The 59,676-nt window shown below is 37.6% G+C and overlaps 1 protein-coding gene across 1 annotated transcript; it reads left to right on the top strand.

Moving 5' to 3' along the window:
* Positions 1–28,589: 28,589 nt before the first annotated feature.
* ar (androgen receptor) lies at positions 28,590–52,721 on the top strand (the record flags this gene model as incomplete). Its single annotated transcript, XM_079247927.1, has 8 exons — positions 28,590–29,746; positions 33,763–33,914; positions 34,111–34,227; positions 47,678–47,956; positions 49,916–50,060; positions 51,854–51,984; positions 52,070–52,221; positions 52,563–52,721. 8 exons carry the CDS (start codon positions 28,590–28,592, stop codon positions 52,719–52,721), a joined length of 2,292 nt encoding a protein of 763 aa, XP_079104053.1.
* Between the last annotated feature and the right edge of the window lie 6,955 nt (positions 52,722–59,676).

Below are 59,676 nucleotides of genomic sequence, written 5' to 3'. Positions count from 1 at the left end.
ACATACTACTGATGACACAGCAAATGCCAAGCCACTCTTTTGTTGCTTTATCATTTTTACTACACCCTTAAAATCTGGCAAGTCTATCCAGCTTGAGCTCTCTAATGTACCCCCAAGCAGAATTGACTAATAAAAAGTGTAACACACAAGCCAACAACTATACTCACAATGGAATCCGTTGCCTATGCAGGGTTAAAAAGCAAATGTTTTCTTGGGAGAGAAAGGTAATTGGAGGACCCACTTCCTTCTTGTAATTAAGATGCAGCTACAAAGCTACAATGGCTTTACTTTGCAGAGCCTGCCATTTAAAACATTCAAACAACAGAACACTTAGTTGCAATCTGGCCCATCGGGTTGAGCCACCCCCTTCTGGAAACACTCATTACAACATTGCACATGTTTTACTTGTGACAGTAAAGATACATGATTGATGCATTTTTGTCCCATTACATTAAACTGCTCTCTGCCAATTTCTCATTTACACACATGTCTGTACAGACATTAAGTTTAACACTGAAGTAGAAGGAACTGTAGGTCTCCATGGCTATGCAAGGGAAGGTTGTGAGATTAAATTTCATACCTGTTACTGGGAAATTTAACTTATGTGTCATGTTACAGGCTGTTGTTTAGGTGTAAATGCAGCCTGGCTTATTGAGAAGCTTTAATCCTTACAGATTCTGTTATTATTATTTTATATAATCCAAGGAGAAAAACTAAAAACTAATTATTTGGCAAGAATCCAACCAAGATAAACATGGTTTCAGTTAAATATGCTCAAGTGGAAGGTTACTAGTTACTCATAAGGTTGAATCCTCTGTGAAGTGAAACTAACATTCAATGTGCCACCTAAAATGATCGCTACTGCCACAGAACGACTTTAACCTCAAATATTTTCGTATGGACAGTGAAAAACACAGAGTAGACATTCACGCTTCCTTCCGATGAACTCTAAAATACTGAGCTGGCTGGTGATCCCCAAACTTGTTTATACATCATATCAACATGTGAATTAGTTTGGCTTTCTTTGACAGTGAACAAAACTTACATCAGAGAAATCAAAGTGAGTAAAGTTTTGGTGAGTCAAATAAATATTTTTTTTTTCTTTTCTTTTTTTTAGCTCAATTAAAAGATTAGCAAGTCTATTAGAGGTAGAATGTTTCTGGTTTGGAGTTTCTAAATCGAGACTTATCAGGAAAACCCTTTCTGAATAGACAAATCTCTGGTAAAACAAATCTGAGCTGACTTTTCTTGTTTTGTAACATTCAAAGCAAGTGTTTTTTGCTGTTTTTTTCAGTGTGGTGACAAGTTTCCAGCAGCAGCCTACCACTCTGTCAAGCTAAAACTGGTAAATATCAATAAAAGTCTTATACTTTTAAAAAGTACAAGGTTAATTTATATTCTCATTCTCCATCTAAATATATTAGCTGACAAATATCAACATACTCTAACATGTGTGTTGAGTATTAGATCATATTAGTGATAGGCTATTTGTAAAATGATAACCTGTTCTATGAGATTTTTTATTAAGTTGTTATTCAGAAAAATGTCAGGTTACACCTGGGAAGTAGTGACATCCATATACGAAAGATAAGACCTGAGCACAGATGGGGACAAGGCACAGAAAACAATTAAATTTAAACTATAAGCTAACGCCATCACTGTAAAAACAAATCAATAGAAAATAATTTTTAAAAAAAGTAAAGCCGCCACAACAAATACCTTCTCATCTTGGTAGACCTGAGCAGAGTGTGCGTCCTTAGTTAACAGGCGATGTGTGTAAATTATTGACGTGCGGGGTGAAAAATGTGAGAAGAGTTGTGTAGTTTTTTTTATTTGCCCTGGGTTTGGTCTATCAGGCACGCAGAGCCGTAGCTGTCCTTACGAAAATATAATATTTTATTGAGCTGGAATTAAAAAAGGTTTTTTTTATTTTAGGCTTCACTCTGACAGATTTTTCTGACATTATGTGGTGGTTTATAAAACAGAGCTAGAAAATTTGCCTGAACAGGCTAGATCGGCAAGAAATTCCACTGGTCTACAGAGAGTGAACGGTATCTCATGCTCGGCTTTAGATACCGCTTCTCACTTTTCCGGAATCTTAAACTGAGGATTAAATTGTGCGTCTAAAATAAAGCCTTCCAGTACAAATTAATTGATTTTTTTAAAATTTTGTATTGTCAGTCATTATAAAGAGTGCATGTATGTCCCTTCATGCCAGTGTTTCTCAATTCCGGTTCTCAGGCCCCCCTGCCTTGCGTGTTTTAGAGACATGTTCCTCCTCCAAAGCACCTGAGTCAGACTATTGAACTTCCTCATCAAGTGCTTTGCAGCCTGATAACAAGCCCTTTGTTTCATTTAGGCTTATTTAAAGTAGGGTTGCCTATAAAACATGCAGAAACTGCTTTATGTTATCCCACAAAATGCATACTGCCACGTTTTGATGCTTCCCATGTGTTCCACAAGTAAATGATGAACGATTTAAATTGAGCGTGTCATGCATGCCAATACTATAATGACTTTGCTGGATCATTTTTAAAAACCACTCCCTGCTGCTACCTCTGTAGCAAGAGCTGCTGGTCCAGTTCTGGACTGCAGCTATAAATCTGGTAGAACTTAAGTTGCTGTGCAAAGGGAGGTTATCTCTGATGTGCTTTTCTAACAAGAAACAAAACATAATGAACATGAAAAAAGATTTTCCCTACGTGAAATTGTAATGTTACAATATATTTCTTATTGAAATAATTTATAATTAATTCCAGTCTTTTTCCAGACAGCAATGGCTGCTGGTAGGCAGCACACTTGAAGAAGCCTCTCACTGAACACACTGTGTTGTTTCATCTCTTTTGTTTGTGTAGATCATCTAATTGCATGATAAGAAATCGTGACAGTTCTGTACCTCATGCTCCTGAATACCTTCTCAGACACAAAAACTAAGATCTGTTTGTTTGTTAGTCATAAATCCAGGTGATTGTGGAGCACTGAAAAAAGTGATTTTGACCCTTAGTAAATGTTACATATCTTATTTAAGTATTTGTTAACAGAAATAGTTGTGTTATTTAACTCCACCTATAAACTATAAGTAATTTTAACACATATTGTCAAAGATATGACTACCATATTTTATTTAATTCTATGCAACTCAAAAAAATTAAGTGTAACAAACTGTTGCATACTATCGGGTTAGGAGTTTGAATTTTGCGCATGCGCAATAATATACCGCCATTTCTGAATTTTGGGACGCAGCCGGTCAGTTACCTGCAATCTGGACACCCTGCAGACGCTGTTTACCTCGTTACAGGCTGAACTCTACGTGTTTTGGTAAGTGTTTAAAAATCATTGGTATGTTGTAGTTTTACATGGACCACGATATAAGCCCTGTTTAATTGTTTAAAATTAATATATACTCAAGTATTTACAGCTAAGGACGTATTATATTCGGGCGGTTAAGCTAGCCTTATGGGAATGCTTTAGTGTGTTAAGTCAAAGTCGATGTGTTATAGTCAAATAATTAGGCTCCGGGCGGGGTATCAGAAATGGTGAGTTAAACTTAACTTAAGCGGATTGGACTTTGATGCTTATTGCGTGAGTTTTTTTTTTTTCTTTCTTTTTTTACATAAACGCATTTAAACAAACTAAAACAAACAGACATACAAAGAAACCTTTTGAAGTACACAATAGCACCCGATTCCAACTAAACTCAGCAGTGTGGTCGGCACTTATCCATTTGATTTTATTGCTCGTGTTGTTCTCTGATTGCAAGTCCATAAGGGCTATTATTGCAGAATATTATTTAAACAATGTCTTGTCAGTAATATTCCTGCAATAATGGCCCTACACAAGTTGCTTTGAAAACAAAGCATCTTCTAAATAACAGTAGTAGTAGTAATTCCTGTTAATGAAGACAACATTTTAAAAGTGAAAAGTACTGTAACATATTGTACTCTTATTTAAAGGGAAGCATGTTAGTTAAAGTATTAAAAAATGGCACTTACATTTTGTGTTTGCTCAATTTGGCTAGCTTATATTTCTTTTCCACTTTAAAAAATGTATTTTTGATTGTTTGTGGCTATTATTTCCTTTTGTGAAATTTAAATATACTAATAATGATACTTTTTGGGACAATAAATATGCGATTAAAATGACATTGAGACTGATAAATTAAAAGCTTTGTGGTAATTAGATGAGTTTTTAATTGAGTCCCACACCTAAAACCATACACAGATGACCTAACATAACATAGCATAGCATTTCTTTCCTTTCCCTAACTAATCTGTCATCTGGTGCATATTTCAGTCATGCTGAGGCACAGTTGAGATGTGGACTTTTTCTACTCATGATTTTGTATCCAATAAGAAGATTTACATTACATGTCTTTACAGAAATAATGTTGATAACATGTTTTTTGTATTGTTGAACCTTGTCAGGTTTATCACATCGGATTTTCAACCAAGCTTCAGACTTTTAATTTTCCTTAGGTGAGTACAATAAAAAATCCTTACTGCCATGTTCATCTTGTAAATCATGCAAGTTATAAAAATATATTAATTTCATCTACAAAACTGTGAATTGTGCCAAGGAAATGTAATCAAATTTATGTTGTAGCATGTCTCTCAATCTCACCGTGATCATTAGCAAAAGATGGGTTAAACTAAGAATGCTTTTCATTTTTAAAAGTGTTCATAAAATCAAAAGTAGGTTGCCAATAATGTGTTTTCGGCGCCTGTAACGTATGATTACCATTGTCCTATGGGGCAGCAACACCATTTTAGTATGTTAAACAGTTTTACTCGCTTTAGGGGAAATTTATTTTAATGTACCTTCACATTAAGTATTTTCAAGGTAAAAGTTACTAACTTACAAAGTTTTTTTTTTTTCTCAAGATGTAAGGCTCTTGGTGATGCAGTGACTGTAAAACACTTAAGGTAATGTTTGATTCTCTGTCTTCTTTTCATCCCTACTTTTATGTGTTTGTCTAGTTTATGTGGCAGTGTAAAGACTGTGGTGTTGAATTGTCTAGACGCTCAGAGCTTCTTAAACATTACAGAAAAAGACAGTCATTTTGGACGTGGCCATCATATTAAGTGTATACATCTAGATTGTCCCTGCATCTTTAAGACTTGGAATTCACTTTTGACACACCTGTCAAGAAGTCATAACAATGCCTTAAAGCACTCTGATAAATTTACATTTTCCTGCCAACTATGTGGCTTTAGTGAATTAGGAACTGAGCATGATTATTTTGTACATATAAACCATCATCTAAAAAACAACGAGACAGTCAATTGTGTTTTTAAAGGCTGTGAATACAAAACCAACATATATAGTACATTCAAGTCTCACAAAAGTCGAAAGCACAGTGTGCATTCCTTTGTAGATTTTAAGGACGGTATAGTCCATGGACTTTCTGTGACTGAAACTGGTGGTTCAGACAATGACGATTGCTGTGACAACAGCCAGTGTGATGTTGATTTGAATGCCACAAAGGATCAGACCAATGTAATTGAACAAAAGCTTGCAGCATTATTATTAAAACTAGAAAATATTTTTCATGTTCCCAGTGCAGCAATTGATGAGTTGCTGGAAGAATTTCAGTACTTGTTAAGTACAGCATCTCTGTCTAGTACAGCAGATGTGATACAAGACACGCTCAGTAGTTACAGCCTTCAAGTTGATCAAACTTTCATTAAAGAACTCTCATCCACTCTCTGTGTGTCTAATCCCATATGCAAGTCAATTGGTAAAGGCTGTCCCTTGGCAACATCATTTAGGCGCAAAAAATACTACAAGGATCATTTCAAAGTTATAGAACCCATAGAATATATATTGGATGATAAAGGTAAACGAACACTGCAATATGTTCCAGTATTAAAAGTTCTGCACCAACTTTTCACAGACTGTAACATTCTTAATGCAGTGTTAGGCAGTAATTTCACACCAGAGGACAAAGGAACAGAGGTGATCTACAGGTCCTACCGAGATGGTTTGTTCTTTAAAGAAAACAGCTTTTTATCCGGAGGCCAGTTGAGAGTGTTACTTAATTTGTATGTGGATGATTTTGAAGTTTGCAATCCACTTGGCACATCTCGCAAAAAACATAAAATCTGTGCTGTTTATTGGACTCTCAGCAATTTACCGCCTGGTTCCCATTCCTCATTGACATCCATTCATTTAGCTTTACTGTGCAGATCTGAAGATGTAAGGAGTTATGGTTATGAAAAGGTCCTAGAGCCCTTGCTGAAGGATCTTGTAACTTTAGAGAGTCACGGTATTTTTATTGCACAGCTTGGCAATCTTGTGAAGGGCACAATACAGTGTGTAATAGCAGATAACTTGGGAGCACATGGAATTGCTGGGTTTACAGAGAATTTTGTTGGTGAATACATTTGCCGTTTCTGTTTGGCCCAGAAGTCTGAAATTCAGCAGAAGGAAGTGAGTTCAAATGCGTTTACTCTCAGAAGGAAGGAGACACATGAAACACATGTTCGCACAGCACTGAGCAACGTGAAACCCTGTTATGGTGTTAAAAGGCCATGTGTTCTCTCTGCAAATCTTTCTCATTTCAACATTTGCACTGGCTATCCCCCAGATGTTGCACATGACATCTTTGAGGGTATAATACCAGTTGAGTTGTCACATTGTCTGAATCATTTAATGTCCAAAAAATATTTCACACTGGACAGTCTCAATGAGTCCATTTTGAATTTTCCTTTCAAAGGGATAGACAGGACAAACCGACCACATTGCATTCCAAAGGCCTCCATGCAGAACAAGACTATTGGAGGAAACGCTCACGAAAATTGGAGTCTGTTGCGTTTTCTCCCATTTTTGGTAGGACACTTGGTTCCCTCAAATGAGCCCGCCTGGCAGGTCATTTTGGACCTGAAAGATATTGTAGATTTAGTTGTTGCACCAGTACATACTGAGCAATCACTTGCTTTCCTTGAGGAAAGAATCTGTGATCACAGATGCAGACTACAAGATGTGTTTCCAGGTATAAAACTTTTACCAAAACATCATTTCCTCGAACATTATCCACAGATGATTCGGTTTTTTGGTCCACTTGTTTGTCTGTGGACAATTAGGTTTGAAGCAAAGCATAGCTTTTTTAAACAGGTTGTTCGTCACACACGCTGCTTCAAGAACATACTCTTATCACTGACAGTAAAACATCAATTCATGATGGCATATTACTTGGAGTCAAACACAACCCAAAAATGCAACTTGACTGTCTCAGCTGTTTCAACAGTCTCTGTTGACATTTTGCATCAGGATGTACAGAAAGTTTTGAAACAAAAACACCCTGATATTGCACACATTCAACTCACTAAGACTGCATCTGTCAATGGAGTGACATACAGAGAGGGCATGATTGTTGTTTGTGGCTCTACTGGTGGCTTGCCAGACTTTGCAGAAGTTGTCCAGATGGTTGCTTTGGAGGGAAATTTGAGTTTCATTGTCAAAGAGTGCAGTGCTTGGTATATGGAACATTTTAGGTCATTTGAGTTGTGCCCAACCTCTCAAGTCTCCCTCATTCAATTTGATGCCCTCATGGACCCGTACCCCTTGGCAGATTACAGGATTGGAGGCCGCCGAATGGTGACACTTAAAAGATTCATACATATACAAGGTCATATCACACTATATCATGTTGTTCTTATATGTTCTTCGGTTTACTCATTGGTTTATTTTTATTTTTCATGTATAGATTGAAGAATGGCAGAGCCCATAAAGCTGAGAGTCATCGTAGAAGAGGATGACTACAGAAGACTTGATCTCCACTCAGGAAAGCCAAAGACTTTAATGGACTTGCACAAAACAATTTGTGATACATTTGGAATTGAAAAAGACTTTCGCATTCAATTCATGGATCCTGATTTCAACAATGAGTTCATGAACATTACATCAGTGCAAGACATTCAGGACAGAGGAACAATTAAGCTTGTGTATGTACAAAATTCTTTGGATATGAATCCCATTTCAAGGCCAAACTCTGCAACCCCTGCTGGATCCTCTGCAAGCCCCACAAGCATTCACACACCTCAGAGTGTGTCCTCATTGTCTTCATCTGACTCTGACACCACCATCATTCTGTCTCATTCAGACAGTGAGCTGAGAACATGTGCATGGCCACGTGACTTCACCATTCCTCGCTTTCCATACAATGTGGAGGTTCAGCTTCAACAAGGAAATGGGATATTCAGAGAAACTAGCACAAGTCTTAAGATTTCACCAGGGCTGAAGTCTGACATCCTTGAAAAACTGGCTGAAGAAATTTTCCAGTATACAGCATATCCACAAAATCAGCAGATAGATGATGTAGCAGAGGCGCTCATCAAAAAATTTCCTTGTTTGCAAGATCAGTCTGCCACTGGATACTACAGCTGGATGATTAGCCTGAAATACAAGATGGCCAATTACCGGACAAAGATGCGAAACATTGGATGTCCTGAAGTGACTGTTAATGCATTGAAAAATAAATCAAGAGATGAATGCTTCCCAGCCAAAAATGTAAAGAAAGCTAAAAAGGCAGAGGTCAACTATTGTCCTTCACACCCCACTGGTCAAACAGATGACAGTCTGGAAAACTTGCGAGTTGAACTTTTGACTGATGTCAGACAAAGAAACCGGGAATCAGTTGTCAGAGAGAAGATGTCTAAAACGTTCTCCTACCGAAGAAAAGAGGTGGTGCATGGAAGTCCAGGTGCTGGAGAGATGAAAATGAGGTGGCCTGCACTTTTCCATATTCATGAGGTAAAATGCATATTTGCTTCCATCCAGTGGGACTCTCTTCATTGTGCAATTCCTCTATCTGTTATGTTATTTTGTAAATAACTGAGCTGTGTTCTTTTTCTTCTGCCACTTTTTTATGCAACAGATAAATGCTGAATTTCAGCGAATTACAACACATCCACTTGAGACGACCTTCATGGCACGGTTGGACAGTCTTCAGCCTCATCTGACATCCATTTTCCAGAAGAAGGGAGGTGTCACTGGTCAGAAACTAGCCAAACATCTGCAGATCTTACAAGAGGTAGCTGTTCAGTCATTGTTGTCAAAATGTGTACTTTAAGATGTTCAGTTCTAGTATAGGCTAGATTGTTAAAATAAAACACATTTCCAAAGAAATACTTGACATGTTGACATGCTTTGGTAGATTAGCACAGCCAGCCCTTTCTCTGGTGGGACAGTTCATGTACACCACCTGCACTGAGCAATATTTTTGATGCTTAGCCAACATGTTCTCTAAACTCATCATAAATTAATGCTTGGTCAGGTTCCCTCTGTCACATTTCACAATCTCTGGAAGCCACATAATAACAAAGGTGTACGCGACACGTAAAAATGTGACTCAGATGGCGCTTCACCAAGCGTTTGCTTAGTACAGCTCTTTCTGTCTTTACATTCATTCAAGTCACATATAGCCACACCACCATTATTTTGTTATCAAAGGGATAAGGATATTAAGATAACTGGATTGGTAAATAAAAACATTTTTGTAATTATTTTAATGACTGGAAATGTTTGTAATCAGTGCATCTCTTCACACAGGCATCAAATGATGTTCATTCAAAAAGGGCAGCAGTTCTTAGAGCACTTTGCATCTACCTTGGTGAGGATGATGGACATCTGATTCATGAGTATATGGTAAGTTTAATGTTCTGAATGTAACCTGTTTTTCAGATTCTGAAGTTGTTTGCCCTTTAGTTTTGGCTCCCCACTGGGTCTCTTCAGTGTACAACAGAAGTGTCTGTTGTGTTAAAATCTGTAAAATGCACAAATAGAAATAAGCAGTCAAACACTTTTTGCCTGCTAGTTGTGGTTTTAGGATGCTTTAAAAAATGTGTTTTACTTCTTTTATTTCTGTTCATTTTCTTTCATTTCAAAATTCCTTGGCAGAACGTCATGGCTTGGGAATGCCCATCGCCATAAATACCAGAAACAGTACTTTTCTGTCTGATGAATATAGTTTAAACTTTAATTTATTACTTTTTTTTCTTTTTTACATAATTTAAATCTGTTTCATTAAATAATGACATTTATTATATTTCTATGGCCATTTTTGTTCTCCATGAATGAACAAAAGTAAGGTGCAGAGTCTTAAGCTGTTTCATGTACCCCTCTAAAGGCCAGATTCCACCAGGTCTGTCAGCAACACGTTCTGTTTAAACCACGGCCACTGGAGCTGATCGCGCCCATTTTAGTCAATGGTGTGATTTACACCGGGCATGCAATGGCACGTGTCCGTCACAGATGCAACATGTTGCCGCTCTCTGCTTAAGATACACAGCAGATCTGTTTTTGACAGACTGCTTTCAGACCGCGTCAATCCCACTAGTTCAAACAGAGCCAGACAGGAAATCGGACACGGGACCAGTGTAAAACATGCGGTATATTTAAATATAAAATCTCTCCTCTGGTTTAGGGGGAAACCAGCTCCCTCTCCTACCTCTTCTAACCCTTCTACCTTCGCCAAACGACCAGAAAACGATCCTCCCACAGGCAGACGGACATATTTTTCTTTTTACTTAAGCATCTTCATCCACACTCGATGCTGTAGTAAATGTTGATGCTTAATTCATGCTACTTCCTGAACTCTGACTGTTATCCATACTGCAGTTACAGCCACTCCGCATCTGAGTGACTCTGTAATCTGTATATCGACACGCCACAGAGGCTGGAGCAAAACTGCGGCGGAGACAAAATGCGTTGCACACACGCTTGGTGTAAATTGGCCATAACCCACTGTTGCAGTATTGCAACATCAGATATAATGAGCTCTAAATCTAGTTTGATTTATATGTTCCAAACATAATGTATTGAATTTCCCTTTGGGAATTAATAAAGTATTTTTCATTTTCATTTCATAATCTCACAAAAATACGGTTTTTAAGATTTTATCTACTTGAGTCAGGACCAATCTAGTCAAACAATATAAAAATAGATTATTCTGATGAAAAGTTTACAGGTAGTGTAAAGTCGTGAGCAAATTATCGAGCCATAAAAACATCTTTTGTCTTTCAGTGGTGTGAGGACAAACGATAAGACCCAATTATTATGTAAATGTGGTTTAGAGTTTAAAAAAAATAACATTGGCAAGTCATTTTTAAGGATGGCTTAAAGTGATGTATTGTTACAAGCTGGGGTCTTTCAGGGTTAAAAGAATAAGTTGGTGTTAATTCAATTTCAACTCAACTTTATTTGTATAGCACCAGTTCATGACAGTGTCATCTCAAGGCACTTAATCAGTTTGAGCCAACCTGACTGTCATGCATTGATTCATACAAGCAAGTTTATGGCAAATAGTGTTACAGTACATAATTCTCAAATCTTTTACATGTAGTGATGAGTCTTATGCTGCTTTACCTGTTCATGTCAGAGTAAAATACTTTGTTTTTGTTGCTTATATAAAAGCACACCTTGGAACACACAGTGCCCATGAAACACTGGATGCACAAATGGACAGTGCCCTGATTGAAATCTGAAAATGACTGTTGTGCAGATGTAAAATGTCTGGTTAAAATATTGTTTTTGTGGCAAAGAATTCTAATCTTTCCATTTTTTCCTTTTTACTTAAAATATGCAGGACATCGAAGGAAATGCCATCCAGACAGACATGCAGAAGTGGTCTATGGGCATTTACGTCATCAGCAAGGACGGTGGAGATCCTGGACACCATGATGACATTGGAATTTGTGTTGATGGAGCAATCATCCTGGACAACATTGTATCTGCAGCCCAAGCTTGTGCAATGATGCTTGGAGTGATCTATGCATTGAACCTGGCCTACCCCAAGGAACTGAGACACTACTATGAATTCATTCAAAAGGTACTCATGGAAATGGATGGGGAAAAGCTTACCCCCAAAGTCCTTGGAATAAAGAACAAAATCAGTGCTGGACTGTAAAGATTCTTCAGCCACAATTGTTGTTCAGTGTTGTGAGTTGTGAAAGAAATGGTTACTGTGAATTTTAAAGTAGCATCACAAAGACTTCCACAATTTCTTTTTTTATTTGTAGAAGATAGCTGTATTCATGCAGGCAGTGGTAAGGAGACACTTTTATACACATGCTTGTTGTTATGTGTTAGGGCAGTAATGAAGGATCGCCTCTTGCCTGTTTCAGACCAACATTTTAAGAAAGTGACAGGATATGCACTTAGGTTAATCTTATACTCAACAAAGAGATGAAACATTGCTTTTTGATAATATGGTTATTTCAGAGTCAGTAACCTGTAAATTTTTTTTTCAGATGTTTGCCCAGTATTTATGGTTTGGGATTTAAATGTTGCTGAAAGTTGTTTTTTCCTCTACGTAAAGTTCTCAATTGAATACATTGATATTTGTGCAAAAAAGCTGTTGAGTAACTTCTATAAAGGATGCCTACCACTTAAACTGCAACAGTAATTGTACTATTGTGAAGCATACACTGATAAGGACACTACACAGTGTCAGTTTATGTTGTTCATTCCATCCCTATGCTTACAGTCGGCAGGTGATTAGCAGGTTACTGCTTTCTTGTTTTTGATATTTAGAATTAAAAGCTAATTAAGATAAATAAATATTGCTCATTTGTACCTTGCATTCAACTAATTCTATTGTATTATGTACATGCAGACTTAATGTACCAGATTTTTCTTTATTAATGGTTCTTGTTTACACAATCAAAGCAGCATTTTTCTTTTGCAAACAGATTAATATATCTGTTAATGTTAACAGTGTTATTTATGCACTGCAGGTTTGACTTTTTTTTAATGGTGAAAAACATATTCTGAAGTCATTACCTTTGATGTGACGTGTTAAATATGGAAACGATATTAAAGATGGTTGTCTAAACACATTTTGTGGTTCAGTGGGTTGTATAACTAAAAATCTTTCACTTGTCAACTTTAAAAAAGAATAGTATTTAATTAATTTAATTAAAAGTGCACTTTTTTTTTAAAAAAAAAAAAGCATACTTAATTTATTTAAGTACATTTAAAATGGGTTTAATTGAATATACTAATGACATTAGTTTAAAATATACTCAAAATAGTTGAGTAGGAGTTCCATAATCAATTTTATTTGAATTCACTTAAAAATTATTTGTTCAGTCAACATAATTAAAATATCTAGCTTCAGATAAAATTATTTCGTGCAACCTCTTACCTTAATAAAATTATGTTCACCCAACAAATCATTTTTTTGAGTGAGGTATCCACCTGTATTTTGGGGACCTTAAAAAAAGAAGGCTTATTTTAAAAAAGTACATGCAGGAAAATCATGATGTAGCATCTCCTATTAATAAAATGTTGGTAAAAATCTAAGACTTGTGGACGTCTGGGAGAAGAAAATGGATGATTGTCCCCTTCTTGTCTAATCAGAGGATTCTAGCTGTGTTGCTTTTGCAATAGATAAAATACAAATGTATTTTCCAAAAAGAGTCGGCATGGAAACAAGCTGCAAGACAAGACAAGTTTATTTGTATAGCACTTTTGATGTAAAAGACAATTCAAGTGATTTACATAAAACATTCCCAGATGCCTGGTTTGGGAGTTGGTTTTCAATTTCATTGTTTGAAACAATTGTCACTTAAACTTACATCTTCCCTTGGCCCGAAGAACAAAGAAGGTCTGTTGCAATGCAAATGGGGTTTTTTTTTCCCCCTTTCTCCTCCTCTCCACTATTTTGCTTTTTGGGGGGTTTGAATATGCCTAAAAACATAGGAAAATTTACACAACCCCTAAAATCACGTGAAACTTTCTATATGAATGGGGTCCTGTAAAAAAAACAAAACAAAAAGCTTTACTAGCAAAGGACCAGCCTGAGCTGGTTTGTCCAGATGGATTATGTCTGAACCTTTTAAAACATGTTTAGCCAGAAATTTCAAGAGAAGCATCATTCATCTGTGAAAAAAAAAATGCCAGTCACTTGCCTTCTGGTATCTATACAGCTGCTGTCAACAGAGAGGAAAAATATTTATTCTGACTTAGGCTGCAACTGTCAAAACAAACCTTGAAGACCTAAATCTCAGTTTCACACCCCTACTCTGTAACAATGTGCATTCAGTGCACTAAAACAGAAAAACGTTTGCCTTCAGAAATAATGAAAAAACTATTTTCTTTTACAGAAGTGTGAAACACACTCAAAGATGCTTGATGACATCCTGGTTTTATAGTTTATAGTTCAAGCATTTTTTTTTAGGTCTTGTCAACCTCTTATTTATGCAACAAGAATTCCAAATATTCAAACGGTGTTAAGTAAGTTGTTCGACTCAAGCTGCAGCTATTAAATAAAGATTTTTAATGCAACAGGGTAAGTTTGATTTTTGCTAACTCTGAAAAAGTGATGTTTTGACCTAAATTTTTCTGGTAGTATTATGTGATTAACTTAACCCTGAAGGGACAAAAAATGTTTTATCTGGATGTCGCGCTCTCATCCCATCATGGTTGAAAACACTGCTTTGATTGTTAAATGAAACACTGAAATGACATTTGCTCTCAGAGTAGAAGCTTTTACATTAGTTAAATTTTCCTACCTCTGCTAAGGGTGGGAGTTTGGGGAAGTTTTGCATTGCCGTGTACAAGAAGAAGATTATGTTAAAGTTCAGTACCCTGAATGACGACGTTAAGAAGACCTGCACCAGAGAATTTGGGCCTGGTGAATTTTCTGGCACTTAAATTCTCAGTGGTGGTTATCCAGCTTAGAGGGTAGAAATAGGGAGTAGCTCGGGCAAGAAGGACATGTCTTTTCAAAAGAAGAGCCAGTTCTGGTTGTTACACTGCTTCTTTTGTGTTACAGAAGGACCCATTATCCACTCGTCATGATAGGTCACAAGAAACAAAAGAGGTCACGGGTGTGTCAGCAACAAAGGTACAATACAGAGGTAAACCAAATGTAATCAAACACATACATTTATTTGCAGCCTTTGGAAAGCCAAATCCCTCCTATTATCCCATCAAATTTCTCCATACTTTTTCATGCACACATCCACCCTTTGGCCTGTTAGCAGCAGCAGGCCACAGGAACTGAGGGTCAAGCTGGGGAAGCAACTGAAGGTCACAGGAACTGCTGCCACAACATGAAGTGTTGACATCAGAAGTTTTATTCCTGTGGAAGTCACTGTTCTGTTGTGAAAAGAACCTGAAAAGCATTGTTTCCACCAATGAATCTGACATTTTATGACTTTCCACATGGGATTGTTCCGTCAGGGTTTCAGTCCTGATGACATATTTATATTACACACTGCAATCCATTGACAATAAGAACATAAGGAAAACATAGACATGTTTCCACATAACACATTCTTTTTTCAGATATTTTGAGGAAGGCGTGCTGCTGTGACATCACACTTTTACAAAGCTAATGCATCTATTGTTATCCAGCTTTTGCCCCACTCACTGACCTTGAGGGGGGTAATTTATTAACATAGTACAGTACTGTCAGCAGTAGTAACTCTGTCCTGGATAAAAAAAAAAACAATAAAAAAAAAAGCCAATTACGATGACTATAATTTCTCGCTTTGTGGAAGCACAGTGAAGAAAAGCTGGTGCATCATTCAATGAAAGAAAACTTTCCTCTCCAGGATGTGGTGTTGGCTTGTCTCAATACAACAGAGAGCAGATCAGCATCACATTTGAGGTAGACGGAGGTAAGAGCCAGTGCACTCTGATAAGAACATGGCACGTGACTAAATGTCCATGTGTCCAATTGGGCAGGAGTAAAACCTAAATATTGGACAACAGTAGATTAACCTCTTTCATTTAAATGTGACGTGTAAAACCTAGCTTAACGTTTGATAACAAATCATACTTATTAAGTTCCTTTTTCAGACAGTGAGGCTTGTGAGGTCAGGAAACTAGTCAAAGTGTGTGTGAGAGGGATTTCATTCACCTAAAGTCTGCTCAAAGTGACCAACTTTCAGATGAAGCTGATCTGGTGAATAATATAAAACACCAAGCTGCACTACAAAATCTCCTCTTACTCCATTTCTCATTTAAATTTACTTTGTCATACCAAAGTTAAATACACAGACATTTTTTAATATGTTTAGGTGTTAAGACTTTATTAGCTCATAATCTCTTATGAAGCTCTTCCAAAAAAGTAATTTTAAAAAGTAATAAAACAAAAAAAAAAAAGAAAAGGAAATTTCAGTTTGCGCTGCCAGTGAATATTTATAAAGACTCATTTTACAAGAAAACAAAACTTTGGTGTCATTCGAATAATCCGAAAAATATAACATTCACAACATTTAGAAAGCTTTAACACAGATGTTTTATTCAAATACACTATCTGTATATACAATGGCTCCAACTGTGAACAAATATGGAGAAAGTGTGAACTAATTTATGTTCCACAACTACTTTCAATGTCAGCTTGACCTCTTAATCCTGTTTTCCTGATGGTGAAACACAGCACACACCTCCCTGTGTAGAAGATTTCTTCTGATCAGCAGAGTCCTCTGGAGGGAGCAAAGAAAACTACTTCAGAGATGAGAATAAGTTCTGAAACACCCTTTACAGAATAGACCTCTGATATCTGAAGTTAAGTGGAAGTCCTGTGGATAAATGAGAGAAGCTGCTTGGGGGGTGATGGTTTGGAGTTTTGTTTAATCTAAATTGTTGTTTTATTTAAGCCCTTTAGGCTCTTGAAAGCACTTGGATTGCTCTAATGCATTTCATAATGTGCTTTACAAACAAAATTGTGATGAGGTGAATATTTTCCTTATATCTGCCACAGCATTTCTCCTACAATCAAAGCTGCAGTGACCCATATTATCAACTTCTCTCTTGAATCTGGAATCTTTCCCTCTGTCTTCAAGCAAACTCGGGTCTGGTGAAGAAACCCACACTCGACCCAGCCCAGGTAGAAAACTAGCGGCAGGTCTCACTGGTGCCGCTCTTATCAAAACTGCTAGAGCGTGGAGTCTTCAGCCAAGTCTCGCAGTTCCTCCATGAAGAAAATCTTTATGATCCAAACCAGCCTGGCTTTAGACAAGGCCATCCCACTGAAACTGCTCTCCTGTCTGTTATCTATTCCCTCTGGCTTGCCAGATCCACTGGTCAATCCTCAGTCCTGATATTGCTGGATCTGTCTGCTGCTTTTGACACAGTCAACCATCAGATTCTCCTCTCCACATTATGAGCTTGGCATCTCTGGATCTGTCCTCTCGTGGTCCTTGTCCTACCTCTCAGAAAGATCCTTTAGAGTATCTTGGTGAGGTGTCCAGCTCACATGAGTTGAAAACAGGGGTGCCTCAAGGGTCAGTGCTCGGCCCTTTTCTCTTCTTACTATACACCTCCTCACTTGATGCGGTCATAAGCTCTCACAGCTTCTCCTACCACTGTTGCACTAATGACAATCATCTTTTTCTTTTCTTCCCATCAGACAACCGTCTCCATGAGAATATCAGCTTGACTTGCTGATATCTCTGCATGGAGGAAGTCTCGCCACCTTCAGCTAAATCTAGACAGAGCTCATTATCTGTCCTTAATCCAGACCTACACTCCGTCTAGACAGCTACGTTCCACCAGTGAAAGATGCCTCGTGTTACCACCGATACGTGGGACTAAATAACTAGCCAGACTCTTTTCCTCTGTTGTACCACGATGGTGGTCCGTCCGCTCTGCAAAGTCCTTGTCTACTTTTAAGAACAAGCTGAAGACTCAGCTCTTCAAGGAGCACTTCCATACTTAATTTAGCTATATTTGTCAGACGAGTTGGAGAACTTAGCCCAGCTCTTTGCAACAAACATGGTATTAATTCTTTGTATTTTAACAAATGTAATATTGTGGTATGGGAAGGGAAAAACAAAACAAAAACAAAAAAAAAAAGCCTGTCGCACTTCATGTTAGGACCTGCGTCCAACTGGACAGTCCACTAGCACTTTCCTATAATGTCCTGTTTGATTTTGTGCTTGTGTTGTTCTCACTCATATATAAGTTGCTTTGGATGAAAGCATCTGCTAAATGACTGTAGAATAGAAATAGAATAAAAAAAATCAAAGCCACACTTCAGCCATTAGATTCCAGCTGCTAAGAAAAGCTACACATGTTGATTGGTTGATCATTGGCCTGTCCGTGTTTACTCTGCAATATGCTGAAGCTTTTCTTTCCTCTCAGAGATAAAATACTTTTTGTGTTTGTTATACGAAAATACAAAGTTCATGTCTTGTATAATATTAAGCCAAATGTGTAAAAGTCTTGTTTTTTCATACTGGAAACTGCTACACCCTGTTGTTTAAGGGTTCCCAGATGCCTAAAAATCCCTGCATCACACACACTGATCCTGCTGGACATTGGAGTTTGTGATATCAAGTAAATGAGAAATCCCAGTTGTGTGTTATCCTATGCGGAAAGATACAATATAAAAATAAAGAGGAAGTTGGCCATCTTGGCCACCTGACTAATAATTTCCTGGTTACACCTCTGCATACTGAAGGCCTAAATGATTTAGGTTTAATGACCAAAATAAAGATTATATTAAGCCAGGGAATGCTTGATCCAGCAACCTTTTAAAGGTATTGAATTTATTTCACAGAATCAGCATTTATGATGGGAAAAAAGGAACAATGGTTTCTTTTAACAGAGAAAAAGAAAGGGGAAAAAATCCTGCAATCTTAAAACTTCAAACATAGTTTTATCCAGCTTTGTTACATACTTAAATGCATCCAATAAACTAGATAATTAATCCATAAGAATAAACCAGTAAAAGGAAAATTATTTGCAAATGGTGTCAGTGTCAATCAAAAATGTGTTTTTTCGCTGATGACAAAATCATTTAATACTTCCATGCAAGTATTAAATGAAAAAGAAAAATACAAAAAGTATTAAGAGCTGAGCCCCAGATGATTTTTAAAACTATGCAGTTTCTCTGTTACACACTAGATGGCGGATGCATCGAGTCCTCCGCTGTGGTCACTGTGGTCTTACCACATCATTACAAACACATTGCAGGTTGAATGGGTGAGTATTTTTCTGGGAGTTTTTTAAATACAATGTCAGATTTTTTTTTTCACCAACAATCTGTGTAAAGTTTTACTAGTGAAATCTATATTTTTTTTGTTTAATTTTTCTTCACCTGTGTTGAGATATTATTTTATATATTACCAGAAAAACATCAGCACATTGATAACGCCTCAGAGTTAAATTCCATTTTGTATTGTCTTCTGTGATTGAAAGGAGCACCTGGATTTTAAAAAAAAAACATTTACAAAAGAGAGAGGGGAAGAGAGAGATGTTGGGGATTGTAAAGGAATATAAATATGAAAATAGCCTGAAGTGATATAAACAATGACAGATGAGTTTTTTTTTCAACACTATTTATGCAATTCAAATTAAACTCTTGCTATTATTGAATTGAAATAAATATGACACTGTACGGTCGCCAGCACATGCCATTTTGTCATCAGTCTCTTCTTTGAGCCACTTCTCATTCATTTTAAGTAACGCCAGACTAAACCAATCATGCTTGCAGCTTATGCTGGTCATGGCTTTCAAAGAAATTATTAGACAACAGTTATATTTCTCTAAATTACATTGTGTTTACATTTAATGTACTAGTGAAACAATAAGAATTTTATTTTTTTCAAACAAAAAGCTGAGACCAGTAAATCTAAAGGTGACACCAGACTGTAACAGGCCACCTTGATGATGGATGATGGAAAAAGATATAGTTTTCATATATATATATATATATATATATATATATATATATATATATATATATATATATATATATATATATATATATATATATATATATATGTCTATCGGTTACATAATAATGACTTACTACAACTGTGAAATTCTAACATTAAATGATTCAAATGAAAAGTGTTTGGAGCTCCTTTAGTGGGAAGGATGAACCAGGCTTGCTGCGGTATCAAACCAACATAAACTCTAAAGTGCACAGTTTCCAAAAACTGCCCCCATACCCAATCCAGCTAAAGTACATCCCAGATGTGATGAAAGAAACATGAACGTGTTTGATTCTGAGGAGATGCTATTTTTATAGCAGTTTGAAAGCATTTGCCTTTACAGCCAGTGCCAGTGGAGCAGTGACATCAATGAGATTTGGATTTCAGTAAGTTTGGAGGGAGCTCATGCAGTTGGGATTCACAACCGTGTGGGCTACAGTACGACACATCTTTTTAGGGTCATTCCCTTTTTTCAGTTCATCCTCTTGAAGGCCTGAGTTTTGTTCAGTAAGAGCAAACAAGATGAAGGCCGCGAGTGACTGCCAGACAAAAGCGTCCTCGATAAAAATGCTGACAGCAACATTTATCACCTGCTTCGTCTTGCCTGAAAGTAGCCTTGCTGGCTGAAGCTTGCATGAAGTCCTGTCTGGCAAACACCCAGCTCAGCTAAATATTTTGCTGTTTTTTTTTTAACTGTTATGATAAATTTTTGCTCAATGAAAATAACTTGTTAAGATTTGCTCAACACATTTATACAGTATCTTGTTATTACTGGATAAGTGTGATGTGTCTGAAACTGAAGTGTTTTTAGTCTGATAAGGATGGCATATTGGCTAAAATCCACAAAAACGATTCATTTTCAATTTTAAAAACATTAATTGTAAATGTAACCAAATATACCCCTCACCTCGGAGCTAAAGGAGGGTGGCGATAAGGGCGGGAATGTGTGGGAGAGCGGAGTAGAAAAAGCAAGGTTTCCAAGAGGCGCAAAGCCAAGGCTGAGACATCAGACCTTCTTCTCCTGAAAGACTGAGAAATCTGTGAAACTAAATGTCCAAGGTTACAAACAGCATTAGGGTTTGCAGTTCAAAAAGTCTGAAAGATTTCTGGCTGGAGTGGTGAGGCGACGATTACATAATTATTACAAAATACTATTAAGACATGACAGTGATATTGTCTTATTGATTCTCTCTAAATCTAATAAACAAATACTTTCTGTGTACTGAAGCTGCAGTAATAGTGCTACTAACTTTACAGCAGTCACCGTGTATATCTCACTTACACTGACACAACAGTTTTTGATGCGTGAGAGCCTGTAAAACTTTCTAGCTGCTTGCTTTGGTCAAATACTTTAGTGCCTGTCCAATATCGGACCAAAGTTACATAAACTCATCAATCTTGACTAAAAATCATTACTACAAATCGCTAATTCACTTTAGCTGCAGTTAAACAAGCTAACGTGGGAGTCCCGGCAGTTTATCTCACATACTGCACTGCAGAGATGGTTACCAAAGACAACATCAAGGTAAACACGGATCAAAAGAAGAAATCCTTGGCCTACATGTGCTGCTTGGTCGTGAGCCAAGGCTTGGTCCAGTGGGTGAGGGCTTTTGATGTTGCAACACCCAAAGACTTTCAACCAATATGTAGTTTCCACATCGGCGTACACAGAATGTTTTGGACTTAACCAACTTTGCCACGCAGTTAAATTTATACTGCAATGTAGGGTTGGTCTGTGATGTTTGTGCAATTCACATTTGCTCATAAGGAATGTAAACAACTCCTTCACTAGCAGAACAAGAAGTAAAAAGTAAAAGTTTGGCATCTTTGTTTTGTACAAAATTTGGCCATCTTCCATGGAAGAACTTGTATGCTTTAAAAGATTTTCACAGAGTTGAAACAAAATTGAGGCTGACAGTGTTGTAAGCCATTTAACAGTGCTGTAATTGAGAGTATGTAAACAGCATGGAGAAAAACGTAATAAATAAGTACATTTTCAGGTATAACTACCCCTCTCCCGTTAATGCATGGAGTGTTGGTACTGCAAGGAGTCTGCAGGGTTGCATCAGAAATAGGCGGCCTTGGCATTTTTAAAAAGAACTGAAGGACAAATGTCAGCGAAAAGCCTAAAAGTACCAACCACAGTCCTGCTCACGTAAAATAATTTCCTTAAGCATAGCCGCTGCAAGAATAACAAGAGGCCAACTCCTACTCACATCATTTTCTCCCTGCTTAAATTGGAAAAAATTTATCCTGAAGGACATATTTTTTTAAGACATTTAGATTATGAGAATAAACAAACACTATTATGCATGTTAAAACATGAATGTTACATCTAACACATAACAATACATTAAGCTGCATCTGATGTTAGCTCTAGTATCTAATGTTTTGTGTTGTGGAACATTACTTTTGTCGTGAAAAAGAAAGAAAACTTTAATAAAGTTCAGCTCATCTCTCTTTACCTGCTCCTGCTGGTTTCCCTTATTTCTCCTTCCCTTGGCTTCTTCCTGTTTCCCGTTACTTCACTTGTTCTGACTCCTGCCTTCCTCTTGAAAGTTACCAAAAAGACAAGAAAATGTTTAATAATAAATTTCTCAACTTAACATTTTTAACCACAATGAAAGCATTCAGCCTTACTGTTGGCAGTGGCTCTCAAATGGGTGAGAGTATGAAGTACTGCGGAAGGTACTTGAGGTAAATAAAGTATCAGACAATACAAAGTTGTAAAAGAGTTGTAAAATATATATATATATATATATATATATATATATATATATATATATATATATATATATATATATATATATATATATATATATATATATATATATATATATATATATATACACATACATATATATATATATATATATATATATATATATATATATATATATATACATATATATCACATGTCACATAGGCTATACCACCTAGCAAATGTTAAGAGCATATCACCGTCATGTTTGTGTACATGGTTGATAATCATTTTTTTTGTGCAAAGTTTCATGAATTAAGTGCTATCCTTGTGATCTTCCCTTCGTGCTAAATGTGTTTAACAAGTTTTATTGTAAACAAGAGAGAGTTTTCAGCATGTGGCTGTCAGCAGCTGTCTCATTAATAGTCATACGACAATGAATAAAAATGTATAAAAATTTGTTACGACTGAGGTTAATTTACTGGCATAAAATGAATTGATATCAAATATACCTCTTAGCTTTGACAGCAAGTGATAATAAATTAAACATGCAATGTTATCAGTCGTCATGTGTGGAAACAGTCAGAAAATGCTCACAGAAGGAAAGAATATCTGCTGTAGATACCACAGGTGGGATAATATATGAATGAATGAAGTAGTAATCATGATATCACTTTATTTTTAAAGTTCTCTGTCATTTATCAATTTGGGTTTGTCAAGGTTACAAGATGAGTCAGACAAATTTCTGAGCAGCCAGCATGCATGGCAGACAATCCTGGTCTTCAGTCTGTTTATTTAAATGCTAATTCTTCAGACTTAAAGAGCAGAGTATGGACCTCTGCAAATCAGGGGAATGGAGACATTATTTTGGATATCAGTTATCACTCAAGTACAAATGGTTAACACAATATTACAATTAAATGTTGGTTTAGTTGTTAATCTTTGTAGTTGTTAAACAGTTTGTTTCTGGAAGTTGGAAAATGCACAAAAATGCATTAAAACCTGTTTTAATTACAAATGATTCACAAAGTTTGGTGAAGTAAAAACAAATACTACAATTCTTATGATGAAAAGTAAATATAAAAATGAAAAACAAAAGAAAGCAAAACGGCAAAATTCTAAAACATATCAAACAAATAGCAGCTGTTCATCCTGGGTTACCACATGGACAAATATGTTGCTTTATTAAAATCAAACCATCATATCCTAGGTTTTATATGATATATGTTTTAGATCTGAACTTTTCACTGAAGCTCACAGCAGCTCTCCGGATTCAACTGACCTCATTTATTTGAAAAATATTTGTTTACTAAAAAATAATGCTGAAGTTGACTATTTAGTGCCTTGGATATGTTCTCATGTTGCATGACCAGATCGCATGATATTTTTACTCAACCTTTCATTATTACTTTACATAATAAACACATAAAGGCTCTAAAGTCAATTCCAAATGGGTTTTTAGTTGAGCTATCCATCTACAGCTTATGTGAGCACCATGGACATGTCAAGTGAAGCTAAAACTCACAAAGTTAAAAAGTTTAAGAAAAGTCGAAAACAAGATCTTAAAATCTGGTGACAGACTAGTGACCTGTCCGAGGTGTGCCCTGCTTCTGTCATTAGGTTTCCTCTGTGAAGCTTCCACCTCAGCAAAAACCTACCTGTGGAGAATTTACTTCAAATGCTCTCCTTACGCCCGAAAGACTAAACAATCAGCACATTTAATGCTTGGATTCACTTCTGCATATTTGCCTGTAACCAACCCAAAAATGAACCTAACTCGCCTCTCTCCCGGAGAGTCAAATATCTGTTCCCTGAATCCCCGTAAAAATCCTGCTGCTACCTCCCTCTGCTATAAAGCTTTTGCACTATTCCCTGTCTTCATTGTGAGACCACTTCAGAGTCTGCTTTAAATTGGCTTTACAAGCTGTGACCCACTAAGATCCAAAAAGAAAAAGGAAACATCAAAGGCTATTATCACCCATCGCTGAATTAGTTACCATGAGGAGGGAAGTTGTGTCAGAGCAGTCAAATTAACTAAGCTCAAGCTGTGCCAAAATGACAAGGTGTGAAAGAAAGCACAAAGAAAAGAGCAGCTGGTATTCGAATATCAGCTATAAACTATTTGGGAAGCAGTTAGATGATATGGAAATTCATGATTACAGTTTATTAGCATGTATTGATTAACCCTTTAACTTTCACACTAACAGAAAGGCCAGAGAAAAAGGCTTCTCTGTTTTTCATTTTGTTTTGGACAAGAATAAACAGAATAAATGTTTTCTTAGCAAATGGTTGAAATGTCAAAAAGAAGAAGTTAATAATAATGTAACAACAGTAAAATGGTTGAAATGTGAAAAAGTAGTGTTAAACACTTAGTTTGGGTTTAACGTACCCAAACCCACAGGTAGAGATGACTCAAGCAGCTTTATTTCCACACTTTTTTGTAAAAAAAAAAAAAAAAAAACTCATCAAAGTCACTGCAAATTTACCTCGACCAGATGGTGGACCAGGACCTTAAAATAAACACAAAGTCAGCTTCACAGTGAAGAATTGGTATTTCACCAAAACCAGTGCAAATCAAACTTAGGAGCTTTTGAAAAAAAAAAAAAAAAACCTAACAAAAAAAAAAACAAAAAAAACAAAAAAGCCATACAGTCATGTGTAGCACTTGATTTTAACGCAACCAAGCTGAACTTCATTTTTTGAAAACAAAACTAAAAACTTACCTGAAAAAAAACCCCACAGTACAACAAATCAATCCACATTAGAAGACAGCTGCAATAAAAAGTTGTGAGAGCAACACAATGAAGGGAGGCTTTTATTCTCATATCCAGACTTTACTCAAATAAACTTTATTAGGGATTACTTTGTGCCTCTAAAACAGGATCAATACAAGGTTGTAGGTTATAAACTCTCTAGGAAACTGAGAATCTGCACACTGAGGCCATATTGTTGGAGGAACTTTATTGCAAATTAACTAATTAATTATAGGATCTGGATTTTTTTTAAATTTTTTAATTTTTTAAAAAAATTTTTAGGGAAACTATTATAAACACATAATGTACCCCTAATATCATTTCTGATATTATTTACTAATATCTGACAGAAAACCTTTGGCCAGGACTGGACTGGGACACAAAATCAGGCCAGGAGTCATACACTCATTCAGGCCACCCCAAGTCATAGACTCCATGTGTGTGCTCACAATCCTAAGTATGTACACACACACACACACACACGCACACACACATGGGATACGTAATCACCAAAACCCATTATTTTAGACCAACATTCACATAAAACTACAAGCCAATGTTATGGTCTTCTCTACCGTCAAAGAATCCAACAATCAAAACATTTATCAGTGATGATATTAAGTTAAGATAAACCTAATTGTGTCATTTTGTCAGAAAATCACTTAGATTCCAGTTTACTGTTGTAATACACTAATATTTGCTACAAAATTAAAAAGCCGCAACTTTGCCTGATTTATATGGCCCTCATGCTCTCTGGCGTTTTGCTTTAACTGTCAATTTTCCTGTCGGTTTTCATCGTGCTGGTTTCCTGTTTTATTTAGTGGTTTTTCCACCTTTGCATTATGTTTTATTTCCTGCTTCTCAGAGTCCTGATTTAATGATCAAACTCACGTAACCTGTTTCTTGTTAGTAGTTTTCAGTGTAATTTTACCCCTTAGGTTTCTCCTTGCTAACTCACCATTATGTTTTCTCTTGTGTTGTCTGGGCAAGTCCATCAGTGTTCATGAGAGTAACGCTAAAAGGAAAAAATCCATTTAGCGAAAAAAAAGACAGTTCAAGAGGGGTTCCCAAACTTTTCCATGCAGCAACCCATGCAGTTGCTGTGAATGAGCAAGAGAGAATGCAAAATGAATTTTTGCAAATAGTTTCTGGATTTCTCAGGCAGAATTTTTATGGGCTGAAAAAATTTGATTTACAACTGCAACTACATCTTTGACCAGCTGATTCCATGTGATCAGGATCTTTGCCATTTTCAGCTGTTTTTATTGCAATGGTTAAGTCAGGACTCATTATTGGGCACGAAGAAAAAAAAAAATTTTTTAATGATTATTTTGTGCTGTTGGATCTGTGTTAAAAGCTTCTTTTTCTCATCACGTTTAAAGAATATATAACCTCTGATGCCCATTAAAGCAACTGCATGGGCAGAATCCAGGACAGCTATGGAAGTATGGAAGCTGAGAGCAGCCATGATTGAACATTTTATTTATATATATATATATATATATATATATATATATATATATATATATATATATATAATGCCTCAGCTTACCAATAGACTTTGACAATTACAATTCATTTGGGTAATAACTGCTCATTTTCAGGCTCACCTTGATCAAAATATGATCTCAAGAAACTAAGTTAGTAGTAATAGTCTTTTAACTTTGAGAAAATGCAGATTTTGCAAGATAACTACAAAATGCAACTTGATATGACGTGAAAACTAGCTTTATGATCTAGAGATAACAGGTTTAAAAATGAAATGATTGCTGGATTGCCTGCTCACGGCTTCCATACAGACAAACTGCAAAAAGAAAGTATTTCAACTAAATATGATCAGTTTATAACCTTAATTGTTTTCTAATTCTGACTGAAGCTATGGAGAAGTTGTTTTGTAAACAATGTATTTAACATACTTTTGCTTTACAGGAGTAATGTTCACGTGCAAAGTCAATCAGGAAATAAGAAAAATGTTGTGTTAAAATATTGTGGTTCTGATTTTTGTCTCATTTTCATATCCCAAAAAGGGCCATGGGTAACATTGGCATCCAACTACCCCTTCCTTTCTTGTTGGCTTGTGTAAATGATAGATCTGATTATGACATATGCAGAAGTGGAACCATCATATCTAACTCTAATTTCATATTGTTCTTGTAGCATGAGTCCATTATGAGTTATTACAGGTAGAAACTAAAAACAAACAGGTATCACCATTTCTGTTGAAGGAAAATGTTTAATCATTATTCATTTATTCAAATTATTCATTTGTCTTTATTGGCATCTTTGCATTCCCAAAGGGATTAACACTGTGCGCCAATGTTGTGGCTCATTTAGAAAAGTTTTCACAAACATACTCTCGCCTTTTTGTGCATTTATTTAAACAGTTGTGACTTTTTTGTCCATAAGAGCCCCAATGATGAAGGCTGATAGTGCCAACCTAAAATTCCCCAAGGCTTCCTCTTAAGCTCTCCATGTTTAGTATTTTGTAGTTTCTAGAATTCAATTTCCTTTTTAAATCTATATTCAAATTGATAATTTCATGGATTGTAATTACAACTAACCTTTCTTCATACAATTATCTTTCACTGTTCATTATCTCAGGTTTTATATAATAAAAAAGAAAAGGCACTAGTTGGTTTCATTCTTTGAATCCATTTAAACTACTTGTTGAAATTCATTTGTGGCTCTAAAAATTGCTTGCATTTTCCTTTTTGCAATTTATTTGTCAATAATGTTTAATTTCAATTTAAAGGATTGCCTTTTTACTATACATATTCTGATTTTACAAAAAAAAAAAAAAAGCAGTCATTTCTGAGCATGAGCAAATACCAAAATTAACGGAGTAAATTATTTGGTGAAAATTCAGTTGAATATGAAGAAAGTCGATTCACGTTATTTATCATTAATTCTGGCTATGGCAACAGCCCTCTTGACAAAGTATTATCATTATTATGTTATCTTTATTGATCTTATCTGAAATCCAAACACCTTAGCCACATACCCTGAGGAGATAGATAAATGTTCGTGGCAAACTTGTAAAAAAAAAATGTGATGCACGCCTGCTTACCAACTGGAGGCGGAGAGCATAACAATAGATAATAGCAGGGTTGTTTTCTATGCAGCCCTGTCGTTATACACATAATAATAACATACATTGCATTTAATAATGAATTGATCTAATAAATTCAGCTCCCCGTCTTTGTTTCCCTCAAGCAAAGAGCGACATTTGACTGTAACAGAAGTCTTTTCCTGATTTCACTCGAATCAAACAAAACTTGAGCGCCTCTGACTCGGAGCATTTCAGTTTAGGAGGAGTTTGCGACTCCTGTTGCTCTCCTAAGACCTTTCCCAAAAACGCTTCGCTCCTCCACAGAGTTGGGCCGGGCCACCAATTACCGGGACCTGTGGGGACTTTTGTTGTGCAAAGTCCAGTCTCCTGGCCGAGTGAACATCTTCTGGGAAATGAGCCAAACTGACCGACAGTTATCTTGTAGCAAAATTTGGCCAGAGGGTAAGAAAATAAAGACAAGCGACGCCGTGAGCGCTCCCAGTATGGCGCTAAAAACTCAAGTAAGTCAAATCTATTTCAGCAAAAATTATGCAGGAAGTTGTCCCGGTCGGTTCAGCGACTCCGACCATGCAACCTGTTACGGATCCGGACGCATTAATCCTCCAACTTGTGACATGGAGACACACTGCTGTCAAACAGCTGCTGCTCACCAGGAGGAGTTGTTAGACGCTGACTGCCGTGTGGGCGACAGTCGCTCCTTTTCTGCCTGCGCCACAATCTCAGAAACAGCCAGGGAGCTGTGCAAAGCTGTGTCCGTGTCACTGGGTCTGACCATGGAGTCCAACGACGTGAACGACGGTGATGCTGCTCTCCCATCGTGCGCAGCGAATGACCAAATGAGCGGAAAGTATTTTTTCGGCGTCGACGTCGCTTCTCTGAGCTGTCCCGGAACCCAAAACGCTGCCACCGAGTACAGATGTCCCGACCCAGGTGACCGGACACCGCACGGCCTGAAGCACGCGGCGCAAATGTTCAAAAGTTCAGAAACTACCGCGCCTTTTCATCACCTCAACTCCTCTCGGACATCTGTGAATGCGCAAAACTTCACACTGTGCGAGGCTGATGACATAACTTCAAATGCGCGAGATCATCTGGACGCAGATCGCGTTGCCTCCTACCCCTATGGTCCAACCGCGCCACCAGACAACTTGGCACGCTTCGCTCACACGGCGACCCCGTGCCGAGCTTTCAAACCCCCAGATGAAGAGGCAGACTTCGGCAACGCCGCGGAGGACAAGCCCGGCGGATACCAGCCGGATCAATACAGCGTCAAAGTCAAGTGTGAAGGGAGCGAGTCTGTGGGATCGTTGTGGGGCAGTAATTACACCTTCAGTAAGAGGTACAACTCACAGTTTTGGGGTCAGAGGCAGCGCACGAGTGCGCACGACGCTGGCTCGACCACCGCGTTCATATGTAATCCATACGAGAGGAGCGTAGTGCGTCCTGAACAGTGGCATCCAGGCGGGATGCTGAGGGTGCCCCATCCCAACTCCAACTACATGAAGGCTGAAGTTGGTGAATGGCTGGATGCTGCCTACAACGACACCAGGTAAATCCATTATTATTATTAACATTATTATAGTTTATTATGCAAATCCGTGGTTCAGGACTTAAAAGAAAAAGTCCATCATCAGCTTCATTCATGGCACTAAAGTTAAATCTGAAATATCACCTGCTGTGGCTGAGGATTGACATTTTCCTTGAGACAAAATGATAATTCTTAATAAATAAAACAAAAATAAAATTCAGACTTCACGGCAAAATATGTGTATTTAATCTCATCATCCACTGAGCTTTGTATTTTATTTTAACAGTCGTAAGCCTACTAACATTTTTTTTTTCCAACAAGCCAAATATGCGTAATTTCTCCACCATATAGAAATAAAATAGACTTTTATATTTTATGTAATCAAACAGAGGCTGCAGCACATTTAAAGAGTGTGATCACATTTGCCTGATTCCTTTCAGGAATTTGTCCTTAGACTAAATTTATCTTCAAAGATATGATTAAAATAAAATAAATAAATAGCTTAAACAGCAGCCCGGCATCACAGAAACTGCTTTGAAGCCCATATTGCCCTGGCATGTGCCCTGTCATGTGCTTTATTACACCATTTCAGAGAGCAAATAAATAAAGGAGGTTGTGTCAGCTGAAACCCTTCCTTGTTCCTCCTAAAAGCCCACTCAAACAGTAAATCCACCTGATGTGCCCAAACACGTTTCTTTTAAAAAAAAAACAAAACTTTAGGAAGCCCTTTTTATTTATGAAAAATGTAAAAATACAGGCTACGTGTACAAATGCATGATACCGATTCTCATATGTTAAGACTGATTTTAATACACACAAAATTTCCCTTTAAAATCCTCACACAGAAAACAGACTATTTTCTTCTGTCGTTTACAGTTGTTGATGTTTTTGCTTCACACGTTATTTAAAAACTGTCAAAAGTATTCCACACTTAAAGAAAATAATGAAAATGACATGCGACTTTTTAATGTTGCCTTTTTAATGGCTGAGACTTGAACTCTCGGTTAGATTATCTGCAGCATCTTGCAGCATCAGGTTTGCAATGAAAAGGAAGTGCTTAAACAGACCAACAGCAGGTCTCATGTGTACTCTACTGAGGTGTCATGCAGTTGAGGGCCTTTTTCCAACTGAGTTCACTGAGGTGAATGATTAAAAGCTGGCACTCTCGGACGGCGCTGTCGCTGACTGTAAAGAGTTCAGAACACTAAACTCCAAGATATCTGTTCATGTAGGTACACACTCTTGTTTTGTGCTACTTTGCCTTTTATTCAATCTTTTTCTTTTGCTGTAGAGGGAATCATGGAAACTACTGATCCGTGTCACTATTCTCATGCCTCAGTAGTTTTATGATGTGCAAGTTTGACTACCTGGTTAAGGGGACGCACGAGTGCACACTGATGAGTTCTAAACTCTGATGCAAGAATCTTTTTTCTTCTTTAAATACACATTTACTCACACACAGATCAGAAAATACTTACATGAGCAACAAAACCAACATCTTATTAGCAATTACAGCTGTTTACTGACTGTTTACTTGCTCTTGTGGCATGAACGTACATTGCTGCTGGATTGTGTTTTAAATGAAAACTTGCCTTAGTACTAGTTGCAGAGAAACAGTATAGTGCAACTCATGGATTCTTTTTTTTTGTCTGGGGTTTGTTTAACGTACTGAAAGCAAGAGGACCATCTGCGTAGATCACTGCAGAGTGCTTTAGCGAAAACCTGAGCATGTTCCACAAATGAGGGCCAAACCTGCAGTTTGTTCCTCTTGTGTGTGAAGTGACGTAACAATGTGAGCACAAATCACTGTGAAAGACACTTAATAAGGAGGAAACTCGATGGAAAACAACTGGTGAACTTACAGGTACCATGATGTGTCTAAACCCTGAAACACATACTTGGCAACCACTTGATCAGATAGAAAGTACATGCCATGAACTCAGAGTAAAAACAGATGCTGCAGTAAACATTGAACATCATGTAAACAAAATAAGGAAATAAAGGAAAAACAACAGACAAGTGGAAGCAGCTTCTTGCATAAAACAGTAAGTATTTCAGTTTACTGACATGTCTGAACAGCAAACATGACAGTGTCGTGTGTAACTGCAGGGAAGAATACAGCAAATTAATTACAGTAGACTACAAATGCACTGAACACAGAGACTGGAACAATCCAAGAGCTCCAATGCATTAATAAGATACCAATGTATGAAAATTGACTAAATTTAGCTTTAACCATTTTATTTGTATTTACTTGGATACTTCTGTTCAGTGTCATAGCAACTTTATGCAAAGGACAAGTGTTGAGTGTGTGTTAGGTGTTAGTGAAAAAAAAGGTGAAGAGTTTATTAAAAAGTCTTGTTCTCTGTCTGAGTTTGTTTTGTTACAATTAATATTTAAAATCCATCCCACCATGTGACTTTTTCTCTTTCTCTTTTTCTGTGTTCATCTGTCGTGTTTGAATCCTGCTTGGAGACATACACTCAAAGGGTGTAACTAAATCTGTATGGGATTGCACTTTTTTGATATCAGTTATCTTGGCAGCTGCACCAAACTGATCACTCAGAAAGATGACGGCATGATCAGTATTCAAGCCGTTATTGCAAAGTCTCATTTGACGGGGAAAGTAAAAATGAAACCTCTTATTCTGACAACTCTGACTGAGATCAGACAATCAGTTCATGCATTTTAAAAGTCTACTAAAAGTGAAAATATATGTAGTCAGTCATCATCCATCTGTGTAGCTCCCCCCCCCCCCGAGACCTTCACCAGAATCATCATTGCATGCGTGGAAATTGAAAACTTCTAGGAGAGGTCAGTCACAGATTTTCCAATATAAACACCACACATGATCACCTCACACACTACAGTGCATTAAAGAACTATAATACTGACTTAGAACAGAGCACTTGATTAGATAATTTCTTACTTTGTTCAACACAAGTGTATATATTTTAAGAGTTACTTGATATAAACAGTCTAGATGATGCACACCATCATTAATATATCAACAGTGAATAATGCTCATATTCTCTCCACAAAATAAAAACAGATGAGGTTTGCATCACCCGAGATAATTGCTCATCGAGTATTTAAACTCAGTAAGAACCTGTAGCGGTAAATTATTTTCAGAGAGGAAAACACTTGAGAGGGATCGTGATATAAATATCTAAAATATTAAAGTTTTTACTGCTGGGTTATAAAAATAGAACCTCTTTCTGAACATATCAAGAGTAAATTTCAAGATCTGATAAATCCAAATGGTTGTATGTTTCAGAGCATTTGCATGTTGAAGAAAAAAGCTAAAGAATGAAAGAACTCTTTGATGCCGTCTCATTTTAATTAGTCATATTGGAATTTAGCCTAGCTGCCATTTATTTATTAGTGTTAGGAACTAAATTTGAAGCTCTGAAGGAAATATGCAATGCATAAAACACCAAAGTGAAACATGAGGTGAAATCATTTGTCTTTCTCTCTCGTGTAAACTAGTTTCTCTCATCATTCTTTAAATAAGTCTGGATTCCGCAGAAGCTTCCTTTTTTCCCCCTCTTTCATGCTGATCTTTGATATTTGTGTTGGACGCCACTGTGGCTGCGTTTTGTCTGACTCTTTTCTAATCGCTCATTTTTAAGGCTTTGGCAAATTCAGCTTAGCCTACATTCCACAACCTGGACACAACGCAAGGACTCTCATCTTTCCCACACCTTCATCAAGCCATCACTCTCTGCCTTTCATAAATACTGCTGCACGAATACAGAGACCATAAAACTAGTAACTAGTCAGAGGTTAGTGTTTAAACAGTGTGTGAGGTCACTGTGAAGGTCAAGGCGAGGCAGAGATTTTCCACTGTAGACAAGCAGTTATAAGATAAAAAAGTATTCATTTTAATCTAAAGCAAAGAGCTCAGCAGCTGCTTCCAGGAAGATTACTGTAATGATACGAAACCAAAATGTTAGCTTGCTATTAGATCAGCAGCTGGCTGGTACTTGTCTTCTTTATGGGTTTCATAAGGGCGCCTTTCTTATGTCTATCTGCAGGTTTGAAGCTGGAAGAGAGCATGTGTTTCCCATGGAGTTCTTCTTTCCTCCTCAGAGGACTTGCCTGATCTGTTCAGATGAAGCGTCTGGCTGCCATTACGGCGCGCTCACCTGTGGCAGCTGCAAGGTTTTCTTCAAAAGAGCTGCAGAAGGTAAAAGGCTAAAGGGTCAAGCTTAGAACCTGAGTTTGGTTTCCGCCTCTAAAATCTCCATGCTGTTTGCTCAGGGTACTTTAAGACTTGCTTAAGATCGTCTCTGCTTTTATCAATGCCAGTTTTCAGCAGTCATGCAAGTTGTTTTTCATTTGAGTTGCTCACGCCACCTGAGGTTTCTGTATTTCTCATCCAGGCAAACAGAAGTACCTGTGTGCCAGCAAAAACGACTGCACCATTGACAAGCTAAGAAGAAAGAACTGCCCATCTTGTCGGCTCAAGAAATGTTTCGAGGCTGGAATGACGCTTGGAGGTGGGATGCATTAACACTTTATCTATGTTTTTTTCAAAAGAGACAATTAATTAGATGCTACGGAATAAATTATAATAAGTGTCAGTTCTCCAAGAAAGCATCAGTTGCATTTTCCTTCATACACCTAACATGATAATTTGCATCATGCACACTCAATGTATGTGTATTGAGTATGTGTGTACATTCTCACATTTATAAAAAAGATGCAAACCTTTATAAATCTGCAGTAAATAATGCACGAACATTTCTTGCCTTTGTGCATCCATATTTTAGTCTTGAAACAACACAAGTTGCAGCTGGCCCGGTTTTGAACATAGCATGAATATATATTTGTATTAAAGTTATGCAGTATGCATGGGTTGTAAGGACCGTAATCATCCTAGTGCACTAGATCCTAAATGAGCAAAGCGTGCTACAGAAAAAGTGAAGTCCCAAAAGTGAAACTATTAATGGCTTTCCAAGACCAAGTACTTTATTCTCTCCACACTGCACATCTTAGCTGGTTCTCTTCAATTGCAGCATCATCACAATGGGGGATGTTACTGATAATCAAGCCCCTGACTGAGCTGCCATGCAATTTAGACCTCTTCCATTCACTTCTCCTTACTGTCACCCAGACCTGTTTGTCATGTTAGGCTGCAAAGATTGACATGTAGTGGACTAATTTTAGTCTTGTGTTCAATTTTCACTCTCTTCCATTTTCTCATTCTGTTAACGGTGAAAATTGTGCTGGAAGCACAAAGCTGACATGAGACATGTGAATTAAAGCGGCAGACTTGCTGGTAATTTTGCCACCAGTCCCTGACAAACCCGTGGAGGGAAAATGTGATCTAATGCTGTGATTGTAGTAAAAAGGCACACCTTTTCTAGTTGTGGCTAAAAAGATCCTTTCACTTACGTTCTCATCACGGATGTGTAATTCATTCATGGCGTTTCATGGGGAAATTTAGAGGAATGATTTTGGAAATGGCAGCAGAAAAATGATACATTTGGAAGTAATTTATTTCAAATACCACGTAAGAAAATGAGACTTCCAATTTGACAAATCATCTTTAATCAATAAAATGTAAAATTGCAAATCTATTAGTAGCTATGCTATTAAAATATAAACCTTTGACAGTTTGATGGATCTGTCGTTTCTCTCCTTGTGATCATAAAGTCAGAGAACACGGATGAGCAATAAAAAACTCTTGCTTTTGCCATATTTGCCATCTGTTCGAGAGCAAAACAGAGATATTATTGCTCTGAGCATTTATTTGAATGATTTGCAGTCTTTTTTTTGGGAACTTTGATTACACAAGTTATGTCTGGTAAACCATGGAAACGCTGTCATTTTTACTAAATCATGAAGGAAACGTATTGAACATTTGGACTTCATCACTTCGTACCGTAGAAATGCATTTGATAGATTTTGTTACAGAAAAATCCCCCCAAAAATATAAATTTCCAATGAGAAAATTGACACTTGTTGAAATCCACATTGACTGCCGTTTCAAAATCAGGACGTTTGAGTTAAACCATTTCAAATTAATAATTGAAAGAAGCCACCATATTGCTCCTTGGACAACAGGGCTTTCCTGTCAATGCTGTACAACCTGATTAAATCTTTTACGTAGATTAAAAGAATACTGGTCAACACATTAACTTTTCACAGATATCACTATTCAGCTTAGTGTGTAGCTTTAGTTTAGGTTTAAAGTTAGGGATCAACAGGCTACATTGATGGTATTTCCTCTAACTTAAAGTGTATCAATACCCAGTATGAGCTCTGATTTCCTAAGATGTTATCCCAGAAAGTTTTACTAACAAGAAATAAAAAGTTTTCCTCTGATCAAAGCAAATCAGAAAAAGAAATCAACAATGAGGCTATATCAGGGTAATCTGCGATAGGCTAGCGATGTGTCCAGCGTGCCCCCTGTCTCTCGCCTGCCTATTGTTAGGATTGGCTCCAGAAACCCAGTGAGCCTGATTTGGACCAAGCAATATAGAAAGTAAATGAAAGAATAAATGTCAAGGTTATGTTTCGCTTTACAAAAAATAAAGTTTGCATGATGACAGCTGTCTTAAATAAGTAATGAGCTAATCTCAACATTGTGCTCTTTCAATATTTACTAAGGCCATTTTTCTGTGCAAATTAAAGAAAAAACTAAAACTTGCATGACTTTTATGGGCTTTTTTTTTTCCCATGCCACCAGATGTCCGTTATTAACAGATGATGGGCAACACTGAGGTACAGTAGTCAGTCATAAAATCTGCCTGTAAAACAGGGATGTGAAATTTCAGCTTATCTTGTTAAATGCCTGTCACCTGACCTCCTCTCTTCGTGTCTGTCCTCATAACCTCTGGTATCCTCTCTGGTTAATGGGATTGTGATGCAAACAGAGCTAGTCAAGTGGAAGAATCTAGTGCGTGCATAACTTGGAAATTAAAAGGGGAAGGCATGATGTTTTAAAGCCTTTGCTGATGTGCTGTCGGATTAGTTGGCAATTCTCTGTCTGACAGGTGCTGTTTTCTGACAATGACCTTTTTGTTCTCCTTGTGTAACTGCATTTCTTTACACTAGATTGGTTGTAACTAATGAGTCAAAAGCTCATGTTTTTGTCAGTTTTGGTAAGTTTTACCCTTTGTAAACCACAAATTGAAGAGCAGGATATAGTAAATAAATCATAGAGGAAACTGTGGACTGATAACCAGTTTAGGTGGTTTCTACCATTACAGGTGTATCAATGTGGTGTGTGAACAAAGGAAGAATTAAACATGTTGCAAGCTTGGGAAAGAAGAAAACCAATTTGCTCTTAATTCAAACAAATTTAGCATCGTCCATCTGTGGAGACCAACTATTTGGTTTGGCAGTGTGTCCTATATACTGTTTGCTATATACACACTACACTCCCAGTTCAAACAGACTTCACAATCACAGCAGGCTTCTGGAAAATTAATTTACAATGCTATTAACAAACATGATTATAAATAAACATTTTTCTGCCCATTTTTTTTTTTTTACAACTCATTGATCAACAATTTAAACATAATCATAAAAAAACAGCATAATCATACAGATGTCAGTCAGCGTCTGCCTTCCTGCCGCTCACTACATCAGCTTTCTATCAAGGTTGAGAGCAGGCACTGGAGGCGATTCTTATCTTAGAAAAATGCCAAAAATTCCCTCCTTGTAAGACACATTCTGAAAAGTAATAACTGGCATTGATATCATGATCTAAAATAAAGAAAACCAGATGGTGTGTGTGTCCATTATTCGCCTTCCTACACACAAGGTTAACATAAAACTCAAGAGAGATCAAAAACAGGAAACGTTTCCACAAACCACAGAAATGAAGAAGCTGATCACAAGTCCTTTATGAGACCACAGAGGTCTAATTCAGCTTAAACTTCATTCAGCTGCTGACTCTGGATCACACTATTGGCTTTTTCACAACAGACATTTTGACCTGTCACAGCATGAAAAGCAGTTATAATGGATGCTATTAACAGGGCTATGTTTGTTCCAGTGCCCCAGTAAACCTCGACAGAGAACCATCATGTGCAACAGCAGGACTTTCCCACTGGTAAAAAAAAAGCACCAACCAAAACATCTGAGCATGTCTTGTTCTGACATGTTGAAATATCTGCTCTGTTGTTTGCTCTTTCCATACACCAATTGGTAACTACTAGATAGTACAAAAAGTACTCGGGAATCTTTGATATATTCCTCTTTAACTGTCCTTTGGCCCCCAGTAGCTTCATCTCCTGCTTTGTAATATACTTGCTTCTGTCAGAACATATATTATAATCACTATTAGTATATTAGAAGTATAAAAACTAAATTCTGATTGTCCTTGTTTAGCTTTAACTCCCTAAATGGAAAGTAAATTTGTCCTGGATGATCTTAGAGGTCTCATGGCTCATATGATGTTAGCAGATCAGATGAATATTTTGACCCAGAGCTGTTCAGTGCCTTGTAAACCATTTAAACTCAGTTTTTTTGGCACAATGTAGGTCAGTGTGAAGACTGGAGAACCAGAGAGATATATCCTCCTTTTCTTTGACCTATGTGGTGAGACTATGCAGCATTCTGGATTTGTTGCAGTTTTGACATTGATTTTCTTTGACAGAGAACTGGAAAAACTCCATTACAGGAGTCAAGCCTGCTGAAAACAAATGCATGAATATGTTTGTTGAAATCATGTGGAGTCATCGGGATCATTATTCTTTATATATGCTTTTATGGCTGTTAAAATTGAGCTACGATTCCAAAATGACACCAAGATTACTGGCCTGACTTGTTTTGATCATTTCTTACTGAAGCTGGGTATAATGGTTGGATATTCAGCTTTGTTTCCAAATACAGCCTGAAGTGAAAAGCAGTTTAGCCAAGCCAAATGAAATAAAGCAGTGTATTTTTACGCCATTATTCAATGCACTAAATGAATACGACAAACTAATTTCTTGAATCAAACAAAGCAGTTTTTGGGCCTTAAACTACGTTATATTTTGGAATAACAGCAAATGAAAAAAAGCAAGAGAACCTGGAAATGTTTTCTGGTTTTAATTTGGGATGGTTTGGCTTTGAAGAGTTTGTCTTCTTAATGAAAATATTCTTATGTCCCTGTTAGCAAATCTGAAACCATTCATCAGAAACTAGGCAGAAATCAGATGTATTTTGGGACAATACGCTCTTTTTGGTGAACTAATCCAGTGCTTTCTTACTGCACTTGAAGGACAATTCAACATCCGCCTTGCATCATGTCTCTTCTATGAGCTCTTTCCAGAAAGTAAAAGTCAGTCCAATGTTGCCTTTCGTGTGCCACTGTCTCTCTGTCCTCCCTTCTCTTCCTCCAACCATATCATGTTGCATTTCATTGCTGAATCCACCATAACGCTCCTTCAAAAGGCCAGTGTGTTTAAATAACCAGTCTAATCTGACATGGTTTTTTGAAGCAGCTGTCACATGATGCTGTGAGCTGAACAAAAACATTAAATTTGACCATTGATGTTTAGGCTATGATGTGGCTAATTTTAGTCACAAAATGAAGATTGAGCAGATGTCATGACTTATTTAAGATTTTTACAGGAGGAGGGACATAAGAGTGTTAATGTGAGTTATTTGTCTTTAATGGATGTATGTATGGATTGATGGATGAGCACAAATTCTCTGTCAGAAATCAATCCTGAATTTTGTAAAACAAACATTTCTTAAAAATAAACAAATTAAATAAGAATACAGATTATCACGGGGATTTTTTTTTAGCTATACAGGTCTTCTTGGTAAAGCAAATTTGCTTTAATGCTGGACAAGACATTAAAAAAAAAATACTACTAATAATTTTTTTTTCTTCAAAACTTTTCACATCTTAGTGAGTAAAATGTTATAAGGCCATTTTATATTTCCAAATTAATGGTGGAATTTAGTAGCTGAAGAGTTCAAAATAAACTAAATTATTTCTATTTTTTCCTCCATTTGTTCTGTATATCACTTTCTGCAATTTAGAGTCGCAGCGGTTAGCAGGTGAGGTGCAGGCTACACCCTGGAGCGGCTGCCAGTCAGTCGCAGGATCTACACAGAAAGGAAAACAAAATTTATTTATTAAATAAAAAATAAGTACAAATGTCTCTATATATTTCCATTTATTTGTAGTTCGCTCCCATTACAACTTCCTTGAAGTTTTTTGTTGGCAGTTCAGAGCCTCTGTTAAATACTTTATAAAGTTCAAATAAAAATTAAATTGTATCTTCATGTTAACTGCTGCCCCTTTTACCTCCATATGAAGTTTTCTGTGTTGTTTTTATACAATGTGTACATTTACCCACGCGTAGTCACTTCAGTTGCACTCAATAACCTATGTGACCTTTTGTACACATATGAGATCTCTCATCCACATGCTGGGGTGACAGTAGCAGGTGATTTTAATAACTAATCTTAAAACTGCCCTCCCCAACTACTATCAGCATGTGAAACATCCTACTAGAGGATCACAGATCTGAGATCACTGCGATAGTGAAGTAAAATCAGCTTATCGCTCCATTTCTAGACCTGCCTTTAGCAAATCCGATCCTCCATTCTTCTTCTTCCTACATACATTCAGAGGAGTAGACAAACAAAGCCAATAACGCATACTGTTCAGTGTTGGACCAAAGACAGAGAAACTCAATTACAAGGTTGTTTTGATCCCGCAGATTGGTCGGTCTTTTGGACAGAAGACCGTGATGAATATTGTGATGCTGTGACTAGATAGTTAAACGTCTTTATTGACTGTTTTGTCCCACGGAAGGTTAAACCATTCCAGTCAAACATCAAGGATTACTTCTGATGTGAGAATCAAACTAAAGGAACAAGCTGTGGTTTTTAAATCTGGAGACGCTGCTGCTTATAAGCAGGCCAGATAGTCTGGAGCAGTTTATCAAAGCTGCAAAACGGTGCTATGGAGAAAAAATAGAAGGTTATTTTAAAGAGGACAGCCCACAGTGCATGTGGATGGGACTGAACGCTTTTGCCTCCTGGAAACCTAGAGGAGACGTCACTGCTTTTGACCACTCACCGCCAAACGACTTTGAATCAGTTTTAATGTAGATTTGGAACTGAGATTGAAGCGCCTGGTGTCCTCTTTTCTCTTTGCTGTGAGGAGAGTGGTTTCATTGTCAATCAGCAGGACGAAGGTTAGGGAAGCCCCCGGCCCTGACGGCATTCCTCCTTAGGTTCTTAGATTGTGTTTGAAGCACCTAGCTCCAGTTTTAACTCAGCTGTATAACATGTATAACACTCAGGTACTGCAGTGACCCACATAGTCTGTCATACTATCAGTGCCTAAGAAGACATCTGTGACATGCCCTATATCAGCCTGTAGCATTAACTTCTGTTTTAATGAAAACTTTTGAGCGACTGCACTGGACTACATTAATGGACAGATTCCTGTGTCTGTGGACCCACGGCAATTTACTTACAGAAAAAGTATGAGAGGAAGATGCCATTTCTTTTGCTCTTAACTCTGTATATGAACATTTAGAAAAAGATAAATCATATGTAAAGTTGCTTTTTATAGACTACAGTTCTGCTTTTAACTCCTTGGTTCCTGTGAAGCTCATTCACAAATTGAAAATTCTTGGTCTTGGTGATGTCATTTGCAAATGCATTTTAAACTTTTTAACTTGTTGACCACAGAAAGTCTCTGTGTAAACATAGATTCTCCACAACGTTGTATTTTAAGTCCTTTGCTTTTCACTTTGTACACATGTGACTGCGCTGCTATGCAGACGATACCACTGTAATCAGTCTGATCAGTTCAGATGATGAATCCCATTACAGGGCAGAGATAGAAAATGTTCGCTAAAAAATATTGCTAAAAAGGCACGCCAGTCTTTTCTTTTTTACAAAAATTAAGGGAATTTATTTAAAACAAAACCATGCTTTTAAGCTTTTATTGGTGTGGAATTGATAGCCTTCTTACCAGCTTTATCACGGTGTGGTTTAGATATTTCACTGCAAAAGAAAAAACTTTAAACAGAGTGGTTCACTCTGCTTACAGGACGATAGGCTGTGATCTGCCAGTCTTGGAGTATATTTATAAATCCAGACTTTTAACAAGAGCTTTACAGATCATTAATAATTCTTTTGGCCATCCTGCTACCAAGCTGTTTGATGTCCTGCCCTCAGGTAAACAATTTCGCGTTGATAAATGTGCTACATCTTGTCACACAAAAAGTTTCTTTCCAAAAGCGGTTATGACTTAAAAAGGCTTAAAATGACTCTATTATGCTATTTCTACTTTTCTGAGCTTTCTACAGAGTTATAGTATAGAATACTCATCGGACATATGAGCAGCGCAGATTATCACCTAAATGTATGTTTGAGTTTTCCATTCTAATTCTAATGACGTCCCGAGGGAGTGACTCAGTGATTGGTCATCTTCTCTTGGTTGTGCACATTCACGAAGAAAAAAACCACACCCACATTCACTGCTCAGTATAACTACTTCTTGCAGTTGACCAATCAGACGCAGCCTGCAGGCTGGATGTGGGGCGGAGCTTTCTCTGTTCATTTGCTTCTGGCAGACCTGATCTGAGAGGATCAATACCAAATGAATGAAGCGGTTTGTGAAAACTGCTTAATTATTTCTTGCCCTTCTGGACTTGCATATCAAAATAAATTAGACTGAAATGTGCATAATAGAGCCACTTTAAACATTGCACTTTAAAATACCCCAAACATGCACCTCATTATTTAAAAGTGTTGCTTTTTAGGATGTCTCTACGTGTGTTTTGTATGTTTTTTCTGTTGTGCTCTTGCAACTGTTTTCCAAGTGGTTTCATATACTGCAAATGGCAAATAAACTGAACTAAAATGATATGTTCAGTTCAGTATGTAGCCCTGCGATGGACTGGCGAGCTGTCCAGGGTGTACCCTGCCTGTCGCCCAAAGCCAGCTGGGATAGGCTCCAGCTTCCCCGCAACCCTGAAGTGGATTAAGCGGTTCAGAAAATGAATGAATGAATGAATGAATGAAATTATATGTCATATATGAATATCTTCAAATTAATTAATATTGTGTCATTTTCAGTTTGTGACTGAACAAACTTATTTCTTGACCTTTAGCATATTTTAAAGGCTTTGGTCTTGTCTCATATTTACAGAAACTTACATGGTGCAGGAATAAATACTGTGGTCTAAATTTAGCCTGTTTAAAGCTAAGTGAGGGCTATGAATAGATGGGATCTTGAAATCAGGTTTTGTGCTTACTGGGATAATTAGTATGTCAAATATCTATATATAATCAAATGCAAGAAATGCAATATTAAAAAAGTATTACTTTTTGTTATCTTATTCAGCTTAGTTCACTGTTCATTCCCAACTGGCCAGTTTTTATGTGAATTTGAGCGCTCCTGTGGATTTATCCTGATATCACATAATGGGAATTGTGAGGTTGTAAGTGACAGGTGATTTAGCTCTCTTGCTTCTCTTTCTTCGTGTCAGCCTGTCAGACTTCTGCTCCATCTGACTGCTGCAGAAACACAATTTTCATTGGTGAAATAATGAGATAATGGCATCTATAATGCAGACACCAACGTGAAAGTGGGATCTGGACAGACATACATTACACAAAGGTATTCAAAGAGAAAGACAAGGTGCTAAACTGACCCTAGTGTTGCTTTAAATGCAATCAAGAATCCCAAAAAAGACAGATGTGATAAGGAGGGTGATTATAATGACGAGAAGCCCAGCGAAGGCACAGAAAGGAGCAAACTAAAAATGTGAGCAGAAAATGGGAAATAAATTTCACATGTGCAATTTGATTTTGTTGGGAAGATTACTGGTAATGGATCACTCTACAGTTTATTTTGCAAGTTATAGCAGGAAACAATGAAAGTAACATCAAGGCTCAGTTTCCCGGTCAGCCCAGACCAACTCTTAATACTATCCAATCGCACCATCTCAACTGCGTTGTTCTCCTCCACGACGCCTGAGTTTAACAAAGCCTCTTGCTTGAATCCATCTTTCTAGACTCTCTGTCTGTTTAAATTGGCTTCAGCTCAAGTATGGAGATGTGGAGGTTAGTTCAACCCAACCTATTTACACTGTGCTCTGCAAAGATCAGATGCCTGCCCCTGTCACAACTGAGAATCCCAGGAAAATTTTTTAATTAACCGTTTTAACCTGAAATGTTTGTTTTTGGATCAGAGATTGAAATGGAAATCTTATATAATCTGCAATTTTCTTTCAACACTGCTGATTTTGAGAGCGACTTAAGTCGTGTCTATAACTAGCAGTTCAATATTTATCAAATTGAACAAAGGAGCGGCGCTGCAGTTTTAATAAATCATTTTTCAGGAAGCCTACCAGAGGAAATTGCATGGCAATTAACAGTTATTTTTTAACTGTCAGTCAGTACTGATGATTAAAGTTACCTTCATAATCTTCCTTTCTTGTTTTTCATCCTAAAGATATAACAAATCCAGTGTCACAGAATCAGATTATTTCAAACAGCCTATCGACATGTGTCCCCTCAGCACATAGCACAACTTGTATTTTCTGTTATTCTGCACTCATTCTCAAATAACAGGCTGGACTGACACTTAACTGTTTGCAACTTTTACTTGTGGAAAGCCAAAATGATTGTATGTAGTGAAGTATTCGTCTTAAATCTGACTGTTAAAGAACCAGATACATTTAGCAGATTGCAATTATTCCAGTCTGTTTGTTGAGCTTTTTTTTTTTTTTTTCTATCTAAGTCTATTTTACTAAACCAAGGAATCTGCTTCAATTTGGTTTGTAAGTGCAGGTTGCCATGAGGAGCAGCTGCTGGGGGACTTTTAGCTTTGTTAATGCTTGGCTGTGTTCCAGGTACTGGATACATGCAGTATATATAAAAAGACAAATGTAAAGCAGAAGTGCCTTGAGTTATATTAATGAAAAAATGTGGTTTTAGAAGTCTGAGGAGAGGAGAAAAAAATAAGCAAAAAATTCCACATTGTTAGTAAAGACCAAATGATGACATGAGGCTCCTCCATCCGATGGGGCTCATCTGTTCGGGGAGTTTTTTTGTCAAATGGAATATGAATCAAGATCTTTAAAGCTATTACTGGAGGAGAATTGTTATTATCTTATGAAGCTAAACCATTAAAAAGCTTGCGCCCTTAAAACCTACAGTAGTTGCATGAGACTTTTCACAAATAATTTGGAAAATAGAATCACATTGGTAGCACAGTTGTTTTGGGTTTCATCTAACGTTTAAGACAAATAATTAACCGATTCTGATCAAACATTTTGGTTCAGTTGTGTTTTATATGACATTGGAAAAAAATAAACTGCTGTGTCAGTTTGACCAAATCTGAACTTTACACAAGCATGTAACCCTGCTGGTCTGAGTGAAAGCTCAACCAGACTCAAATAGGCCTGGGCACTCAGCAGATGCTATGATACAAAATCTCACAACAATAATTCCAAAAATGTTGTGTGTGTGCTCTGTAAGATGTAAACAAAAACAGAATGGAAGGATTGGCAAATTGCATTCACCCATATTTTACCCCCAGAAGAACAAAAACATTATATCAGATGTTAAAACTAAGACCTTTAACCATTTTGTTGAAAATATTAGTTCACATTTGTTCACATCACGTCTGTTGTGATGGATACACTATGGGGCATTGCAGCATTGTATTGCTTAAATATGCAAGGCATTCCCTTTATGATATGTTAAGACTAAATGTTGCTCTAAATCCTGAATATTCCTCAGATGTTTAAGATGCCCACACCATGGGTGAGCATGCAACCCCAGAGATGCATGGTTTTCAAGTGTGTGATGGTAAAAAGAAATAAAATGGTTCCTGTCCTCTGGTACTGAATCCTGATCACATACAGTGTCTATAAAAATTATTTACCCCCTGCAATATTTTACTCTAATTGTTTTTGTAAATAATTTGTGTGCAACATCATTTAGTTTTTGTGACCAAAATATATCTAAAAAAAAAAATCTTTAATGTCAAATTGAATACTCATTTCTACAAAGTAATAACAGTCATTCATTCATTCATTTTCCTAACCGCTTAATCTGATGAAGGGACGCAGGGAAGCTGGACCCCATCCTAGCAGTCTTTGGGCAAAAGGCGGGGTACATCCTTGACAGCTCGCCAGTCTATCGCAGGGCCAAAGTAATAACAATTAAATAAAAATATCCAACATGAAATTAGTGATTGCATAAATATACAGTAAAGGTAATAAGTATTTGAGCACCCTGTGATTTTAGTGCATGTCCACTGTCAGAGATATATTCTAAAAAAAAAAAATCTGGAAATGAGATTGTATGATTTTTAAATTTTTTTTTTTTTTCTTTATGTTACTGCTGTCAATAAGCATTTGAACACCTGAGAAAATCAATGTTAATATTTGGTACAGTCACTTATATTTGCAATTACAGAGGTCAAACATTTTTTGTAGTTTTTCACCATGTTTGCACACACTCCAGGAGGAATTTTGGCCCACTCCTCAACACTGATCTTCTCCTGATCAGCCAGGTTTCTTGGCTGTCACTGAGAAACACTGAGTTTGAGCTCCCTACAAAGATTTTCAAACAGGTTTAGCTCTGGAGACTGGCTGGGCCACTCCAGAACCTTGATATGCTTCTTACTGAGCCGCCACTCCTCTGTTATCCTGACTGTGTGCTTCAGGTCATGTTGGAAGACCCAGCCACGACCCATCTTCAGTGCTCTAACTGAGGGAAGGAAGTTGTTCCCCAAAATCTCACAATACATGGCCCCGGTCATCCTCTCCTTAATACTGTGTAGTCATTCTGTCCCATGTGCAGAAAAACACCTACAAAACATGATGCTACCACCCCCATGCTTCACAGTGTTCTTGGGATAGTTCTCTAGTTATATTTTGGTCTCATCTGACCACATGGCTTTCTCCCACTACTCCTCTAGTCTAGATCATCCAAATGATCGATGGCAAGCTTAACATGGGCCTGAACATGTGCTGGTTTAAGCAGGGGAACCTTCCTGATTTTAAACCACAATGTCTTAGTGTATCACCAACAGCAACCTTGGAAACAGTGGTCCCAGCTCTATCAGGTCATTGACCAGCTCCTCCCAAGTAGTTCTGGGCTGATTACTCACTTTTCTTAAGATCACTGAGACCCCATGAGGTGAAATCTTGCATGGAGCCCCATGGAGTTTGAGGGAGATTGACAGTCATGTTTAGCTTCATCCATTTTCTAATAATGGTTTCAACAGTGGATCTTTTTTCACCAAGCTGCTTGGCAATTGCCTTGTAGCCCTTTCCAGCCTTGTGGAGGTCTAATATTTTGTTTTTGGTGTCTTTGGACAGCTCTTTAGTCTTGGCCATGTTAGTAGTTGGAGTTGTACTGATTGTATGGGGTGGACAGGTGTCTTTATGCAACTAACAACCTCAAACAGGGGCTTCTAATTTAGGATAGTAAGTGGAGTGAAGGTGGACTTCTTAAAGGCGGACTAACAGGTCCTTGAGGGGATGGAACTCTAGCTAATAGACAGGCGTTCAAATACTTATTTACAGCAGTAACATACAAATAAATTATTTAAAAATAATCATACAATGTGATTTCCATATTTTTTTAGATTATGTGTCTGACAGTGGACATGCACCTAAGATGAAATTTTCAGACACCTCTATGATTTCTAAATGGGGGGACTTGCAAAATTACAGGGTGTACAAATACTTATTTGCTTCTTCACTGCACACCCCCTTCAGGTAAGTTTTTAGTAGACGCACCTTTATCTGCAATCACAGCATGGAGTCTGTGTGGATGGTCTCGTCATGGCTGATTCCTGCTCCCCTACACTGCGGCCCTGAGGGGGACACAAGGGTTCTCTGAGGGCTTCCGTACCAGCTCAGTGGTTGGAGGCTGATGGTTCGCTGTGGCAACCCCCTTGAGGGGAAAAGCTGAATGGAAAACAATAATGACATTAATTTTCTTCCTTCGTAGCACGTAAACTTAAGAAGATTGGACAGCAGAAAAACCCAGAAGAGGATCTTCCTGTTCAGGAATCAGCAGAAACCATCCACAACCTTTCTCCCAAATCAGGCCTAAACATCAACTCCCAGCTGATTTTCCTCAACATCCTGGAGTCCATTGAGCCTGAGGTGGTGAATGCAGGGCATGACTGTGGCCAACCAGACTCAGCTGCCAACTTGCTCACCAGCCTCAATGAACTTGGAGAGAGACAACTTGTCAAAGTGGTTAAATGGGCAAAAGGGTTGCCAGGTAAGACAAAAGTGCTGGATGGGATTATAGATGTTAATTTAGTTAAGTATACTGGCGAGCAAAGAATGTCATGGTTTGGAAATTACTGATCTAAGAGATAAATACGCATAATGATTTAGCTTGTTGGGGAAAACAGAAGTTGATAGAGGACTTTCAGATGATCATCTTTCAGGTGAGACATGCCAACTTTGTTGTAGAATTAATGACCTGCTCAGCCAAGTCTAATAAATGCACAGCAGTTTCATTATTATTCCAACAATATAAAAAGCAGTTTAATCACGGTTGGTTTTATTTTTAAGTCTCATTGATGTCTTTTTATTTTATTTAATTTTTTTTTGTCTTGTCCAGCATTTAAGCAAGCAGGCTGATGCTGTGTTCTGCTGAGCAAATTTTTTTAAAGAAGGGGAGCTTTTATAGATATGATGATCCCCTTGTATTTCTGGATTCTTATTTTATTTTTCTATTTGTTTTAGATAATTTTTCGTATTACAGAGTTTATGCTGCTGGACCGGACCGGAAATGATAGAAAAGGGACAGAAAGAAAACAGAAAAGAAAACAGAGAAAACAAGAGAAAGAGATCAATGCATACACGTATATGCACATACATACCCACCTACATACATATGTATATACACACACACATACACATACATACGTGTATAAATATATATATATATATATATATATATATATATATATATATATATATATATATATATATATATATATATATATATATATAAAAATACACATACACACAAATATATATACACCCACACAAGCCAACTCTAGACTCATGGTCCCTGTGGAGTACAAAACTATTGACTGTCAGGAGGTCCAGAAACTAGCAAGTTAAATCAGAAAGACAGAAAGAGAGCTACCTGCTGCTAACGAATAAACTTGCTGGATGACTCAGTGACTGTGACACATGCAGAACATTTAGAGTGGAATGTGTTCAGAGAAGAGTGATCACACACACACACACACACACACACACACACATATACATGCACACCCTCCCTCCCCCAACACGCACTCCCCTCTCAACCCCCATCCACACACCCCTCCCCAATCCACACACATCCCCCATCACATATGCACCCCCACCCCACCTACTCACCTCTACTCACTCACCCATACCAAGTCACACTAACCACAACCCACCCCTCCCCCACACACGCTCACACCCCGCCACCCCCATCCCTCCACTTACACCCAACCACCCATGTGAGATGCCCCAGAGGGGGCAGAGGACAGGATGGCCCCGATCAGGGCCCCCACAACTACCGCCCAGCAGTCCCAGCATCCCTCCCACCACCCCACAGATGCACCTGACCCAGCACCCCCCCAGGGCCAGTGACAACCCCCCTCCAGCCAGGTCAGCCTAGACTTAAGTCTAATGGATGGCACTCTTCCCCCGCCTGAACCCTCCCCCCGTCAAAGCCCCGAGAATAAGGGCATGAGAGGATCCTATCACCCTGCCTTCCCCCCAGCTTGTGAATGATTGTGAAGTGTGTATTAGTTGCAATTAAAATTGAGGGAAGTGCCACGCGGGGTTGGGAGAGGGACCACCTAAGCAGCCCCGCCCAGCTTACACTGCATGCCCTTCCCCTTAATCGTGTGGGTTGTCAGTGTTTTGGTGATTTGGTGACTACGTGTAATTAAAACTGGGAGGTGAGCCGAGGCTGGGTGCAGCGATCAAGATGGCGACCTTGATGGCCTTTCTCACCACCCAGCGCCACGTGCACACCTCCCAATACCCTGCCTGTGTGTGATGGAGAGCGGGGAGGAAGAGGGGTCGAGGGATTTAAGTCCGTCATTGATGTCTTAATAACATATTTACCATAGTGCCACATTTTTGTCTTTCTCATGACACATTTCTAACATTAAAGGAAAGCTGAATGTAAAAAGAGGAAAAGAATATCAATTGCTTACATAAGAATTTTGTTTGTCCTTAGGTTTCAGAAATCTCCATGTGGACGACCAGATGACTGTGATCCAGCAGTCATGGATGGGGGTGATGGTGTTTGCTTTGGGATGGAGGTCCTATAAAAACGTCAATGGCAGGATGCTTTACTTTGCCCCTGACCTTGTCTTCAATGAGTATGTACAATTCTGAATACTTAATTCAATTATGTTGCCTAAAAGGATTTCATTAGGGGATGGCCAATGTGCTGTGCTACTCATTATATTTAGATTTCCCCCAGTGAGCAAGTTGGCACCCTCATTTTCCCTCATTTCTTTCTCTAATGTGCTTTCCTGTACATGCACAAACACAAAGACATCCAGATTTTAAAAAATGTAAAACAGGAGTCGGTGCAGGCTATTTAGGACTGGGTTCAACCAATTTCCTCCCTTGGGGATCTTTTGTCACTGAGAAATTAAAGTCAGGAACATTTTTTTGTGTTCAGACTTTCAGAGCTGATTCTGATCTGAATATCTCAGGCAACACCTGAGGGATGGACTGCCAGTGGTTACAACTTGTTTTGCTCAATTACATTTATGAAATGAATGAATTCAGTGAACATTAAATAATAATAATAAAAAAAAAAAAAAAAACAATTAAAAAAGAGGGGGGGGGGGGTGTTGTTGTTAAAGTAAAACAAAATAAACAAAAAAAACAATAACAGAAAACTACATAGCCATGTTTCAGAGGGGGATGTACATCTCTGTCTTGCATTGGGTTCGAACAGTTTCATACAGTTCACTCTGTTGCATTGCCAGGCATATACTGGTGATTTTCTTGATTTAGGTGTTGTTGTTTTTTTTAAATTAATACTATAATTGTTTTTTTTTTTTTTGTTTTTAACAAAAATGAGATGGAACAAAAGATTAGTTGAGCATAATTAAGATCAAATCTAAAAAATGAGCAGGATGAAGTAATTGCCTATTTATTTCTGTCCTTATATGTTATGTACACATACATAGATTTATATCTATATAGAATGGAATTACTATAGTTAATTAATATATCTGTCTATGTCTATATGCACGCATACATAAACAACAGTCAAATGTTTGGACACACTTTTCCGTTAGATTTCATGGGAAAAAGTGTCCAAACGTTTGAATGGTATACACAGATGTACATGTACACATTTAAATACTCATGCATTCCTGTACATCCTCTTTCCACCAATATTTGGAAAAGGATGCAACAAATCTGTTGCCACGATTTGCTTTACTTCAAATCCTCTAGCTTTTTATCGGTCTTACTGATGAAATAAAGCCAATCTCCAGAAAATGAAAGAAGACTCAAGATTAGGGCATAATCTGTGCAAGTTTATACATTGTCTATTATTTACATTTATAAAACCAATACCTGAACTATTTAATTTATTCTATAAAAGATGGGTAAAATTCAGCTCCATTTAGCTCAGTTTCTCATTTCTTTTTCTATCAATTTGAGCTCCTTTGGTGATATTTCTATTCCAATTGCCAAAATGTGTTTCATTTCAATGTTATCTGCACAGCTTACGAATGTGAATAAGTTACCGTCGATCCATTTCCAGATTCATATTAAAGGTGGAATGATTTCATGTGAGGAGAGATGGCAAACTTCAGTAATGTTTCTTGTTCACTATGCAGCTACGGGGAACACCGATTACCCAATTACTTCTTATCATTAACTTTAAGCTATTGATAGATGAGGAGATTGTAGTTTAAGGGAATTCTATGTTTTAACATCTCTCCCCAGAAATCAAAGATTACATTGCAGAAATCTCTATTGTAACAATGTCATTCAGAGCCAGCACTACCCCGATAGATATGGATGTAACCTCTGACATTCTTTCCCTCTCAGTTGTTATTCATTAGTGAGTAAATGTCTTCACCTCGTGGTAATTGTACATTCTCATTATTTCACATTTCTCATCGTGACCTTTATACATCTGCAGAAATCGGATGCATATTTCCACCATGTATGAGCACTGCATGCGAATGAGACATCTTTCCCAGGAGTTTGTGCTGCTGCAGATTACCCAGGAAGAGTTCCTCTGCATGAAGGCCTTGCTGCTCTTCAGCATCAGTAAGTATTTCCCTTTTATGCTGAGCATTGCAGAGAATAGACTCTGATGAGCAAGTTGGCAGAACTGTTTTGGCATTTTTAACAGTTCCAGTTGAGGGCCTGAAGAGTCAGAAATACTTTGATGAACTTCGCCTCACCTACATCAACGAACTCAATCGGCTCATTAACTATCAAATGACGGCTGATTGTCCCCAGAGGTTCTACCAGCTCACGCGACTCCTGGACTCCCTCCAGATGGTGAGATACACAAATCATGAGCATCTCAGGTAAACTTAATCAGAGAAGAAAGATAACAAAGGCTCAGCTGGGAAATTTTGTGAAAGCCTAAAATGTCTGGGTATTTTGGTACTTTCTGAGCAACTGGGTAAAAGAAAAGGAAGATATATCTGTATTTTTATTGCCGTAAAACATTTGTTGGCAACATGTTCAGTTTAAACTCAGGGGAGATGTTTTTAATAGCCAGTGGATGAAAAAAACTCTCATGTGAGCGGAAGAAGAATCCATAAGCTTGGAATTGAGCGCTGCTTGTGGCTAATTGAATTAAAGCTAGATTATCTGTGTCTGTCCTTCTGTTTCAGACTGTAAAGAAGCTCCACCAGTTTACGTTTGACCTTTTTGTCCAGGCTCAGTCGCTCCACACCAAAGTCAGCTTTCCAGAGATGATTGGAGAGATAATCTCAGTCCATGTTCCAAGGATCCTGGCAGGTTTGGCTAAACCAATCTTGTTCCACAAATAGAGGGATTTTTTTTTTTTTCCATCAAAAACTGACTCGTTTTTTTGCTCCCTCCATAAACTGTAACGAAGGCTGTAAACTGTTTCGCTGTATCTTCAAAATAATTGCTTTTAGCCCTGTCCGGTTTTCATTGATTTCCATCTATTCCCTCATCTCCTTCCGCTTATCCAGTGCTGGAATGCAGAGGCAACAGGTTCAGGAGGAAGACCCAGACCCTCCTCCCCTTTTATGATCGGTACAAAACCCACAATGCTCCTCCTGAATCTGAGGTTTGCCATCTAGCTGGAGCCTCTTCACCAAAAAACCCTGTTTTATTTGTTTTTGCTCCCCAACATTTTAGCCATAATTCAGATTATTTATACATTTATGCCTTTTTCGAAAGACCTGCTGGACTGCACCTGTTGGCAGCTCAGCAGTTTGTGGGTGGAGCGTTTGTGTTCTTAATGAAGCAGAAAGTCTAAGTCAAGATTAAGTAGGAGGGTTAAAACATTTAGTTTTGCTTATAGCCATGTGGAATCATGTCTTGTTTTTTTTTTGGTTTTTTTTTGTTTTTTTAAAACTTTCTAAATGTAAGTTGTAATTAAATTACAGAAATGAACAAGTCCACCTTTCCCACCATCTTACCTTTTTTTTTCTTTTTTTTTTTTTCTTTAAAGTAAACCCTCCTTTCTAGTACATCTGCTAATTTTATGTGTGTGAAATGGAAAGTAATAAATCTAGTTTGGAACCATTTAAGTGCAAAGGTGCCACATGTTGTGTGGCACCTTTGCACTTAAATGGTGTGTGTTGGGGTGTGTATTTCCACAGATAGTTATGTTATCCATTCACACAAATGGACTATCAGTGTCTTATGTTTTGTCATCTCGAAACATTCACTGGTTCCTACTATTAAGTACCAACTCATTGATTTGACTCTTATCTGTGGTAGTATTATAGCTGTAAGCGATATAGACTTTTTTAAAATAAAGGGTGTGTGTGTGTGTGTGTGTGTGTGTGTGTGTGTGTGTGTGTGTGTGTGAAAAATCAAGTCCACTTGAGCCAAGACTTGTGGAAAAAGATCCATGGCCCTGATGTGGTGCTCCAATGCTGCAGCTGAAAAATACAAACCTGACATTCTACATTATGGATGAAGTCTTTAGAACTGTAATGTGACAGCATTACAAAGACAAAGAATATAAAACAGAGTAAATAGAACAGCAAAGCAATGTTGAGTCCCAATAATGAAAGAATAAAAGCATGACACTTTATACAGTATTATATTATGTAATAATTATTTCCATCATGGTTGCTACCATTTATAGGCTCATCGTTTTTTCAACACAGGATTCCATGTGTTTCAGGTTAAAATGTCTCAATATTGCTCTACAATCTTTTTTTTAAATAAAAAGAAAGAAAAACCTTCATGTTTTAATGGTACTATATATATGAACTAGCATCTTAAGAAGAGATTTAGGTTATGACACAGGTGTTATGTATGAAAGCAGACACGGTTTTGTTTGCACGTCCATATAACCGTTTACTTGTCTATTTGTAAAATGACGTTTCACACATGATCAGTACAATTCTTGCCAAACTCTGTACAGTGTAAAGTTTCAACTGATCAGCACAAAAATCGACTGTGTTAAAACTTACACGGTTCAGCATTGACATCATAAACAGCATAGCAATCCCATTTCACCCAGCTTTTGCAGCACAATGTAGACTCACAAGCAAGACACAGTCCTTACTGTTCCTCTTCCTTTCAAAAGATTTTACTCATGATGTTTTTCAAGCAAAAGTTTAAGAGTTGATTCCTTCATATCTTTATATTAAAGTCTTAAACCAACTTCCTCTGCATATTTACAATCTTTTCGGGTTGTTTATATGCAATAACTGAATATCATCCGTTTTTAAAACCTTGTTCAAAAAGTATAATCAGGTACATCTTGGCAACTGTTTTGTTGACATTAAGATTCAGTTTGCAGCTAATGTTGCAACATTAACCAGAGCAAATAAGAGTGCTGGTACACATTATCGATTTTTAAATTAATCTCAGTCAGAATTTGGTCAAAGGTTTTTGGGTTTTTTTTTTTTTTTTTTTTTTAAAGTTTTGGAATGTAAAAAAAAGACATGACAAATTACAAGCACGTGTTGAAAGTTGTAGTAATTAAACTAGAATAGAGTTGTTAAGTGAAACACACAGCCCTGTGTGCACAGCTTTTCTAACACCATCTCTGCCAGATAACACTGAGGTGACAGCATCATGTGCTGCACAGAGACCTGCACTAGCAAAGATCCAGAGACTTGTAGAGGCATAAGGTAGAAAGGACCAAGCAAATGCAGAATGAGACTGAGTACCAGAGATCTCAGATTAGGGTAGTAATGTTTCAACAGGCCCACAATTGTAAAGTCAAAGCCAATTCAAAGCTGGAAGAGTCCCAGATGGAAAGTGTGAAAGGCCTTGACTGGCCCATCTCTGAAAGGAAAACCAGTCAAAAGAATGTAAGGAATGCCTTTAAGATAACTCATCCCAGGCACTTGAGTTGGAAAGGTTTACTGCATAAAATGAAATACAGTTATTGAGGTTTATGTTTAAAAACAATCTCAGTGGCAAAACCTTTCTTGTATATAGCTTGATCAACAAGATACAGATCTTAATTTAGATTAAAAATTGCACTGAAATATGAAGTTGGGAGCATGTATTGAGTGGACGGTTCTGTCTGATCAGAGCAGCAGTTTTCAGTAAATGACCTAGAAGTGAAGTGGACCATGATGTATTTACATTCATTTTCTCTGTTTGTCCTGAAAATAAACACTTGTGGCTTCTGTTGTGCTCACTAATTTTTTACTGCAGTTGATCCGGCTGTAAAAATGTAATACATTCTGACAGTTTTACACAACTTTTTGCAAGCTTGTAGATGCATGCATCATGTGTTTTTTAAAAGTGTGTGTGTGTGTAACTTTTAGTTTCACAGAGCATGGACATTCTGTATTATCCCTCCAATAATCTGTGTTTTGTGCACTGACCAGAAGTCAGACGGTACGAGAACATTTCCTTGTGTTGCACATTGATAAGCGGACTTTAACAGTTTGTTTTATGTTGTTTATGTACCATATTAATTAATAGGCCTATGTGAATGTGTTATTTCATCTGCACAAATTAATGTGTTCATGTCCTCAGCTTGTCTTCACAAAGTGTTATCTTTGTGAGAAGGAATGGACAAATCTCGTAGCCACTGACAACCAGTGGTGTAGTCCAGGGTATAGGTAGGGTATGCCAAACATACCCACCTATTTTGTTGGTTAGCATGGAGTATATCCACTTCTAAAGCTCCTGTGATGCTGCTTTCACTGCTGCAAGCTTTCCCATGAATGTACGTCAACCAGCAACTAGTGGTACAAATGCCACACTGGTGCAGTTAGCCAGCAGTTGCATTAACTTTAGCCTGATAAAAAACAAAGATGTTTATATGTCTAACAGTATGACACCTGCAGCTACTCTTTTTTTAAGGGTCAAAAAATTGAGAGTATACCCACTTCTTGAGGGACCACTACCCCACTGCAATAACAACAAATGATCTATGTGGTTTATTCATTTTACCCCAACACATGAATAAATTGGTTTGGAACCTACATAAAGGTTCAATCAATGCGTAACACAAACATAAACAGCTTATTGTAAAACAGATTAAAAGTTGTGTAATTTTCATGCTTTCTGCTTTTGATCAAATACTCAAATGATTTTCAATAGCTCGTAAATTTCCTGAATGCACTATATTGGTAGCCATGTTGCAGCCGTTGTCTGTAGTTATAGAAATGAAACTGTAGGTTTTATGCCATTTTAGCTTTGTAATGTTTCACACAGAGAAACATTAAGGCATTGCCTGTGTATCACATACATCAATGAGCCATGAGCAGATACTCCTGTAAAATTTTAAATTCTGTTCAACCCTGTTCAAACACTTGACTTTCTAAGTAATCTCTTGTATGATTTATATATTTTGTGACCTGTATTTTTTCTGATGTGTTTTTTTCCCAAGATGTAAAATTGCATCACATTTTGAAGACAATTAAAATAATTCCAAATTAAAGGGGGTTTGGGCTTTGTTTAAAAGTTGTGGCAAAGATATTAATCTATTAAGAGAAAAATTACTGTCCATTCCAACACGAATGCTACATGCTGAATGAATTCTGCAAACAAAAACATAATTGAAAGAAGTGCTGAGCCAGGAAGGTGTTATTTCACTTTAAATCAAACAGACTCTTAACTTAGATGGACTGCATGGGGAAAAAGGGGTAAGATGACAAATTACAATTGGATAATATACTCTGGGACTAATTCGAGGTAACACACTAATATATGCACAATAGGAAAAATAAGCAAGGGTGGCACAGCTAACTAAAGACCAATCACTGATGCACTAAGAAACTGTAAGCACGAAAACATTTCAGTGAGATTTAGCCTTGCACTTGTGTTCCCATCTCTGAGTCACGCATATTAATTCACTGAAGCTGAAGACCATAAAAATCTGGCATGAAACCAGCCTGGGAATTTCCCCTTATCCTGTGGGCCAACCATTCAGCCAGTTCAAACCAGGCCGATGGACCCAAAAGAGCTGAGGTAAGGTGGTGACGCTGATTTTGGCAGAGGAAAGAAGGAATGTGGTGAGACAACTAGATGATAAAATGAATATACTGTCTAACTGCAAACAGGTATTTGATGCAGATAAACACAGATTAGAGATTACTAGAAATCACTTGCTGAGGTTAAACTAAAGTATTAGGGCTCAAAAACTAAAAATATACTTTGGGTCTGTGGGTTCTGATAAATTTGTAAGAACAAAAATTGTAAAATTTAAGAATGTCAACATAACTGTGTGCAGATAAGCATGCTGAGTTTAGCAGTGTGCAGTAAACACTCCTGCACCTTTTCATACCTTCACAAAGCTGCTAGCATAGCCCGTAAATTAGCACGAAACCAGACAGTTGTCATGTTTTTCTTCCCTGATCTGCCGGCACTCATCAGTTGGATCTCTGTGCACCTGAATGCCTCTGCTATGCTCAGTCTCATTCAATTCACCTGGTCTTCTGCCCATTTTTCATGACTCACAGCCTCCTTAAACACCCTCCGGTCTCTTCCCCTCTGCCAGATCATCAGCAGATTCATGTCGAGTTGTTGTCCAGTGTTCTACGGATTGTCTCCAGTTGCCAACCTACCGCTTCACATCCCAGGATTACTCTCCTTGCCTTGCCTACGATGGACACCTCTAGCCTCTCGGATTTTCTGGTCACAGACCCTTGTCTTGCCTTGCCTTGCCTTGTCTTTGGGTCCCCGAGCCTCGCCTATCGTCCTGGACAAGTACTTCATCATAATCTTGACCTCTTGCCTCCATCATGACTCTGTCTCTGGAGCCTGGACTCTCACAGCTGCTCATTCACCTGGATTGATCCTCTGCTCCTTCATCTCATCTCAAATAAACTGGTTTTTGTTCACAGCTCCTTTGTGCGTGTTTATGTGGCTGGACTTCCGGGTCCTCGCAGTAATTCATTACAACAGTTCCATTTGGCACTTGCACAGTGTGTGTTTTTAGTTTTTGTTTTTTTCCCCCTGTATTTGTGGAGTCCAAAAGAAACAGATATTCATCCTATTTTTGGGTTTTGATCAATTTTGTAGAAGCCAACATTGTGGGAACTTATATTTGTCAACTCAAGTGAACGTTCTGCAGAAAACACCACCACACTTTTCCAGAGCTTTAGTGCTGTCAGCATGGTGCTTTTGCTGTACTTTGTCTTGCTCGTTTGAATTTGATTCCTCCAAAAAGCAGAAGTTCACCCTACTTGTGAGCAGGACCGACTCAAGCATTTGTAAGAAACCAAGTAGAATTTTATTTGGCCATTAAAATTATATAAAACTAGAAAAGCACTCGCAGACCACAAACCTCCACCAAGGGCCACAGTTCTCCACATAATGTGACATGAATATTGGCCCTACATTTATTGTATCCAAATTTGCATTTTCTTTTACTATCTTTTTTGCTGTATTTTATTTTATCCTGTTTCCTATTTTTTTACTACACATTCTCCATCATAGATAAAATATAACTTTTTTTCCCTAGTGCTCCAACGATTTTTGTGGAGTTACGTGCACAAATGTTGAAATGGCCCGATCTCACAATGTTAAAGAATCCTTGTCATGTCTATTTTCCACTGTGCTACACTCCCACCGTTGGAAAAGGGTGTACCAACAATGATAAGTAACATGTATTGCTCTATTGGTCAATCTGCCAGGTAAAAAACCTTTAAACACACACACACACACACACACACACACAATAAAAGTAAATGCATGATCCATGATGCACATGAATCAGTCCTAACACTAAATTAATTAGCGACCTGCACTAAAAGTTCATTTAACCATATTGAAACTAAAGCTTTGCCAAAACTACATTTATTTGAACCATTAACTAGTTTTGAAAAAAAGCTCCAAATTTACCCCATTAATCAAGTTATGTGTTAAACCACACCACTTTAATTCTTCCACAAGCAAACATTTCAACAAACAAGCCTATATACTGCAAAGCGTTGCATGGCGCTGTAACAACGTGCATCACAAACACATCAAAAGTCCGCATATAAACATAACAGATGTCTTTACCAGCTGTCTCTTCAATAATCTTGCGGATACCTGTTGTACAGTCGCACTGCTCATTCACCGCAGTTTTCGCGGCCACTATGAAACCTGTTATTTATACCTGTGGATCAACCAGAGCGAGCGCCAAGAGCACTGGGACTGCCGTTCCCAGCAGCTCAGCGCAACACCTTTAAAAGATTCCTGGATCCAAACGGTGATCCAGATCACCACCAAAATTAAATCAGTTCTTCCTTTGCACATTTCCAATGACTCCTGAAAATTTCATGAAAATCTGTCCAGAACTTTTTGAATTATCTTGAACACAAACAGACAAACAAACAAATA

This window comes from Telmatherina bonti (assembly GCF_933228915.1).
Source record: "Telmatherina bonti genome assembly, chromosome: 10".
Classification (NCBI taxonomy): domain Eukaryota; kingdom Metazoa; phylum Chordata; class Actinopteri; order Atheriniformes; family Telmatherinidae; genus Telmatherina; species Telmatherina bonti.
Note: the sequence above shows the minus strand (reverse complement) of the source record. Positions and strands in the feature narration are given on the sequence as shown.